At 40.5% G+C, this 72089-nt stretch overlaps 1 pseudogene; it reads left to right on the top strand.

Moving 5' to 3' along the window:
- Positions 1 to 23952: 23952 nt before the first annotated feature.
- On the top strand, positions 23953 to 25173 carry LOC147630871 (putative E3 ubiquitin-protein ligase XBAT31; annotated as a pseudogene).
- The last annotated feature ends 46916 nt before the right edge of the window (positions 25174 to 72089 follow it).

The raw sequence follows: 72089 nt of genomic DNA, 5'->3' as shown, positions 1-72089 counted from the left end.
GTGCCAAAGAAGAATGGGAAACTCAGAGTGTGCGTTGATCTCAAAAAGGTTAATGCAGCCACCAGAAGGGATCATTACCCCTTGCCATATTCTGAACATGTGCTTGAAAGAGTGGCAGGCAAGGAGGCATATAGCTTTTTAGATGGGTACTCGGGTTACAATCAGATCACAATTGCAGTCGAGGACCAAGCTAAAACAGCATTTATCACGGAGTTTGGAGTGTTTGCCTTTCGCGTCATGGCTTTTGGCTTGACCAATGCACCTGCAACATTCCAACGATTGATAAACACGGCCTTTAAGGAATATCTAAGGGACTTCTGTGAAGCTTTCTTAGACGATCTTTGTGTTCATTCCTCTTGGGATGAGCACTTGATGTGTTTACGAAAAATATTTGAAAGGTGTAGATTATATCGCATCTCCTTGAATCCTTTCAAATGCCAATTCTGGGTTAAACACGGAGTTATCTTAGGGCATATAGTGTCCAAAAATGGGATTTCCACTGACGAGAGTAAAATCAAGGTCATTCTGGAATTACCCCCACCCACCAACTACAAGGGAGTCCAACGCTTTATGGGCCACGTTGGTTATTATCGAAGATTTATTCTATTCTTCGCCGAGATAGCTCGACCATTGTATAAGCTTCTCATCGAGTTTATTTGGACCGAAGAATGTGATCGTGCCTATGAGCTATTAAAGAAGGCCTTGGCGAGTGCTCCAATCTTGAGAATGCCTAACTGGGATTTACTCTTCCATGTGCATATTGATGCATCAAACTTTGCTATTGGGTGTGTGTTAACTCAACCTGGAGAACACAAGCTAGACTACCCCATTAGCTTTGCCAGTCGCCAGTTGAACGATGCTGAGATGAACTACACCACTACGGAGCGAGAAGGGTTGGCAATGATATATGCAGTAAGGAAATTTCGTTATTACCTCCTTGCCACCAAGTTTGTTTTCTATGTGGATCATCAAGCATTGTTGTATCTGGTAAACAAACCATGCTCCACAGGAAGAATCACACGATGGCTATTGATTCTTCTTGAGTTTGATTTCACTGTTGTTGTGAGACCTGGCAAAAAACATGTTATGGCTGATCATTTGTCTCGCATACCTAATGGTGAGGCTCCTACGGGGGTTGATGATGACTTACCTGACACTTCCCTGTTCATGGTGGAGACAATGCCTGAATGGAGTGAGAAGATTGTTAACTTTTTGGTTAATGGCTTTCCACCCAAGGAGCTTCGTAAAGATCTAGCTCGGAAGCTGATCAAAGAATGCGAACCCTATTGCCTGATAGCCGGGACTCTTTATAAAAGAGGAAAGGATGACGTTCTTAGGCGTTGTGCCCGAGAGGATGAGTATCTATACATTTTGCAAGAGGCACATATGGGCGTAGCCGGTGGTCACTTCTCAGGAGACTTAACTGCGCGAAAGATCTTACAATCAGGGTATTGGTGGCCCACTATGTTCCAAGATGCATCACTCTTTGTGAAGGGTTGCGATGAATGCCAACGATATAAGAAACCCCAGAGGAAAGATCAGATGCCCCTACATCCAATCAAAGTAAACCAACCATTTGAAAAGTGGGGTTTAGACTTTGTAGGTCCAATTAGCCCAGCGGCCCGAAACACACAATCTCGCTATATTATTGTGGCCACTGACTATATGACCAAATGGGCTGAAGCAAAAGCGACACGTAAGGCAGATGCGAGGACAACAGCCAAGTTCCTCTTTGAAAATATAATCACACGCTTCGGTTGTCCTTTTGAACTTGTGAGCGACAATGGTACGCATTTTATAAATGAAGTGATTAAGGAGCTCACAACAAATTTCATGATATCCCATCATAAATCTACTCCTTATTATCCGCAACAAGCGAATGGCCAAGCCGAGAGTACAAACAAGACATTAATCTCTGTTTTGACAAAGACAGTTGAAGCTCATCGCACGGATTGGGATCTAAAGCTCACGACAGCTTTATGGGCCTATCGTACTGCGTACAAAGTGGCTATTAATTGCACACCATTCAAAATGGTATATGGCCAAGAAGCAGTCATGCCATGGGAATTTGTCATTCCTAGTCTTCGTATTGCTACTCAAGAGGGTTGGGATGGTAATCCCTTAGTAGAGCGTCTATATATACTTGAGCGGCTAAACGAAGAAAGACAATTGGCTGTATACAATGCCCTGGTGGAGAAGGATAGAAGGAAAAAATGGTTTGATCGCCATCTAAAGGACAAGGACATCAAGGTTGGGGATAAAGTCTTGATGTATGGAGTGCGAAACGAAAAGAAGAAGCTCAAATATGCTGGTAAGGGACCGTATAGAGTATGTGAAATTACCCCGCAAGGTACCATCAGAGTGGAGACTCTCGACGGAGTTGAAACCATTGGATTCCTTAATGGGAGTAAATTCAAAAGATACTATGATCTCCTGAGCCAGGAGGAGTTACACGCAATCCATCAAAAGAAGGCAGCTAAAGAACAGGCTGAGCTTAAAAAGATACAAGCAAGAGTCGAAGCCAAAGAACGTCAACAGCGTGCTAGGAGACAACGAGAAGCCAACTTGGGAATCACGCAAGTATTTTTCGAGGAAGCAGAGGAGGATGCATTGGAATCTGACCCACCTCTAAGATACCCAATTGAGTTACAGAGTCCTTATGGGGAGGTGCTGTATAATGCATTATTGGATACAGGAGCTCAACACAATTTGCTATCATATGGCGTGTGGTGTCAACTCGGAAAACCACCTTTATCCAAGAGTTCTATCCAAGTTCAAGGAATCAACAAGAAGAAAACCCCTGTCTCAGGAATTCTGCACACTCCGGTTGATTATGCCAAGGGAACCATAATTCAAAGCTTTTTGGTTATGCCTGCTGGTACCATGGAAGGGACTATAATCTTAGGGCGCAAATGGATGATGGCCACCAAGTGCAATATCGATTGGGCAACCAGACAAGTCACAACGCAAGAACCAACACTAGGTCTGACCGCTCAAAATCCCGCACCTAAGTCATCCACTCAAATATTAGATAACGAAAAATCACAAAGTCCAGTGGCAAAACCATCTTCGATTGTTGGCCACCCCTCTAACGCTTCAACGCCAAGAGTGGAAACAGGCAAGGTGGTCCCTAAAGCTTCGCTTACTATGCCAAAGAGTACATACAAATGGGTCCCCAAAGCTTCGTTAATAGCTACTTCCCCTGCTCAATCTCGTTCAGCCACCAAGAAGCCTCGTAAAAGGAAAGTAGCTACCCACCCGAGAAAGGGCAATGTAACATCGCGATGGATCCCTAAAAAATTATTAGTAGCCCAAGGGTACTACGAGGGGAATGACCAGATTTGGGTCCCTAAACATAAGGTGAATCCCTCTACATCACCTATAAAACCTTGCAAACCAATTGTTGCCACCCCGATGACAATTCAAGACCGTGGTAAGGGAAAGGTAACAGAGTGCTCCGCACCACTTCCAGAGTTAGTTTGGATTCCCAAACGATATCGATCATTACCACCTAGCTCAGGAAGGGGGGAGCCACATGAAGCTTCTAGCTCCTCATGCCAGGCACACAATCATATAGAAGTTTCTACATGCTCTACACCTACTCTTGTCAACACCCAACAAAAAACCGATGAGTCTACGTCTCCCCTTGTAATAGTATCGTCGGAAACCATTTCCTCCATTCGTCAATGGGAGCGTACACTACCATCTCTACAATTGGATGTGGCCACAAGGGTCATAAAAAGCTATCTGCCCACATCACAACCTATGACCCGCTGGACAAATTGGTTCCAAGAGGCTGCAACATCATTGCAAATAATATGATCTACCCAAGGAAAGGGGGAGCATGTACTCACGCTCGACATTCTAATGCTTCCTCCTTAACCTTCTCCCCTGACCATGTAATTGCCAAATTCAAGGGGATGTATATATATAGCTTCATACATTTTTAAAAAAAAAAAAAACAAAGAAAAGAAAAACAAAAAATAGTAAAAAGAGCAAGAGCACAAAAAGAGGATAAATATCCGTATACAATCAAGAACTAGATTGACCTGTCTCACAAACCTACTGATGCTATATCTGTGTTTGCAGATATGGCAGATGCACGATCATCATACACTTCATCCACTCCCGCCTTTGATGAGAGGTATCATCTGTACCTTTCTCAGATATTTCACATGTGCTATCCTGTAATTGAAACTGAATGGGATCATATAGATGTATTAGCCAGAGAGGAAAATGTTGAGGAATTAGAATGGCTACTTCGCCTATTGACCATGACTGACCCCTACTCCGTAGAGGACATATCCCCGATAGCCCAATGCTTTCCTTTTCCACAAGATGACTATCCTCGCATGGTTACATTCTTGATGAGTCTATGTGGATGGGAAAATGAAAAGGAAATATCTGACAATGATGAATGGACGGATGAAACTCATGGCACTACTGAGGTTGATTTTATTTATTTGGATGATGCGGATAGAGGCTTAGCCTTAGGGCTAGAGCCAGGACTCTACAACATCCTCTTACCATATCCTCAGTAGTAGTGTGGTGACTGGTAGGTAGGTTAGTGTTTTCAAGTTTTTTCTAGTTTAGATTCCTTAAACGAGTCTTGAAATTTTCCACACTGATGTGCCTCTCGAGGTATAGTGCTTGTTAGTTGATTGTACAGGTTAAAAGGTTTGAGGTGGGTTCGCTTTCAAGTCCTGAGACTGCCGCAACGTTCATCAAAATATATCTACATCAAATTGCAAGCTGTCTCGTCAAATCAAGGAGATCTCCAATAACAGGTGTAATTCTTCCATACCCACTCTCTTTCGTTTTTACTGTTCAATTAATTTCATAAACTATAAGGCATGACCACATGGAAATTGTCAATGTACTACTTAGTTTTTGAAGTTGCTTGCATGCTAGTGTAAATCATTAATGAGCTTAACTTTATTGGAAATATTCCTAGGCAGCATGACGTCTTTAGTTAACCTTGGAATACGATTGTCTTAGGTCTAAGGTCAAACCATCTTAATGTTTGAACACCTGGCTATGTGTGTGTTGACCTCTAGGACATAGCTTTTACCCCTTGTCGAAAGGATGTAAGAACACATTTTAGTTCAGGAGCGAAGATCAAAAGAAACTTTATAAAAAAAAAAAAAACAAGCCTACAATCTATGATGTGCTTTAATGTTGGCCTATCGCCTTATTGATACTTGGTAGGCGAGGAGTATTCTACTCCAGACCGATGCCTTGGTTGGTAGGGGGTAGCCTTGCCTAAAGTGAGCTAATAGATTCCTAGATAATGCCTTGTGTTAAACATGGTACCAGGATCGATGTTAGTTTTGCCTTAGGAAGGTCGCCATTGTGTGTAAAAATTGTCACGTGCATTAATTTAAAAAAAAAAGGAGGCAAAAAGCTCCTGTAACTCTGATGTTTCTTGTGTCCCAAGGCTTGTGGTATTAACTTGTTCTTAGAGTAGACACAGTGTGGTCATCTATTTATTTATTAAGCTTGGTTATTTTCCTTGACTTAGGCCAGTTATAAACCTTGATTAACCTTTGACACCTTGCTAACTCTTGAATTCCTTTCAATAATTTTAAACTCCTATTAATTTGCTACACTAGCTCACTCATGTGACCCTTAAACTAAGTTCTCATAGCAACATCCATTGTGGTCTCACATGCTTGAATTTATACACTTTATATCTTTTGAATTCCAGCATACCTTCACTCTACTTCCCTGTTTTGCAGACGGTCTACTACAACACCCTCTCGAGCTTACCATACCATAGCTTCCGAGGACGGAATCTACATCAGGAAGGGGGGCATGTTAACCCATGGCGGACATGGCGACGTACTATATTTTACGTCATTAATTTAAATATTCTGAGTCATGGGCCGGGCTTGTCGGCACCATATGTTAAGGATGAAGGGATTGGGTGATCGCCGATGAGAGGCGCACCTTGGATATCAGTAGGATAAGGGTTAGGGTCGGTCGGCCATGTATGGGCGCCCAAGTGTGAACGGCCAAGTCACCTATATGAGTCAAATGTAACCCTAAAATCCTCATTCTCATGTGTTGTGAATACAAGAGTGCTCTTGCCTTATCTCTTTGGTTTCCTTCTCCTGCGTTTGTGAGAGAGAGAGAGAGAGTGAGAGAGCGATCGAGCACTGTGTAGCGGCACGGCGGCGGCGGAGAGGCGGTAGAGCGGCGACGGCGGCTCCTCCTTCACGGCTGCGACGCGGGAATCCTTCAAGGCGGCGGTTGAGCGGTGAGTGACACACCCTTTGGCATTCTATTTGAGCTTCCTTCCCTGGTTGTATGCTTGCAGCCATTCGTGGCTCGCATACGGTGTCTGGCAAGTCCCCAGCTATGACCTGTGCGGCAAAAGCGCACAGTTGCCCAAGAACCTAACTATCTAACGTAGGGCTTTCACTTAATTTGTTGGAAAGCTACCCGACTAATCGGGTCCACCCATCCGTAGGATGGTGCCGTTAGGGCATTCCATCCTCCCACTTTCCACCCTACTCACGCATCAATTTGTTTTCTAATTAATACTACCACACTGTTTGACATAAATAAGCATATTCCTTAATTAGGGCCCTTCTTCACAAGGTTCGTTATAACAGCCTTCTTACACAATACAATCATACCAAAGACAAGATGCAATTATATAAAAAGTTTATACATGAATCCATTTCCATACAAGCCAATCCGGCTCTCTTATTCTTATTCTGCCGATAATCTAGAATTCGGCCTTCCAGCCTCTACATGCTGGGCAAAACCCTACGGGACCATACACCTCATCGTCGGCTGCTGGCGAGGACTCAAGCCGGCCTGTCGCCCTCTCAGGCTCCATCGCTCGATCCTCCGCCCCTCAGAGGGATGTCTGCGCACTAGGGTGGGCTTATTTACCGCACTAGCCTGGGCCCTCAGAACTAGGCAGTCTCATAATCTCTCGCCTCAATCGGCGATCCTTATTCTCCCAAAGGTATGAGGGATACCTTGGGCCATTCCCGGGCTTTGCTAATGACGCCGCCCGGCTACACAAGCACGGAACGGAGTTAGCGTTTGAAGCCAAAAGAAATCTTGAATTCCAAAGATAACAACTTCAATGCAATTTTCTAAGTATAGCATTCACAATTCATGAAGATAGCAATTTCAACGCAATTTTATCGAAAACAACATCACATAATTCGTAATTTCATATAACTTTTATGTCCTCGTTTTAAAAGAAAAAGACACCATTCATTAATACTAATTTAAGGAAAATTCTCTTCTTTTGAAAATTAACCAAGCTAACCTGGCCACCGTTTCCTTGAGGGACTTGAAAAGGGAGGACTGGAGCCGCATTGGGCGCATCTCCCTCCATCTCGTTGTTACGTGCGCCTCTTGAGGCAATATTTTGCCATCTCCGAGATGAGGCCATCTTAGGCGTCGCCTTGTAGAGCTCGCTGCTGCGATCGAAACGCTTCAGTCGGATCTGAATTCCGAGCTTGTTTGCTCACCGTACGAGTAAAAGAATATGGCGCACGAACCCTCGCTTGAGCCAAAAATCCCTTACTAAAGTCTACGCAAATGGGGGGGGGGATTTGTGAGATGTCCTTAAGGCCAAAGGCAAAAACGTGGAGAGGGCTGGGAGGGGTTGCTGCAAGCCTCTCTGTAAGTCTATTCACACGGGGGGGGGGGGGGGGGGAGGGGGGGAGAAGAGTTAAGGACACTGGTCCATGGCAAGAGGAGGATGGAGGAAAATTGGCTTATCTGAAAAGAGCCAAATGAGGGGGTGTGAGAGGGGTGGCTGCAAGGGCGGCTGTACTTGCAGCAAGTACGCTACGGCGGTACGGACGGCGGCACAACAGGGCATACGCTACACAGAAGTGCGTGCCGACTGAGGAGCACCCCGGGGGTTTATATAGCTGAGGGGTGAGGGTACGGGCGCTGCGCAAAGCAGGGACGAAAGGACGGTGTACCTTCAAAGGCTAGTACGGGCGCCCTAGTAAGTGTGTACGGACCAAATTTTTGGGGCGGGGTACCCAAATTTGGGACGCCCGCCTCGATTTGCGTGCCGGACCGCCCCGTGGGGCGAAAATTTTTTTTGTCCGGGAGGTTCTCCTGGTCGCAGGGGTTCAGACCGTTCGTCAATCGGACGTGTGGTCGTGCATTTATTAAGGTTTAAACGTCGCCGTTTTCTAACTAAAGTGATTGAAATTAGCGTATAGGCTTGATCCGGTGTCTGTTTTGGATGCTGTAAAATCCTATATTAGGGTAAAATCGCACGCAGATTCCAAATTTGGGCTCAGAATTTGAAGATTCTAAGTGGAAATGACTCAAATAATAAAATTATTGATATTTATACCATAAAAACTCATAATTACATGGACATTTCTTTATTAGTGAAGATGGGTACGTTACATCCTTCCCCCCTTAAAGAAATCGAGATGTCCTCATCTCGTCATGAATTGGGGATAATCCTTTAAGAGTGTAGCTTCATCTTCCGAAGTTGCATCCTCTTGAGGGTAATCTTTCCACTGAACTAGATGTTCTATAAGAGTTCTATTTCGGAGTTGCCTTTCCCTAGAATCTATGATGCTATTGGGCTGTAATTCAAGGACTCCTTGAGTAGGGATTACAACTTGTTCATCATCAAGAATATGATCGAGACTGGGGACATATGGCTTTAACAAACTTACATGAAATACATTATGGACTTTGATATGGGCTGGAAGTTGGAGTTTATAGGCACTTTTACCTAGACACTTGATAACTGTATAAGGACCACAATACCTAGGGCTGAGCTTCTTATATTTCCCAAGTGATAGAGAACTTCGTTTGGGTCGCACTCGTAGAAGAACTTTGTCTCCTTCCTTGAAGATCCTTTCAGACCTCTTGTTGTCAGCATAATGCTTTTGTCGATCTTGGGCAGCTTTAATATCCTTTTGGATAGCCTTGGTTTGTTCCTCCATCTCTTCGAGCATTTTCCTGGATGCCTCAACTCTTATGGTCGGATCAGAGAAATTTAGAGGAGACAAGCATTCTTGCCCATAGAGTGCTTTGAATGGTGACATTCCTATGCTTTGATGATAAGACGCATTGTAGGCAAATTCTACCAGAGGAAGGTATTGAATCCACCTTCTGGGTTCCCGTCCACAGTATGCTCTGAGAATGTCTTCAATTACTTGATTGACTCTTTCAGTCTGGCCATCGGTCTCTGGGTGATAAGCTGTGCTAAAGCAAAGTTGAGTCCCCAGAGCTTGAAATAAAGACTGCCAGAATTTTGAAGTGAAGTCAGAATCCCGATCACTTACTATCCTTTTTGGGAGACCATGAAGTTTGAGGACTTCCTTGATGAATATTCGAGCAACATCAGAGGCTTTGAAGGTCTTTTTTGCTGGTATAAGGTGAGCTACTTTGGTAAGTAAGTCCACTACTACTAGAATGGAGTCATATCCTCCTTGAACAGTGGGGAGACTTGTGACAAAATCCATACTAATGCACTCCCACTTCATTTGGGGAATATCTAAGGGTTGAAGCTTTCCAGGCATCTTGACCCTTTCAGCCTTGATCCTTTGGCATGAGAGACATTGTTTCAAGTACCGAAGCACATCATTTTTCAAGCCTGCCCAATGAAAGCTCCTTCTTACCGCATTTAATGTTTTTGCATAACCTGGGTGTCCTGCAACAGGGCTATCATGAGCTTCATGGAGGATTAGTTTCTTTAAAGTAGGATCCTTAGGGATACATAGCCTGTGATTGAAGTAGAGGCTTCCTTCATGAGTGGAGTATCCCTTGATTAGATTCTTCTCTTTCTCTGAATGTCCCCCTTCTTCTACTAACTTTATCATCCTTTGATAATCTGGGTCATGAGATGAGACTTCTTCCACCTTGACCAGTATGGGATTATTTGGCATTGAAATTGCATTCAAGAAAGATTTGCGGCTAAGTGCATCAGCTACCACATTATCTTTCCCAGGGCGAAATTTGATGTCGAAATCATATTCTTGTAGAATTTCAATCCATCTCCTTTGCCGCATGTTGAGGTTAGGCTGGGTGAAGATCCACTTTAGACTTTTGTGGTCAGTTACAAGCTGGAATTTGCCTCCCAAGAGATAATGTCTCCATAATTTGAGGCAATGAACAACTGCTAAGAGTTCCAAATCATGGGTGGCATAGTTTGCTTCATATTGCTTCAGCTTGCGGGAAGTATAAGCGACTGGTCTTCCTTCTTGGCCTAAGACACCACCAAGTGCTAGACTACTAGCATCGGTAACCACTTCAAATTCCTTGGAGAAATCAGGAAGCTTTAAGACTGGGGCGGAAGTAATAATGACTTTCAGCTGATCAAAGCTGTTTTGATGGATTGGCAGCCACACTATTTTGCAATCCTTCTTAAGAAGATCTGTCAAGGGTGCAGCTACCAAGGCATAATCTTTGATAAAAATCCTATACCAACCCGTGATTCCCAAGAATCCACGAACTTCACGAACTGATTTAGGGGGTGGCCATTCTAGAATATCCTTGACTTTGGCAGGGTCTACTGCGATGCCATCTTTGGAGACGATGAATCCAAGATACTCAATTTGATGAGTAAAGAAGGTACATTTGCTTTTCTTGGCATAGAGTTTGTGTCTGCGCAGCAATTGCAGAACTCTACGCACATGCTCCTCATGCTCTTCCATTGATTTGGAGTAGATTAGGATGTCATCAAAGAAAACTAGCACAAACTCATCCAAGTACGGGCGGAATATATCTTGCATTAGGCGGTTGAAGGTTGCAGGAGCATTGGTTAACCCGAATGACATTACAGTAAACTCATAGTGGCCATAACGGGTATTGAAGGCTGTTTTGGGTATATCTGCTTCCTTGACTTTGATCTGATAGTAACCAGACCTCAAATCTATTTTTGAGAAGACTTTGGCCCCATGAAGCCTGTCAAGAAGTTCATCGATGCGAGGGATAGGATACTTATTCTTGACAGTGACTTGATTTAGCCCTCGATAATCTATGCAGAGGCGGAGAGTCCCGTCCTTCTTTTTTTGGAAAAGAACAGGTGCTCCCCACGGAGAGCTACTGGGGCGTACAAATCCTTGTTCAATGAGTTGGGAAAGTTGCTCCTTAAGTTCAATGGCTTCAGGAAGGGACATTTTATAGGGAGTTTTTGAGACGGGTTGAGCTCCAGGGATCACCTCGATTTCATGGTCGACTTCTCGAGGAGGCGGTAACCCTGTAAGCTCGTCAGGGAAGATGTCAGAGAATTCTTGGAGCCAAGAGGGTTCTGTCTCCATACTAGGTTCAAAGACTTTGTTGAGTTTGACTAAGAAAACTTGCTGACCCTTACGTGTTCCCTTGAGAAGATGTTTTGCCTTGACTACCCTAGACTTAGGTTTTCCTGTGATCCCCTGAACAGATATTACTTGGCCATGCTCATTTTCAAAAGTGATACTCCCCTGGTTACAATGAATGCTAGCTTTGTTCGCAATTAACCAATCCATCCCAAGGATTCCATCATAAATTCCTAGTGGCAAGACTCTAAAGTGACCATGAGTTTGCTCATTACCCAGCTCAAAATCAAGGTTTCCTATAGAGTGGCGAGATACTACTTCTTTCCCACTGGCTAACTCTACAATCATTTTTCTAGCTGATTTTTGACTCAAGTTTAATTTTTGCAAGCTCCTAGGAGAAAGGAATGAATGGGTACTGCCACAATCAATCAAAAGCTGAAATGGCTTACCGTGATGAGTGGCGGGGGCTTGGATTACACCAAATTGTTTATTCGGACCTTGGTGTTCTACTGCCGCATGGACGGTGGCGCGCTCTTCTTCAGCCTCTTCCAAGGTTGGTTCTTCACTTATAACACAGGCAGTTCTAGCAACTGTTCCTCCGCGGCCTCTGCCACGACCACTGCCTCTTGCACCTTGGTGGGTAGGGGTTCCACGGCCTTGATTTCCTCTGTTACCTTGGGGGAATGATGTTGCCATCTTGGGACAGTTGGCTCTAAAGTGTCCCGGCTCATTGCACTCAAAACACAGAGGGCCTTCTCTGGAAGAAGCAGCATACGAGCGGGGGGCAAAAGAGTTGCCTTGTCGCCCTCTGTTGTAGTAGGGGAAATTCTGTTGAGGTTTCTTGTAGGGTTGATCTCTAAGGTTTGCCTCAGGGTAAGATCTCTTTTGATTCTTCGGTTTGTTAGCCTTCATCTCTTTCACAAGGGGCTTTGCTCGTATGAGAGCATCCTGTAAAGTGCTTGGCCTCATTGCTTCAAGGCGGGAATCTAGGGGTTCATTTAGCCCTTGGCAGAAACGGGCCACTTGCTGGGAAGTAGTCATGGCTGGGGCATACTTCCGAAGGGTAATGAATTTGGAATAGTAGTCCTCAAGAGTTAAGCTGCACTGTCTAAGACTAAAGAACTCATTCATCTTTATGGATTCATGGGATGGAGGAAGATATCTTTCCTTCATTGCCTGCTTGATGTCTTCCCACGTTTGAGAATGCTCGGTGACTTCCTTGTCACGGCACCACTGTTTCCACCAGAGTTTAGCATCTCCAGTGAGGCGAAACCGTGCGAGCATAGACTGATTTGCTACTCTAGTACCGGCAGAGCAGAGAAATAATCGTCCATTGCCTCAATCCAGACTTCAGCATCCTTCTCAACCTTTGAACCTTCTCCTTTAAAGGAGGGAGGTTGCATTTGCTTGAGCAGGAGCTTCTTCTCCTGGGGTATCGGTATAAAGCGCATTGGGAAGTGGAGGGTGGTCATCCTAGCCATCATCGTAAAAATAATTTTTTAAGATTACAAGATTCATATTTGCACAACGCTTAATTTTTGGAGAGCAAAACCATTGAAATTATTTTATTTCCAAATATTTACAAGGACAAGTTTTATTACAAAGATCTGAGACTAATATAATTAGTCTTATTTGACATCAAGGGAAATTCCTAGGCTTCACTGTGACATAAGGGTAGAGCGGTCCACATATGTGAAATATGGGGGTTCCGCTGTAGTTTCTAAGACTCTAAAAGCTGATGGTAAGGGTGGTAAACTCTGGATTGGGGTGGGTCCCAACACTGCTACTCTATCAGCAGGTAAGACCTGCATCACTTTGTCATACACCCAACGATCCTGAGGTATGCGAACCCCATCTATAGTCACCGAGGTGTCGTCCCTGGGGGTACCGACGAACCAAAATAAGTGGACCATCTTCAGCTTCTCAATCCAACGAATCCGCTTAAGGTCGGTGGTGAGGTTCCCAATCTGATCTGCTCGGATGATGAAGTATCTCGGCCCACGACTCCAGAAATCTCTACCCCATCCTCTCTGAATACGAGAGAAATGAGGGAGGGATATCTTCTCTAATATCTGCACCATGGTGTCGCGAAACTCGAAATTCGAGGAGTGACTAGCAGTCTCGAAGATGCATTGGAAAACTAGAAATTTGGAGTAGGCATCTTCCTCTTCCTACAATCATTCAAACATCAATTTAACTTATTTGTTTAAGTAGGATATCTTTTCTAATTAGCATTTCGTTAGGTAAAACATTTATTACAAAACAGTCCTTAAACAGCAATTCCTAGGAGCCAAACAGGCTCTGATACCAATTGTAAGGTTCCTCCCTTTAAAAATGGGAGAAACACTTAAGATAGTCCGCTAAGTCTTATCTTGGGAAAAATTTCCTATTCATCGACACCTTGACCCTGTAGAGATTCAAGGATACGATTTATAGGTATGACCTAGCTCTATCCCGCAGGGGGAGCGTGATTTCCTAAACATCAAATCACCCATAGGGCAATTGATCAAAAATTGGGCAACTACTAGACTTGATTTCTAGGGACAACGCTTTTTTCCTCATCTTATGCAAGGCACAGCCGCTGGCCTAGTCTTCTTGAATAGGGTTGCCCAAGAACCTAACTATCTAACGTAGGGCTTTCACTTAATTTGTTGGAAAGCTACCCGACTAATCGGGTCCACCCATCCGTAGGATGGTGCCGTCAGGGCATTCCATCCTCCCACTTTCTACCCTACTCACGCATCAATTTGTTTTCTAATTAATGCTACCACACTGTTTGACATAAATAAGCATATTCCTTAATTAGGGCCCTTCTTCACAAGGTTCGTTATAACAGCCTTCTTACACAATACAATCATACCAAAGACAAGATGCAATTATATAAAAAGTTTATACATGAATCCATTTCCATACAAGCCAATCCGGCTCTCTTATTCTTATTCTGCCGATGATCTAGAATTCGGCCTTCCAGCCTCTACATGCTGGGCAAAACCCTACGGGACCATACACCTCATCGTCGGCCGCTGGCGAGGACTCAAGCCGGCCTGTCGCTCTCTCAGGCTCCATCGCTCGATCCTCCCGCCCCTCAGAGGGATGTCTGCGCACTAGGGTGGGCTTATTTACCGCACTAGCCTGGGCCCTCAGAACTAGGCAGCCTCATAGTCTCTCGCCTCAATCGGCGATCCTTATTCTCCCAAAGGTATGAGGGATACCTTGGGCCATTCCCGGGCTTTGCTAATGACGCCGCCCGGCTACACAAGCACGGAACGGAGTTAGCGTTTGAAGCCAAAAGAAATCTTGAATTCCAAAGATAACAACTTCAACGCAATTTTCTAAGTATAGCATTCACAATTCATGAAGATAGCAATTTCAACGCAATTTTATCGAAAACAACATCACATAATTCGTAATTTCATATAACTTTTATGTCCTCGTTTTAAAAGAAAAAGACACCATTCATTAATACTAATTTAAGGAAAATTCTCTTCTTTTGAAAATTAACCAAGCTAACCTGGCCACCGTTTCCTTGAGGGACTTGAAAAGGGAGGACTGGAGCCGCATTGGGCGCATCTCCCTCCATCTCGTTGTTACGTGCGCCTCTTGAGGCAATATTTTGCCGTCTCCGGGATGAGGCCATCTTAGGCGTCGCCTTGTAGAGCTCGCTGCTGCGATCGAAACGCTTCAGTCGGATCTGAATTCCGAGCTCGTTTGCTCACCGTATGAGCAAAAGAATATGGCGCACGAACCCTCGCTTGAGCCAAAAATCCCTTACTAAAGTCTACGCAAATGGGAGGGGGGAAGGGGAATTTGTGAGATGTCCTTAAGGCCAAAGGCAAAAACGTGGAGAGGGCTGGGAGGGGTTGCTGCAAGCCTCTCTGTAAGTCTATTCACACGGGGGGGGGGGGGGGGGGGGGGAGAAGATTTAAGGACACTGGTCCATGGCAAGAGGAGGATGGAGGAAAATTGGCTTATTTGAAAAGAGCCAAATGAGGGGGTGTGAGAGGGGTGGCTGCAAGGGCGGCTGTACTTGCAGCAAGTACGCTACGGTGGTACGGACGGCGGCACAACAGGGCATACGCTACACAGAAGTGCGTGCCGACTGAGGAGCACCCCGGGGGTTTATATAGCTGAGGGGTGAGGGTACGGGCATTGCGCAAAGCAGGGACGAAAGGACGGTGTACCTTCAAAGGCTATGGATCAGTGGCCTGCATGGGTCTACCGGAAAGGTACGGTGTCGGTTGTCTGGGAAAGGAGTGGTACGCATGTACCTTATCCGGTCTGGGTGTCCGCCCAAGGGTACGCGTGGACCAAACAGTGGGCGGCCGTCCTTTGGTTCTTGGGCGGCCATTGTACGACGCCCTAGTAAGTGTGTACGGACCAAATTTTTGGGGCGGGGTACCCAAATTTAGGGCGCCCGTCTCGATTTGCATGCCGGACCGCCCCGGGGGGCGAAATTTTTTTTTGTCCGGGAGGTTCTCCTGGTCGCAGGGGTTCAGACCGTTCGTCAATCGGACGTGTGGTCGTGCATTTATTAAGGTTTAAAGGTCGCCGTTTTCTAATTTAAGTGATTGAAATTAGCGTATAGGCTTGATCCGGTGACCGTTTTGGATGCTGTAAAATCCTATATTAGGGTAAAATCGCGCCCAGATTCCAAATTTGGGCTCAGAATTTAAAGATTCTAAGTGGAAATGACTCAAATAATAAAATTATTGATATTTATACCATAAAAACTCATAATTACATGGACATTTCTTTATTAGTGAAGATGGGTACGTTACAATTCTAATTAACAATATGATTAGTGTTAATCTAAGCTAGGGTAGATGATACCTAAATTAAAACATGATGAATGTGTTAAAATAACAGCAATATGATGAGCTATGGTGGATCAAATGCTAGAATCAACATCATTCACAAAGTGATTAAATGATAATTAAGATGTGATTAGTGAGTAATTAACTAACAGCTTAATGTAGGCATGGATAATAAAAAACCAGCAAGTTCTCATTAGGCCAATGCCTCAATTTATAGAGTTTACATCCAAGCATCTAATCCCACTGATTTCTCCTTCATTCACTCCACCTCTTTTGCTTGATTCTCTCCACCTCTCCCAGAATATCTCCACACCTCCGAAATCTTCTCATGCTACCCTTTATTCTCTCCCAGTAGATTCTTCTCACCTTTTCACAAGTTCTCTCACATTTACAGATTCACTTTTACAACCTCTAGCTAAGGGCTTGTTCCCGCATACACCCTATTCACTTGTATATTTCAACACCTCCCCTCAAGTGAATACTCCTAGCACACCTGGACCCTATACCAAGTTTCCCTCTTACTTGATAGTCCGCGACCAGTGCCTAGCACACCTCCCCTCAAGTGAACAGTCCTAGCACACCTGGACCCTATACCAAGTTTCCCTCTTACTTGATAGTCCGCGACCAGTGCCTCAAGTCCCTAAATTCATAGTCCTTGACACACTCTCTCTCTCTCTCTCTATGTGTCCAAGGCTACTACAAGTGCCCGCGACCTTGACTAAAGTGCTCACACATACATCTACCACATGGCCTACATCATCGGTGGCTGAGAGGTGGTTTTTCTCTGTTGGGGCGGCAGGTTACATTGGGTTGTGGGGTTTCTCTCTCTCTCTCTCTCTCTCTCTCTCTCTCTCTCAGAGATTTTCACATGGCTCCTCACTCTTTGGAGCCTCACATCTTCTCTTGTCTTCAGTCTTCTTGTCGTGGGGCAGCTTCTCTTCACGCGTCCATGTCTTCCTCTTCTTTCAGTCTTCTTGTTGTGGCAGCTTCTCTTCATGCGTCCATGTCTTCCTTCAATGCTTCCTTTAGCTTTTCTTCTTGGTGTGGATCTTCCTCTTGGAAAGAGATGTTCTTCTTCTTTCATGGTTGGGGCCATGAGCTCGTCCGCCGCCGTCAATTCTTGCTCCATGTGAGCAACATGTTTAAATGTTTTGTTGACAGTTATTTTGGGCTTTTGATGTTTTTGTGTCATTATGCAATGCAAACCCAAAGCTATGTGGGAGGTCTTACCTCTTGCCTTATTCTGGACAAGGGCAGTGTTTGATCCCATTTTTACACTGATGTAATGTGCCCAATACATAATGCATATAGCATTCATTCTTATGCACATTCCCAAATGCAACTCTGGCTGTGAATAATCTTGAATTTGAGTGTGATTTGCAGGCATTAACCAAGGGTTAAATGCAAAATGATGATTACCACAAATTTATCAGCATAATTTTATCAGAAATTACATTAAATCAAGGGTAACCAATTTGTACGGAATGGTTGGAGTATCAAACTATCTCCGAATTTCAATCTGAAGTTATAGGGATCTGTATCAGATACCTAATGGTTAATTTAAATCCTCAATTGCACCAAAATATAGTGATTACCACTGATTAATAATTGATTAGCAAATTAATCCTCTGTTTTGTGTGCAAAAAACAGAGTATGCGGGGAGCCCAGATCTGAGACCTTAGAGTTCAAATGAGCTCAAATGCTTTCAAGGCCATCAATAGAAATTAGTCTAGTAGAGAAACACAAGATTTGACCAAATATTGAATGCTTAATCTCTGTTTTACCAAAGTCACCTGTAGATTTGATGAAGAGCTTGGATCTCACTGTAGACTTGATCAAATCAAATTCTGACTTGACAAGCTTGTAGAGCATGCTTGAAAACCCCTGGGGCTAAGAGGAATTAGATCAATTTGATTTGATGAAGTAGAACTCTCATATTTTCTCCAAAAAAAATGATGCCTGTAAATTAGCGTGGAACTGTTGTGTTTCTTGGCAGTTTGCGCTTCTGATTAGCTTGGCTAGAGCACCACTGAAGTAGCTATGTATGGCTAGAGAGGCTTGAGCTAATGTGGCTCCTAGAGGGAGATCAAGCCCCTCCACTGGCTGGGGGTACAGAAGGCTTCTTGAAAATAACTAAAAAATTGATTATTTCCTAATGATCTACTAATGGGCTCATAAACTTGATGGATTCTAGGCTAGGCTTTGATACCATGTTAAAATTACAGCAATGTGATGAGCTATGGTAGATCAAATGCTAGAATCAACATCATTAACAAAGTGATTAGATGATAATTAAGACGTGATTAGTGAGTAATTAACTAATAGCTTAATGTAGACATGGATAATTAAGATGTGATTAGTGAGTAATTAACTAATAGCTTAATGTAGGCATGGATAATCAAAAACCAACAAGTTCTCATTAGGCCAATGCCTCAATTTATAGAGTTTACATCCAAGTATCTAATCCCACTGATTTCTCCTTGATTCACTCCACCTCTTTTGCTTGATTCTCTCCACCTCTCCCAGAATATCTCCACACCTCCTAAATCTTCTCATGCTACCCTTTATTCTCTCCCAGTAGATTCTTCTCACCTTTTCACAGGTTCTCTCACATTTACAGATTCTCTTTAAAAGCCTCTAGCTAAGGGCTTGTTCCCGCACACACCCTATTCACTTGTATATTTCAACAGAATGTACTAAACTCACTAAGCTTTAGACTCAAGCACAATTAGGTTACAAGATTGAGACTTGTACTCATAAAGAGGCTTGAGAGTTGCTTGATTCATTGCTTAAAATGGTCCCCTTTTATATGAGGAGAGTACAACAAAGCTTTGATAGCTCATGTGGGATAACTTGACTAGGTGACTTGGCATTAGCATCACTCATTTCAACACCCCCCCCCTTGATGCTAGATTGGAACAATTTTTAGACTTTCACTCTTCCTCTCTCTCTCTCTCCTTATGCTAGGCTACTTTGGCCCTTATGCTACTTTGGCATTATAGCTACGTTGGCTATGAATTTCAGCTTGAGTGCATCATATGGCCTCATGGGCTGATTACATCACACTTTTTGTAGAAACAAGAGGGGTGAAAAAGAAAAATACAATGGTTCTTTCTTTAGAAGAGTGCTTCTTCTACTAGGAAAGCGTTGACCTCGATGTAGTTTGCCTGCTTCTTTTTGTGATAGCAATCGTCTTCTAGGTGATTTTTCCACAGTAGTCACAAACAAGCTTTGGTTTATCTTTATTGTGACATTCATTCTTGGTATGACCAAGTTTTCCATAGTGATAGTATCTTGGAAGTTATGTTCATTGATTTGTCCTTTGAAATCTCCCACCCTTTGCATATAGTGTGCCTGCTCACTTAAATGTGATTTGAATGGTTCTTTATCCTTGAATTTTTATTCATGTTCAAGTAGCGATGATTCTATATCTTGAATTTTAATGTTGGGCACATTTGTAAGCGTAGCAATGAGTGATTCATAAGGTTCTTTGTCAACACTTTTTAACAATTATACAACAATAGATGCATCGTCCTCAATGACTTTCTTTAATGGACAAAGTTACTGCTTGAAACCTTTGAACTTTTGATGTGTTGTGCCATGGTCTCGGTATCCTTCTTGTTGAGCTTGTAAAACTGCATGAGAAGGTTGATCTTTGAGCTCTTTGAGTCGGTGTTGAAAATCTTGTTGAGTTCCTACCATGCCAGCTTGGCATCCTTGATGCCAGCAATGTGACGAATCACATCATCACTAAGATTTTGAGCGATAAGGCTCAATGTTGTTTTGAAGTGGCTCAAACTCCACTTTTTCATCCTCAATTAGGTGCCAAAGCCCCTTGCACATAAGCAAGTACATGGTCTTTCTATGCCATGTGTAAAACCCACACCATTAAATCTTGAAACTTCTTCTACATGCTCCATAATGGGAAGGTCTTACTAAAACAAGCTTTTGTTTTGCTTTGTTAGCAATGTCTAATCTCGTACAAAATTTGTAGTTCAAACCTTTTGATTTTCTTACAATGATTTTATGAGAGGGTCTTACCACACGAGTTTGTGACAAATCTCATGGCATTGTCTTACTCTCTTACAATTGAGGGCTCGAATGAATTAGAGTGGTTAAGATTCCATGCAAGAGAGTGGAATGGTTTTGAATAAGAGATGTATATAAAGCTAGGAAGCTAGTTTTGGGCCCCCAATTTTAAATGGGCAGCCAGCCATTGTGAAATGGAAGCTCTTTTATATAAGATATTTTATGGAACATGAAAGGGGACAATCCCATTAGTCTCATTTGAGTTTTGCCTCTCTCTCTCTCTCTCTCTCTCACTCTCTTGAGCTTGTGTGGATGCTTGCATGCTTGATTGTTGTTGTGTATGCATGTTAGGGATGGTGATGATCTAGCTTCTCCTCCCCTGTCTTGTCTCTCTACCAAGGTCCCTCTTGCATGCATGTGGCATGGAGTGAAGGTTGAGCTTTCCATATCTCCTTTCTTCCTTGCTCTTCACCTAGCTCTTGAATCTCCACTTGGATGACACAAGTGGTGGTGGAGTGAGCCCCTAGCGGCCTCACAAAGGGGAGTTAACCCTCATTAGGGTTGGCTAAGTGTACATCTTTGACTCGACCATTGCATGGTCTTGTGTGCAAGGTTGTATGTTTAGCTTAACATCTTTGGTTCCGCTACTGTGGATAGCATTTAGCTTAGGGTCCTCCACTCATTTCATGTGCTAGAGTCCTCATTTGGCCAGTTGGAGTGTAAATCCACCGGTTGGATGTGTGTTGTTTGTTTGATTGATGTTCAATGGAGCTATGGAGGTCAACCGGAGCAATGGAGAATTAAAGTCTTCACCAAAGGCAGGAGACACAAGTAAGTGTTCAATTTTTGCTCTTGACATTCATTAAAAATTTTTATTTTTGCACAATAGTTTAATCATAAAATTAATCTTAATTTATTAGGTTTCTTTATGCATTCTAGGTATCAATAGGTAGCTAGAGACTAGCTCTCGCTCCCCATCAAAACAAAAATCCAAAAAAATAGTGGGAAGATACCTGAATATACAAAAATTAGAGGAGGAAAGTAGGCAAAATCCCATTCTAGATGAATCTCTGAGAAGCGAATGCCTATTCCATTCACAATGAACGGTCGTGGAAAACTTGCCACGCCCGTTCCATTCCTCCTAGAAAAATCTTGGAAAATCTTCAGCCATTAATTTGGTAGTTGTGGACGGGAAGCCAGGTCCTCCACACTCCATCAACCGCTCCGACTGTCGGTGCCCTCTGATGACTCCAACTGCCATCACTACAGGTGTGCCATCACTACAGGTGTGCTCTGACCACTCCGACCGTCGGTTGCCTTGACCTCTCTGACTGCCGTCACCACCGGTGTGCTCCGACCACTCCGACCGTCAGTGCCCTCCAATGACTCCAACCACCGTCATCGCCAGTGCCCTCTGACTGCTCTGACCGTCGTCATTGTTGCCAGTGCCCTCCGACTGCCAATACTCTTCGACCCCTCTGATTGCCGGTACCCTTTGACATCTCATACGTGCATGGCCAACTCCGATGGCACTCATGGAGGCAACACCCCTCTCCCTTTCCCCAAGGCAGGGAGAGATCCTCCTTCGATATCGTGAACACCATCGTCCTTTCCCCTCTCCCTTTCCCAAGGGAGGGAGATAGGAGGACCCTTCCACTCTTCAGAGAATCACCGACAATTTCAAAGAACACCAAGAGGCATTTGCATGGACTTACAAGGATCGTCCAGGGATAGACCCAGCTATTTGCACTCACAAAATTTCACAAAAAGAAGGCAATTGGCCGGTTAGGAAGGGCATCTACTGCGTAAATCTAAAATATTATGAAGTGCGGAAGAAAGAGCTAGACAAGATGGAAGAGGCAGGTATCATCGTTCCCATTGAGCACTCCGAGTGGTTGTCACCTATAGTGGTGATTCCAAAAAAGAAGACCAACAAGATCAGGATCTATGTAGACTTCAGATCCCTCAATCAAGGCACTTCGGAAGATGTGGCCGGCCAAGGGTGGTGGTTCAAGCGAAACGCCTGTCTCAACTTACTCTGGTGTTCGTGAAGTATCGGGTCTCCGTCTCCAAAAATAAAAAATAAAAAAAACCCCCCTCTTCGGTTTCTTTTTCCTTCTTCTTTTACAAGAGACGCAAAAAATAAAAAAAATCTCTCTCGCACCCAACCTCCTCATCGACCAATCTCTCACTCTTCACCCACCCTTTTCCTCTCTCTTCTCCCCTTCCCTCTCTTTTCTCCCCTCAACTCTCATCACCAACCAACCCAACCTCCCCTTCTCCCCGATCAAGCAAAAATAAAACAATAAAAAAATCCCCCCTTTGATTTTTTTTCTTTCCCAAAAAAACCCTCCCTCAATATTTATTTTATTTTATTTTTCAAAAAAGCATTTCCCCCTCCCAAAAAAAATCGACTCTCCATCTTAGTTTTCTTTTTTCTATTAAAAAACAAAACAAACTCCCCCCCCCAAAAAAACAAAAACACCCGCCACCTCTCTCTTTCTCTCTTTTCCCCCTTACCTCACTCACCCACCACTCCCCTCTCACTCATCCCACTGACCAACCGACCGACCACTCCTCTCTCTCTCTCTCTCTCTCTCTCTCTCTCTCTCTCTCTCTCTCTCTCTCTCTCTCTCTCTCTCTCTCTCTCTCTCCCCCCTCACACCGACCACCCCCTCTCTCCCTCTCTCGCCCTCCCTCACCCCACCGACCCCTCCCTCCCTTCACTCCTCACCGACCACACACTCCTCACTCACCAGCACTGGAATTTAAAGGTTGCAGTACCCTTCTAAGAGGGTCAAAACCTTCACAAGAAGGGTGAAAATAAAATTACGCTTCAAAAGAAGGGAAGGGTTTTGGGAAATTTAGTTATATGCCCTTCCAATCTCTTCATAAAGAAAAGCTAGAAAAACCCTTCAAAAGAAAAAATAGGGGTGCCCTTCAAATTCTAGGCTTGCTCCCCACCCCCTCACCTACCTCTCACACCCACCCCATGAACCACCATCCCTCTCCTCTCCCCCTTCCCTCTGGCGACCCCACCACACTCTGTTCCTGACCATCACCCGACCGACCAACCTCATCTCCCTCTCCCTTCACTCCCCACCGGCCAACCTCACTCCCCACCTTCTCATCTCATTCTCTTACCCATCCCCCTCACCGACCAACCCCCGCAACCTCTCTCCCTCTCTCTCTCCCACCATCACCCACTCCCCTGCCAACCCCCCCACCCTTTTTTGCCAACGGATTTTGAGTTATGGCTTTCTAGGGTTTAGAACTGTGACTAGGGTTTAGAACTGTGACTAGGGTTTTGAGTTACGGGCGAAATGGAAAGCGCTTGACTTCTGTAGAAAGTCCATGGATCGGACAAGAATCAAGGCTAAAAAAATACCCAATTAGCCCCAAAAAAGCACCTCACCGGCCCCACTCCATCAACCCCCCTCTTCTCTCCCTTTCACCACCTCACGACCCCCCCACTCCCCCCGTGTGCGCAGCCACCAAACCCCCTTCTCTTCACTCCCCCCACTCCCTCTCGCAGCCCGCAGAACCCTCCTCAAACAAATCGCTATTGGGATTGAGATTGTTGCTAGAGGTACTAATGCTTGCTGATGATTGGTTCTCAAAGATTGTCACGCCATTGTTCACCTCAATATATGATGCCCAACAGCATACCCAAGCATTTTGAGGAGTAGCAAAGGTTGCTTCCAAGCGTCAATACTCTTGTGGGCCCAAGCATTTTAAGGAGTAGCGAAGGTTGCTTTTCCAAGGTCCAAAACTCTTGTGGGCCAGGTGCCTGGTTGAAGGTAGCATAAAGGATCAAGTCACTGAAGTAATTGGAAGGGGCCATGGAGTATATGCCTCCTCTTTTATTTTTATTTTTTAAAAAACAAGAAAAAAAAAACCCAAAAATTCTCTCTCTCTCTCTCTCTCTCTCTCTTTCCCCCCTTATCTTTGGCCCCCACCGACCACCCTCTCCCTCACTCCACCTACCACCCCCTCACCCCCCTCACCCCCCTCCCCCCCCTTATCTCCCTCCCCCCCCTTATCTCCCTCACCCCACTCTCTCCCCCTCACTGTCACCCCCCTCCCCTTATCTCCCTCACCCCACCGACCACCCCCTCTCTTCACTCCCCGCACTCACCGCCCCCTTCTCTCCCCCTCACCCGGCCCCCCTCTCGTCACTCCCCACTGGCACTCTCTCTCGCAGCCACCTCTAACCTTTGCATTATGCCACCTCCCCTTATCTCCCTCACCCCACCGACCACCCCCTCTCTTCAATCCCCACACTCACCGCCCCCTTCTCTCCCTCTCACTCGGCCCCCCTCTCGTCACTCCCCCCACTGGCACTCTCTCTCGCAGCCACCTCTCACCTTTGCATTATGCTACTTCACATGGCCAATCTGAGGTATTTTTGTTGCTGTTAGAGAAGGTTGTGTCGTTGAATGCAATGAATCATCATAGACATATGCCTCTCGTGCTTGCTTATAAAAATGGAAGGGTATTTTGCATTGAGCGGTTTGTGGCATGGGGAGCTGATATCCTCATGTTTGATGCTCCCAATGGGAGGACATACCTCCATTATGCAGTAAAGAGCGGCCACTTTGATTGTGTCTAGTTTTGGATGTTGTCCAGATGCCCATAGTGGCACAAACATGTGGAGCTACACCTCTACACTTGGTAGCCCAGTCCAGCCATTCTATAGTAGTTTGCTTGCTTTTAAGTAAGGCATCTCTCATGTGTGCAACGCTTACAAGATCTAGTGGAAGCGGCTGTGGTTTTGGAAGCACATCATTGCATTTTGCAGCACATAGAGGATCATCTAAATGTGTTAAAGAGCTCTTGGCATGGGGTGCAGCTAGGTTGGAGAGAAACTCTCAAGGGCACACCCCTTCTTCATCGCTCTGCAATACCATAACACAACATGTGCATGTGCAACTCTTCTCAACCCTGGACTACAAATCCTTTGGTATGGCCATCTCTGCCGTGGCACTAAAGCAAAAGTTCTGTGGGAGGCTGCCTTGGCACATGCTACTGATGCTTGGGAGAAGTGGATCTTTTTCTGTTAATGAGATGTAATATTTTATAAATTGGCCATGGCCAAGTTTCATTTTGTATCTTTGTATGCCTAGACTTCGTGTGCCGAAAGTTTTGCCCAAACGAAGTGGGGGCAGTGATGATTATTGTTTAGATTGGTTTTGTGCTTTTGTTGAGGTAACTTTCTGCCAAATGCTTTGCCCAAGGGATGACAGTGGTAATATAGTTAGTGATAGCTTACTAGATGAAGTGCCCACGAGCTCTCAGAAATAGCTTGTGGTGGGGGATGAAGTGCCCAGGAGCTCCCTATTCAATCATTTTTTTCTACAGCTCACTGGATGAAGTTTCCTAGGAGCCTAGTTGATTCATTTTTATTTATTTTGTATCTCTCCAAAAGGTTTGCCTGGAAGGATCATTGTATGAGGTATGCCTGGCAGCCTGCTTACTGGATGTTTTACCCAGAGGCTCACTTGTGTTTTCTTGGCATTCACCGAGACATTGAATTGAGTAGTAGTGGGCGACCTGTGGACAGGAAGCCAGGTCCTCCACACTCCACCGACCGCTCCGACCGCCGGTGCCCTCTGACTGCTGTCACCGTCGGTGTGCTCCGACCACTCCGACCGCCGGTAGCCTCTGATGACTCCAACCACCATCATCGCTAGTGCCCTCTGACCGCTCTGACCGCCGTCACCGCTAGTGTCCTTCGATCGCTAGTGTTCTTTGACCCCTTTGACCGCTGGTCCCCTTTGACATCTCATACGTGCATGGCCAACTCCGATAACACTCATGGACAACACCCCTCTCCCTTTTCCAAGGCAAGGATCGAGATCCTGAGCACCATCTTCCTTTCCCCTCTCCCTTTCCCAAGGCAAGGAGAGATCCTCTTGAGCACCACCCGAGGAGGAGGACACCCAAGGAGGAGTTAAGGGGAGCACTCTCATTAGCAGCATACACGTAGTCTGGGACACACTCTCATAGAAGAGGACACTCTCTCGTGTATCACCTTGAGTTCTAGCACAGTCCTTCCATCGGAGCGGAGTCTCCCTTGTATTACTCCTTTTTGGTATTGTGATGGTAGTGTTGCGCTCTGTTTGGTATTTTGTCTATCTCTTTGTGTGTGAGCGAGGTGAGTGAGGTGTGTGGTGTGTGCGGTGTGAGTGAGAGGCTTGTAGGGGTACTGCGGTGCTAGGGGGTGGTCGGAGAGCATGGTAGATAGTGTAAAGCATAGGTCTTGCATGTCCAACCAGTGAGGTCGACTCATCCTTGGGCAGGTATACTTCCCTGCTGAGAGGATCCACGCTCCCTTCTCCCCCAACCATAGTGTTTGTGTCAGTTGTCTTCAAGTTCCCTAGCAAGTACCGACGAAGCCATCCACAGTAGTAGTGAGCATTAAAAAGATAATATTTGTATTAAGAAGGCATAAATTGCATTTAACCAAGGGGTACAGCTGCATTGTTAGAGAATATTTGTAAGTGGCAATCAGACCTGTAGCATTAAAATCTCTGAAAAATCTCTAAAAACTAGAAGTAAATGCCCGTACCATTCATAGCGTATGCCCGTTCCTTTCAAATCGCATGCCCGTTCCATTTTCACCATGCCCATGTCATCTTCTCTTGACCTGCATACGTCCATGCCATTTGTGTCATGCTTGTACCATCCCAACCTTTTGAAGCGTACACCCGTGTGCAACCTTGCCACGCCTGTACCATCCACGCTCGTATCTTCCCCATCCAAAAGCCCACACGCGTTCCTTCCTAAAGCCATGTTTGTGTCTTCCAGGTAGCGTATGCCCATGCCATCTTCTTCCTGAGAAGCATACACCCATTCCCCTTCTGCAGCATACACCCCAAAGCATACGACTGTACCATTCCTATAAAAAAATAGGATGTTCATAGGGGGTCCTGTATAATAATTCCACACATTCATGAACCTATGTTTGGGTAAATTGGTGCAAAAAAACTCCCTCTTTGACGATATAAACTCTCCTGAACCTCCCTTGCTAATAAGGTCAGACCCATCGGTCAATACAGCTTGGAGCCAAACGATTCTCATCTTTGACAGCACTAGTGAGAGTGAAGACCATCCTAGCACGGGACGAGACAATCGTGACTTCGAAATAGGAGATCTTGAAGCTCAATGTATGGACATACCACCTATCTAAGAGCAAGACCCTACCTCTCCCACACATTCATAGAGAAGCCTTGTTTAGAGGCTCCAGAACTTTCTCTTGGGAAATGCATAGTCGGAAGAGCCACATTCCAGGGTGAGAGGTATGGAACACCAGCACGAAAGTGAGCCCACACTATCTCTAGATCCTAGAGCAGAAATAGGGAAAAGAAGAGCTATCATCAATCACCAATCTGGAGAGCCATGCCTGTCTTAGGGGTGGCCGATTCATACAGGGCCCAAAGGCCCATACTAACCCAGGGTGAGATCCATCTTCCCAAGGACCTGAAATGTCATACTAGAGAGAAAGAGCCTTCTTCACCCCATCTCATCAGCCTTGTCCATCCTTATATATCAACAATACCCACCACCACGAGGAGCTTACCTTGGATACCGCATGGGGCCACATGAGGCACAACCCGACCCACCCATGAGACAAGGGCCTCCAATGGTCTATTATTTACCTAGCACAGCTCCCCTCCACCCATCATTCCCTAACCAACTGTTATGTGCATATACTAGGAGGCTAACCCACATTAGGCTTGTGAGCATGGGAGCATGGGAGCAAGCTCTAGTGGAGCATAGGTTAGGGCTAACCCTAAGGGTTGAGGTTGGGTCATGAATCCAAGGGTCACACATGGGAAATGGAGAGTCAAGAGTCACTTGAGGGCCCTCCTATATAATAGGGGCATGGGGAACACTCAAGGGATGTCCTCTTGTGTAGAACATGGTATCTACTCTCTTGCCATTTCACACTAGAGCTATGTGCTGCTAGAATGTTGTCATATCTCTTGGTGGTATGGGACACCAAGGTAAGGTATGTGGTACTTCATTGTATCTATGTGTGCACCCTTGGGCTCGGGGTTTCCATGGAGATGCTACCAAGGGTTGGTCGGGTGGATGAGTTTATGCCTTGTTTATGCATGTCTATGCATGATGCTCATCTAGAGAGATCTTAGGGTTTTAAAAGTGGTATCAGAGTAATCTCTAGTTAATTGTTGTTATTTTTTCTTTCTTATTCCAACTTTTAGCATTTTTTAGAGTAAATTTTAATATTTACTAAATAAAAATATTATTTTGTTGGTTCATTCTGGTGATTACGCACGTGGATCGATGATATGGTGGTTGGAACGCGTGTTTCTTCTATTCATTGGACGAATCAATGTTTCGCAGGCAGCGGGGGAATTCCGTGAGTTCAATGCTATTTTTTCCAATTTGTTTTTGGTTTAAAATAAGTAATTATGAAATTTTTACCAAAATACCAAACATTTATTGTGGATATTTTTGGTAGAGAGAAGTCCCTAAATTTCTACAATTCTGGGGATTTTTTCTTGATTATTTACAAATTTTTAGAGCATTTTTTTGGTTAAAAATATAATTTTTAATGCATTTTGGTAGGTTTTCCATGGAGACGCTATCAATTTTCTGCCAAATTTCTACTGAAATGCAGTATGGGGCAGCCAATTGATGCATTGAGTTCTCTCCTGTGTGCGTGGGATTCTTTTCTCCTCTAAAAAATGAAATTTTCTTCTATTTTTCTCTCCCTCGTGTGTGAATACCTCTTAAAAGGCATATTTTGATTAATGTTAATCATAATTAAGTTTTAATTATGATTAAAAATCAAATAAACCTTAACCCTCCTCTCTATTAACATAGAAGGAGGGGATGGAGAGGATTGAAGGAAGAGAAAGAGTGGAGAAGAAGCGAGGAGAGAGGAGAGAGGAGAGAGGGGCTCTCCCTCCTCCCTCTCTCTCATTAATCGCAACGCGAGGGGGTGGGGGGTAAGCTACCAGGTGAAAAAAGCCTCCTCCCCCGCTAAAATCGTTTTTATAAGCTTTAAATTTAAAGCTTAAAAAATCTTTAATTAAAACTTTTTAAATACAAAAAAGAAGAGTTTTTTAAAGCTTTTCAAAAAAAAGGTTGGAAAAAAAAAGAAAATAAGACATTTGAAAAAACAATCTTCTCTGAAATTTTCCTAAAATTTTTCTTTTGGAGCCTTTTAGCTTTCAAATTTTCGAGAAACCAATTGACCTTCCAAATTCCAGGGATCTTTTGATCTTTCGGATTCTGAAAAATTTTGACATTTCACATTCTGATTTTTTTTTCTTTTCATTTTCCCGAAACTGTTGGCTTTCCGTATTCTGGGAAGACCAAAATTATGGGAAGACCATCGGGATTCCAAAATTTTTGGACCGTTCGTATTCTAATGCGTTCTCGAGGTAAATTCTAATGCATTCGGGGTAAATAAAAAATTTTAAAAACTCCTTGAAAATTAGTGGAAAATTAGACAAAGGTTATTTTAATTTTTTGGAAAATCTAGGATTGGTGATTGGCATGTGGTGTGTCCATTCGGGCACTAGTGATCATTCAAACTCCTTTACAAATCTATTTTTTGCCCAGAAAATTAGAAAATCCATTAAAATTATAAATTTTTATTGGATTTGAGAATTGTCAGGCGGAATTGAAAATTTCGTGAATGATGGGATTCTCATGAGAAATTAGGAATATTCTAGAAATTATTTTTAAAAATCCTAGAAATTGGTATTTTTAAAATATCAATGGTATTTTGGTAATTCTAATTACTAAAAAATTTCTAGAAAAATATAGGTTTGGAATGTCATAAGAAAGGTTTGGTGGAATGTTTGTGTGGTTTATGCTTAATTTCCTAAGCCTAAAGACAAATTCTATCATGGGTTAGTTGATCTATTTGTTTTGGTGGATTTTATTGGATGGTTTCCAAGTTTTATATGGACTCATCAGCTTCTGCCTAGATCACTTGCGTCTAGGGGTTGTAATGAGTGCTACATGCATGTGTTTTACTTACTTACATTGGAGTTTTGCTTGAACGACACCACGTTCATATACTCTGGATCGATAAGTTGGCCACCACCAATTTTAATGCTTCTTTTGGCATGATTAATGACCATTAGATGGCATGCATTGATTTTTATGATCAACTATGGTTTTCATGGATTCGAGGTGCTTCTATGCTTTTATCCATGGTTTTATAAGAATCTTTTGATCTTTTGGATAATATCATGTGCTTTGAAGGTAGTGTTTGCCCTCGTTTTTGCACATAATTTTGGACTATGTTCCTTGTACTCTTGTACATGTTCCAACTTAGATACCTAGTTGCTTATGAGGAGAATTGTTATTTTTCTACCCCAACTTTATTGTGTTTATTGGGTAGTTATCATTAGAAAGGCACCAATAATCAAAATTATTTTCTAATGATGTACTCGGAAAGAGTTATTCCTTGATGTAGTCTCAGGTATATAGAGACATGTTTTAGTATGTGAAAGTCTAGGATAAGGCCATCTCATTCCTTTTATGCAGGATTTTATTCATATTTCTTAAACGGCATACTAAGGAGGCACCCTTTTGTGCACTACCATTATACTTCCTTCCATGAAGCATTCACCATATGCTCACCCCTTTATGAGCAACCAACAGTTTGCAGTAGCATAGTGCTTCCCATTGAAGCACTCTCCAACTTGCATGTTTCTCCTCTTGACATGCAACAGATACCTTCTTCACATGTTCTCTCAAACAAAACCATAGGTGCATAACCAAAAAAATGAATGCTCCAATAGCATCCATGACCAGCTCATCTTTCATGAGCAAATCAGTGAGCTTATATAATCAGCTCTCCAACCAGCCCCCACAATTGCTTGTTTTCACATGAACAAGCATGCACCTCACATCCTTGCCAAATTGCAAGGCACCAAGGGACTCACACATCCCAAAATAGCAAGCCTTCTCAAAAAATATATGAGGCAAAACTCACAAAACCAACCTTCTTAAGACACCTTTGTCTCCTTGGCAGCTTCCTTGTTGTTGACACTAAAGACTCCATAGCCTTCATACTTGCTAAAATCTCCATTTTCAGCTTCCATGATAGCACCATAATCTCTAACTCTCCATGAGCAGCTTCCATGATAGCACCATAATCTCTAACTCTCCATGAGCAGCTTCCAAGACTCCAAATGTAATCCAAAATGATGAGTGTGTATAATTTTTTTCCATAATAACTAAAAATAATGCTTAATCAAATAAACACATAACCAGGAAAACTATATATAAATATTCACCACCACCATGACCAAGAGCCCACCCAAGCTCTGATACCATGTTAACAATCCTAATATGGGATTGAACAGTGATAGACATAAGATTAAGCATAAGATTAAGGTGGGTTATACCACACTAAAAACTCCATGACTAGAGAGAGAGAGAGACATTGCACACTCAACACAAGATCTCTATTGCTTATCTCAAGTGAACCATACAATGATATAGGCTTTCAAGCCTTATCCCACTTTACATGTCATCATCCATGTGGCACTCCCTTTTTCATTCTTTTGGTCGACACTCACACACCATTCAATATTACATGTGGCATTCTTATCTTGCCACAATATCTTGCACCTCTAGGGTGCTTTCCCACATACACACAACACCGCGATTACATCTTTCAACACCCCCTCTTAATCGAGGTGTTCCACAACTCAAATATCAATGTAGCATTGCACAAATGCAATTGCTACCTCTCAACAATAATTGACCTCACAGTTCCCATTATTAATGGTTTAACATGCTACCTCACAAACACAAGAGAGAAGAATAAGAGAGTGCTTGCAAGGGTAGAATCGGGTGACTTGCACTTGGCCAACCCTATTAGGGTTAACTCCCCGATGTGACGCCGCTAGGGTCTCACTCTACTCTCTCTTTGTGTCACCCCAAGAGAGATCCAAGTAAGCTAGTAGGAGCAAGAGGGAAGGAGCTATGGAGAGCTCAACCTCTACCTCATGACAATCGTATGCAAACAAGACAAGGTAGAGAGAAATGAGAAGGGAGAGCAACACCATTCCTATTTATACACACCAACAATCATAAGCATGCAAGCATCACAAGCAAGCAAACTACCATGAGCTCAAGAGAGTGTGAGAGAGAGAAGGAAAAACTCAATTACAACAAATGGGATTGTCCCTTTTCATATTCCATAAAATGTCTTATATAATACATGAGCTCACTTTTTACAATGGTCGGTTGCCCAATTACAAATGGGGGCCTAAACTAGTCTTCCTAGTTTAACTAGCTCTATGTACATTGATTTTATGACCGGCATTACATAAGTCGTAAGCTCGGTCATCCCTTGTCTCATTTACAATAGGCGCTTAGCGTGGTTACAAAAAAGATGGATCACAAAGGTAATGTAGTACCCATGCAAAAGGTCATGTTAACTAGAGTGGTTAACATACCCCCCTCCCAATTGTAGGTCAGTCCTCGAAACTGGTTGAAAAAAGCTATCTGTAGAACGTAGATAGAGTATGTGTGGACAAAGTCCCATCTCAAAGTAGGGGTAGGAGGGGCTCGATAGAAGACACAGTAGCTCGTCCCCAGAACGTCATCTCCATTATCTCTTTAAAATTTTGGAGCCACCAAAAGCAGGCATCCACATGATATGTTCATAGTAGCCGAACAACTACTTGAGTGTGGGCACTTTGTTGATGTCAAGGGCGAGGCCCTGGGATCCCTCAAAGTAGTGGTCTCATGTCGGGAGAAGGACTCCGACAAAGTGATTATAAGGTTGAATATGTGGATGGTTGTAATCATTGCTGGTCCAGGACTTGGTCATTAATGGGTGGATGAAATCGTTGAAGCGCCTGACCATGGTGTCTTTTGTACATGGGTTCTGCAGTGGTGGGGGTGCGAACCAAGGGAAGTTGAATTCAACTTTGGGTTCTTTTGCTATTTAGTGTGGAAGGTTTTCCAAGCCCACTATCTACGGATGGGGAGGTATGATCCTCAATGCGCGGGGCACGTTGCAATAAACCTCCCAAATAAAGGGCCTGCTGAGGAAGGGTCATCGCCAAGCTAGCTACTTGCCCATGAGATCAAAGATGATGGGACAAGCAATGGCAGGGGACCAGTGTAGTCATCTCGCCATGTGGGGTTCAGGGTGGGTAATCACGCCTCCATGTTGTGTGCTTGACGTCCTGGTATACGGGCGGAGGATATGGAGATCAAGGCAGTCGGTGATATGGGTGATGGGGTGATCATGGAGCTTTCAACCGAGCAAGATGGCGATTGCCTGCTCAAACTCCGTATAGTCCAGGGGATCGCACCAATTCAAGGGGTTTGGTAGAGGGTCAACTTCCTCGTGCTCAGATGGTGGTGGAAATGAGATCTCCCCTTAATTAAGTGGTGGAGGGGGTGTTGATGAGGACGAAGGCGGGTGGTGAGGCTCGTGTCGAGGAACGGTGGGGGTCTAACAGAGGCTGTGTGCAATCCTAAGTTTGGGATAGTGAAGGTGGCGAGGGGGGTGTGGGTGATGGGGGTGGAGTGGGTGATGGGGGTTGGGTGATGGGGGTGGAGTGGGAAAGTGGGGGGGGGACAAGAAGTTGGGGCACCAAAAAGTGGAAGTGTGGAGGTGCTTGAGGGGGGTGGTGGGGGTTGTGTGTGAGGAGATGCAGATGAGGGTCGTGACGGTAGAGGAGGGCATGGTGGTGAAGAGCTTTGTGGATTCGAAGGTGGCAAGCTGCCCTAACCATCAGTGCCATCATCGTTGTCATCGAGGGCAGGGCCAGCTACAATGGCATGCTACAGACAGTGGTGGGTGTAGAAGAAAGTAATTACAAGGGCAGCCTCGGCTTCGCTAAAATCCCATGGAAAAGTGATGTGCGTGTCATCGAACTAGCATATGCAAGTGGCCTCCATGACCCCAACTTGGGTGAAGCAACGGTGGTAGAGAATGAGGAGGCCGGGTGAAGCAACGGTGGTAGAGAATGAGGAGGCTAGGTGCGGACTAGGGTTGTAGAGGATCATTAAGGAGGGAGATGTAGGATTCATGGACGAGGTGCCAGCCACAACGGTGCGGAGGTACTCTAATGCCTGGTGAGAGGAGGGGAAGATAAGGGTGGGGGGAGACACCATCTGGTAAGGATAACTGAATGAAATCAGATGGGACTAAGGCAGGGAAACCATATCGAAGTAATAGGCTCCAGGCAATTAGGGTGTCTTGCAACAAGGGGTGGAAGGGGAGTTCAAAGAAGTCATGAGGGTGTTGGAAAGTGATCATCCCCTGGAAGAAAAAATGGGGAATAAGACTTAGGGTATCAAGGGGGATCTTGGAGAGAGCATAAGTGAATTGTTGGTGGGAGAGGGACTCCTCTATATATATATCGTGCTAGAGGAGGTTGAGGCGGATGGCTCGATATTGCTAGCCGAGGGGTTGACCAGAGGTTTGACGGGGGAATGCCAAAATAGGGAGCTTAGTTGGGGTCTCCATAAGAGTGTCCACCTTATGATCGATTGAGCTAGATGAAGGGGCTAATGGGGTGATTGGGAGCTGGGCAACCTGGGCCTCTACCTCTCCGAGCTGTTCGTGTATGTGATGGAGGGTATAAGGAAGCAACCGCGGCACCCAGTGTGCTCAACTTGGATGGCTCGTGGTTGCTCCTCCCAGCCCACTGCCTAATATAGAACCTTGGTAAGTAAAGTGGAGACTGCTAACTTGCCTTGGGGGTTGGAGCAGATTGCATAGATCTCCCGGAAGAGATAGTCGGCCCAATTGACCTGTTGGCCCTAGTGCACGCAAGCCAAGGTTGTTAGACTGCACCTGCTAAACCTGTTGGTCCACATTATCGTGAGGAGAAACTATAGGGCATGTGCTGGCATCGCAAGGTCTTCCTGGTGGGCAATATTGGCCCACTCAACTCCATCCTTGTTAGCATTCCCCCTGTAGTACAAGCCACGAGTAAGCTTAAGGGCATTGACAAGGCGGACATATGGTGTAAGATTCCTCCCTCCAACTTTTGAGGTGTAAAGGTGTAAGAACCTCCCCTTCTGTTCTTGAAATTTCCCCCCTCTCTGAAACAGAACAAAGATCTTGTTTTACCATATTTTGGCCTAGAGAGAAATAATCTAAAATTGAGATATCTTTGGATATAAAAATCCTCCTAGTGTCTAAAATGGATTCCCCTAAAACAGAAGTTTAACATGAACTTTCCAATGTGCATTAGGAATTAATTGAAAATGGTATAAGGGACCTTAGCCTAAGGGTCTACATTTTCAGAAATTTTTGGATTATGGTCCAATTAAGGATTCAATGGGCCAATTGGATTAATCCAAGTGTTGGGATGAGATAAATCCAAAGAATAAAAGAAAATACCCAAAAATGAGTAAATGCTCACATAAGATGAAGAGTTGACTGAGTACAAGGTTTATTAGTTAAAAATTAAGAGATATTACTAAAAAAATGAGATATTTTGGAATAATGATGCATTATTGACACCTTGGTAAGGAAAGGGGAACTCTTGAGGTAGGCACCTTTATCACATGTGTGGAAGGGTTTTTAATTCAAAAAAATTGTGATATTTTTATCTCTCCTCTCTCTTGGATCAAACCAAATAAAAAAGGGAGCCAAATTGGTCCAAATTGAGCCAAACTCAACCTAGAAAATTCTAGAACCTAGTTGGACTTGGTTAGTGGCCTCCCTTAGTCTTTTGTAAAAATATATTGGGGCTATACTATGCCAGTATTATATTAAAATAATCATATTTTCTATTATCCCTTAAATTTTTCTCTCTCTTGGAAGCTTGGAGCTCTCTCTCTCTACAACAACTCTTGGAGTTGCTCTTCTCCTCTTGGTGGACCAATTGATTGGTCGGGGGCTTCACTGCTAATAGAGAATCAAGTAAAACTTGGAGGTAAAATCAATTTTTATGGTTTTTTCCAATTTATCTCAATGACTTTCTCCTTCTCAACCCCTCTCAAGCTTGAGAAGCTTTCTAAATAATTATTTTAATTCAAATCAAGCTTTCCCTTAAAGTCTTAATGCTTAATTAAGAGAAAGTTAATCTTTATGCTTATTTGTAATGCTTTCTTTAAGTAAATCTCTCTCTCTAAAAGAATAGACATCTTTATGGCTAAAAATTATGATTTAAATTCATAATTTGATTTTAAGCATAAAAGAGGAACTACTATCATATTTCCATTACAAGCTTGTATTCTTTAGAAACAAATTGAGAAATATCAGTAATAGTGAAGCTATGGTAAAATTTTTAGAAAATAATAATATCTTATTTTTATGCATAATGCTAAAAGAGGACTTCCTACCATATTCTAGGATTGGACATCCTATGCAAAAAGAATGATTTTTATCATATTCATGAGAAATATTTTTTTTTAATTATGCATAATTAATTGATTATGAGAAAAGAGTAAATTTTGGTAAATTTATTTTTATACAAAAAGAGGAATTCCCATGATATTTGAGATCCAAGTAATTAAATGGTAAAAGAGGAATTTTTGGAAATTTTTTTTAGGCAAAAAGAGGAATTCCCATGATAACTAAGATCCAAGAAATTAAATGGTAAAAGATGAATTTTTGGCATAATTCAAATTATGAGTATTTATCATCAAAAGTGAAATTTTGAGGATTATTAATTTTATTGGAAAATATGGGTGATTTTTGTAAATCCCATGAATATTTTACTCAAAAAGAAGAATATGAATATATTTCATGTGAGAAAGTTGAGAAAGAATATGAAAATATTCATCGAGAAAAAGTACCTTTAACTAGGCCAAGCAATTGGCAGAAACTTAGAAAAGTCCCATCGGTATCGAAAGTAGAAAACAGTACTAAAAGTGGATGTGATAAGATGTGATGTGGAGCCGAATGAATGTGACGGGATGTAAATGGATGCGATGTGATTAGATGAGATGTGACTGTGATAAGAGGAGATGTAAATGTGATGTGATAAAATGTAAATGTGATGTGATAAGATGTGAATGTGATGCGATAAGATATGAATGTGATGTGATAAGATGTGAATGAGATGTGATGAGATGCGAGTGGATGTGAATGTGATGAGATGTGATGAGATGTGAATAAGATGTGATGATATGTGAAAGGATGTGATGTGATGTAAATGGATGAGAATGAGATGTGATGTGATAGATATGCATGTGAATGAATGGATGGATGTGGATAGATGTGAATGTGATAGAATGGATGGATATGGATAGATGTGCATGTGAATGAATGGATGGATGTGGATAGATGTGCATGTGAATGAATGGATGGATGTGGATGGATGACAATGTGAATGAATGGATGGATGTGGATAGATGTGCATGTGAATGAATGGATGGATGTGAATGGATGTGAATGTGAATGAATGGATGGATGTGGATGAATGTGATGAGATGTGAATGGATGTGATGAATGTGATGAGATGTGAATGGATGTGATGATATGGATAGATGTGGATGGAATGAATGAGATGTGATGTGGATAGATGTGGACGTGATGTAATGTGGATGGATCTGGATTTTCATATGTGAATATATTTCTAGGTACTATGAGCTAAGAACTATTGAAAAGGCCCCTGATGAGTGAACAGGTGGTGAGCGTTCTGGTTGCCAATGATGCCATAGGTACACCGATGAAGGAATGATTGGAAATTAGAATTCAAGTTGGATATTTTGGAGGGTTATAATCAGTGATACTATGGTTTCATTAAAATATTATTTTAAAGACAACTGAATCTGTGAAAATTGCTTACCTTGGTACTCTGCTGGAGTCTAGAGGACTGAGAATTGTTGATTCTGCCCCCCGTGATACTCAATGGTGGCATAGATTTGTCCTTTTTCTTCCTCCACTTTCTTAGCTATAGTGACGGCTCTAGCTGCTGCAGTTTGAGGAGGTGGAACTCTCTCTCTTTGGTTTCCCCAATTCTGGGAGGGAGTTCAGAGACTTCTTTGCATGGAGGCTGCAGGTTGAGCTGGCACTCTTTTGGGGTTTCCCTGATTTTGGCACGGGGGACATTGATTGGACTGATACGAAGGAGTCTGTCTCTGAACTCTAGGACCTTGGCTTCCTTGGCCCAAAGAAGGAGATGGAAAATCCTTGAGCTAGTGCCTAAACCCTTGACAACCGAAACACCTATTTTCACTTTAAAGCTCTTCCCTCTGCATTCTAGAAAGATCCGGAGTTCCTGAAAAAGAGCTTCAAGGAAAAGGTCTTCCTGCATTTCTGAAACTTCTTGTCTCCTGATTCTAGTTGGGAACTTAGTGTCTCTTTGGAGGCAGAAGGTTGGAAGAACTTCCCGGTGTTTGGAACCTCTTGAAGGATGAGGGAGCTGGCTTTGGCGGGACCTTAACAATAAAGGTTTTGGCAAAGTCCTTTGCCATCCTTACTACTTCAGCCATGGAAACTGGCTTGGCAGTCTTGACCAGAGTGTCCAAAGGCTCGTTCATTCCTTGAATGAACCTGGCCATGAGTTTCTCTTCGTCTAGCGGTGGTGAGTACTTGAGGAGAAGAGCAAACGCATGGTGATACACTTCAATAGTTTTTCTCCCCTGGGTTAACTCTAAGAATTCATTCCTCTTGGTTTCCAAAAATCCGGGGAGACAAAATCTCTTCCTTAAGTAAGTCTTGAGATCATTACAGGACTGGGTGTTCCTATCCAGATGTTTGGTTTTGCAATGGTTTCTCCATGCCACCCTGGTTGTTTCCACTATCTTCAGCCTTGCAAGAGCCATTTTGCTCCTCTCGTTGTATCCGGTGACATCGAAGTATTCTTCCATTGCTTTGATCCACTTCTCCATACCCTCGCCCAAGTTCTCCCTTTCACCCTTGAAGGGACCTGGCTGGGTTCTATGTGAAGGGCTTTGCAAACATCGGGGTTAAGCTCTTCCTCATCAGTGAGAGGATATGGCTATCGGCGACGATTCGCATGCCTCATGATTCTGTCAAAATTGATACATTATTAAATTCCTATTTGATTTCGTCAACAACGAGATCCTAAGACTTAAGAGGTTTGGAAAATAATTGCTTAAACAAGATAATCGATCTTATTGGAGATCTATGACATATGTCCGAGAAACAGATCTAGTTTCTTCAATTCGTCATATAATAAACAATCACTTATATAATAGGGGATTTTCCACAAAACATTTCTTCATTTATATAAAGGTTGCAATATGTACATAGAGGAACATGGCTCCATAAAATCAAAACCTCCGTGGTATAAGCATGTGACGGCGATACTGGGCTACTAGCATGCCGCGATACAATTGTTCCCTTACTGCTAAAGGTATTACAATCTCACTACTTGGGATAAAACATCTAAGAAGTCTATAAATATGACAAGAAAGCCTAAAATCTCGAGGTGTGGAGTGATACAGGATAACACCACAAACCACCTTTAGCCTCAACAAGACCATGGATAAAGAGATATTCTTCCTCAGCATTAGGCGCTGGTTGCAAGAGGCATGGACATATTGCCCTGCATGCCACTTATGCTGTCGTCTCTCAACCGGGTCCGGGAAATATAAATCCTCAAAATGATTTGTGAGTTTGGCTCTGCTCATTCGATTCGTGTGTAGAGGAGACGATATGCTCGAAGGCAAAAGTAGTCATATCCTGAGACTGAGTGAGATCGGGAATACTAGATAACATGGAACTTCCATCTATAAAACCAAATTCATCAATTAAAAGTCTTCATATAATGAAGCTTAAGGAATGAAAACACAATATGTAAATTCTCTTTCTGAGTTTTTTATTATAAATTTTTGAAAAAAATCATTTTTCCTTCTTAGCTTTCACAAAGCTCTAATACTAGCATGAGACCCCCGCCCCCTCCGTGATTGCCCCCTCCGAAGCACCGACAGCGGAAGAAGCGTTGGCCTCTCACGTGGGGCAAGGATTCCCACTCGGGGCCTCACCCATGGATGTTTGGACAAGAGACTAGCCTGGCGGTTCATCTGAAACGAACCCAAAAAAACTTCCCTCGCCCGGAAGGCACGGGCGATTCCACCAGGAAAATCATCTAATGGGAGAATTAATCTATCGAGTCAAAGTCTTAACTAACCAAATTGATCCGACCGAACTCGTAAGTAAAATGGTCAGATCAAGGAATAGACTTGCACTTGGTCCGTAGAGACTTGATACAGGATAACACCACAAACCACCTTTAGCCTCAACAGGACCATGGCTAAAGAGATATTCTTCCTCAGCATCAGGCCGCTGGTTGTAAGAGGCGTGGACAAATTGCCCTGCATGCCACTTATGCTACCGTCGCTCACTCGGGTCCGGGAAATATAAATCCTCAAAATGGTTTGCAAGTCTGGCTCTGCTCGTTTGAGTCAAAGCGGAGGAGATGATATGCTCGAAGAGCGAAAGCAGTCATATCCTAAGACTTAGTGAGATTGGGAATACCAGATAAACATGGAACTTCCATCTATAAAACCAAATTTATTGATTAAAAGTCGTCTCATTAATGAAGCTTAAGGAATGAAAACACAATACGTAAGCGCTCTTTTTGAGTTTTTATTATAAATTTCAAAAAAAATTTATTTTTCCTTCTTAGCTTTCAACTTGGCTCTGATACTAGCTGTGAGACCCCCGCCCCCTCTGGGGCATTGACGACGGAAGCAGCGTCGGCCTCTCGCGCAGGGGAGGAATTCACACTTGGGGCCTTGCCCACAGATGTCCGGACAAGAGACTAGCCCGACAGTTAAACCGAACTAAGATAAACTTCCCTCGCCCGGAAGGCATGGACGATTCCACCAGGAAAATCATCTAACGAGAGAACTAATCTATCGAGTCAAAGTCTTAACTAATCTATCGAGCCAAACTGATCCGACCAAAATCGTAAGTCACATGATCAGATCAAGGAAGAGACTTGTACTTGGTCCATAGAATCACCACTTTTTTCCCCTTAAGCGAGGCACAGCTGCCGCTAGTTCTTTCCCACACAACAAGGATCTTCCTAGGACTTATAACGTAACTTAATTGTATCTATCTGTATCGTGTAGGAATCCCCCGATCCACAACCGGCCCATGGGTTAGCCAACTGCCCAACACTTGTATTGGTGGGATTCCTTTGTATAAAAATTTGGTTATATTTTGTCCCGGGTACCGAGAAAAAGAGTTCCCACACCCCCTAGCCGGCGCTTCAAGCAAAATTCAAGGTAGACACACCACTTACACACCCAATATGAAATTGCCGTTTTAATAGATTCGGCTGTCTTTGAAATAATCTTTCAATGAAACCATAGTATTATTGATCATAATCCACCAAAATATCCAGTCCATTTTTTTACAACAATTATTATCCGGACTCTCCGTGTTGAAGACCAGTTGGTCAACCAACGAGACCCAATATCAAAATCCAGTTCATAAAAATAATTCCCTTCGAGTTCATCCGAATCTTCCTCGACATGCATGGGTGTAGCAATTGCGAGCCCATGCATCACTTGGTCCAAAACCCTCTAGGATCCTACTTAGGTGTCCTAGCACTTCATTCAGGGACGGCTTCATCGGTCCTCGCCCATAACTATATCCGGTTGGTCAAGACCTCGAGACAGGCTTTGCCCCGTGAGGCGACGTCCTTTGACGACTCCCCGCTAGCTGTTGCAATGAATCTCTCCTTAGTTCATAAAAATAATTCCCTTCGAGTTCATCCGAATCTTCCGCGACATATGCATGGGTGTAGCAATCGCGAGCCCATGCATCACTTGGTCCAAAACCCTCTAGGATCCTACTTCGGTGTCCTAGCACTTCACTCAAGGACCGCTTCATCGGTCCTCGCCCATAACTGTATCCGGTTGTTGGTCAAGACCTCGACAGGCTTTGCCCCGTGAGGCGACGTGCTTTGACGACTCCTCGCTAGCTGTTGCAATGAATCTCTCCTTAGTTTTAAAATCTTAAGCAAAATGCTTCCTCCAGCATTCTAGCGTAAAACAGTCCTTAAAAAAAAAAGCAGAATTTATATGCAAGTAGAATTCCCGGTTGGAGCTTGATTCAAAAAACCCTTTTTCCCGCAATCTTGATTTTCTTAATGAGAATCATTGGTCTCGCATCAGGGTAATCTACCCATCAATTTCACTGAATTTTCAACTTAATTCTTGGTGATTTCGGCTAAGGGAAAAACTTCTCTAATTCAACGGTAGTCTATTCTTTGTATCAAAGATTTTGAATTGGTTATGAGGTTTTTGCTTGATTCAGATTCAAGAAATGGGTAAGTAATTTATTGACCGTCATTCTCATGGTCATGGTCCAACCAAAAATTATTCGGTTTACTTCTAACTTGGATTCCTAAGGATTTTCTTCAGATAAATTAACGAAACTTCTAACCGTAAGGAAAATTCTAACTTTATGAAATTCCTTCCTTCCTAACCACATTAGAATTAATAAATAGTTCTATACGAGGAAAACAGGATTTTATAAAAATACTCTTCTTTCAATAATCCAATTTTGCGTATATATCATTTTGTTGATTTATCCACATATAAATATCTTAAAATATTCTTTCCACCAATTTAATCTTCAACATTAATATACCCTAATTTCCTACGTGAAATTATGGTAAAAACTCTTCTTTTATCATCAAAATGAATTTAGACCTTTTTTTACTTAAATACAATGAAAATTCCTCTTTTTAATTAAATAAAAATATCCATATTTTGGAATATGCCAAAAATTCCTCTTTTAGCATTTAAATGATTAAATCCCAAATGTCATGGGAATTCCTCTTTTAACATTTAAATTTTGATGCATAAAAATAAATTTATAATAAATTTCTCTTTTCTCTTAATTAAATAATTATGCATAAATACTAAAAAGTATTCTTTCATGAATATGATAAAAATAATTCTTTTTGCTTAAAATTCTAAACCTAGAATATGGTAGGAATTCCTCTTTTAGTATTATGCATAAAAATAAGATATGTATTTTTTTTCTAAATATTTTTCCATAGCTTTACTGATAATTCTCAAATTTTCTACTTGAATAAAAACTTGTAATGAAAATATGATAGAAGTTCTTCTTTTAAGCATAAAATTAAACTATGTGTACATATCATAATTTTAACCATAATTGTAAGCATAATTATGATTATTTCCCTTGATTAAGCTAAACTAAACATTCCTCTTTTCCCAATTTGTTAGGATAATCCTTTTCTCATTTAGAATGAGTTAAAGTAATTCTTATCTACTCATAAACAATCTAAAAAGAAATAACCATTATTTTTACTAACACAAAATCATGAAAATATCAATTCTTAATCCCTAGCGAGTCATCAAGCCTAGAGTTTTGAAATAAGAGATTATCATTTTGTCTGTTTGTCCAACTAGATTCTTGGTGAGTTCAGTCAAAGGAAAAACTAGTTTAGTTTCGGTAGTCTATTCTTTGTATTTAGGAACTGGAATGGGTCACTAAGTTTTAGATCGAGAGATGGACAAGTAGGGTTACTACCCGTCCCTCTCGTAGTCTAACCAAATTCATTCAGTTTAGTTTTAACAAGGATTCCCTTTAGATAAACATCTAATTTTGGGTAAATATCAATTTAGTGATTTTTTCGATTAAAATATCCAAAGATATTCCTTATGCCATATAATTTCTCGACCTTAATTCATTAGGTAGAATTATGGTGGAAATTCATCTTTTGACACTAAGATTTAATTCAAATCCATATTTTCTTAAATATCATAAAAATTCCTCTTTTAACTAAATACCAATACCTATTTTTTTGAATAAACTTAAAATCCCTCTTTTTCTCATTTAATGAGTGCAATCCAATTATCATGGGAATTCCTTTTTTACCATAAATTAAATCTATCTAAAACTCTTCTTAAAAATTACATAAAAATATCCATCAATCGCATTAAACTAGAAATTCCACATTTCTCATTCAAATGATTGAATGCCAAATATGGTGGGAATTCCTCTTTCATCATTTAAATTTATCTATGCAAAAAGATAAATTTAACTAAATTTTCTCTTAAAAATTAAATAAAAATCTCCAGTAATTTCTTACACTAGAAATTACACTTTTATCATTTAAATGGTTGAATTCCAATTATGGTGGGAATTCCTCTTTCATCATTTAAATTCATCTATATGCAAAAAGATAAATTTAACTTAAATCTTTCTTTAATTTTTAAATAAAATATCCATTATTTTAGCATTTCAATTTTTTCTCTTTCCTCATTGCAATACATGGAATTCTATTATCATGGGAATTTCTCTTTTATCATTTAAATGAATTACTAGAAATTACTCTTTTTCTAATTAACTATTTATGCATAAACATAAAAAATAATTTTTCCATGGTTATGATGAGAATTATTCAACTAATCTAGGATGATTAATCCTAGAATATGGTAGGAAGTCCTCTTTTCATATTATGTATGAAAATGATTTATGTGTTAATTTCTCAAAAATTTTACCATAGCTCCATTGCTATTACTGATAATTTTTCAATAATTTTGAAAGCATAAAGTTTTAGTAATACAGTATGATAGAATAACTATCATTAGGATCAATATCCAATTATGGACTTGATTCCTAAGTTTTTCATAAATTAAATAGCATAAAGGCATTAAAAAGCCACTTCTTTAGCCTCTAATTTGACAAGCATAGAAATTACTTTTAGATTTGAGAATTGCTTCATGAGAAGTATCATTTTAATATAGAATAGGTCATAGGAATGACCATTCTTTGGGGGAGAGAGAGATATGCTTAAAAAATATTTTAATTTAAGCATAAATGGAAACTTTATAAGATTTATCACTAAAATTCATTAGAGATCTTCAATTACATTAAAGAGCCATTAAATTGAATGCTTCTCAAGCTTGAGAGGGGTTGAGAAGTGAGAAACATTTAGAGATTAAGAAAAAAAGACCATAAATCATACTTTACCTCTTATTGTTCTTGATTCTTTAGTATAAGGAGAGGCCCCCAACCAATCAATTGGTTTAGTATGTTGATGAATACTCCAAAGAAGGTTGAAGAGAGAGAGAGAAGCTCCAATCTCTTCAATTTGTAGAGGATAATAGAAAATAAGCTTATCTTAGAGTAATACCAGCATAGTTTAGTTCACATATGAGAATACAAGAGAATGAGGGTCTATTTATAGGTGAGGGAGGCCACTAATTGAGTCCAACTAAGTTCTAGAATTTTCTAGCTTCAATTTTGCTGAATTTGGACAAGATTTGGACCAGTTTGGCTCCCTTTTTGATTTGGTTTGATCCAGGAGAGAGGAGAGATAAAAATATCTTATTATTTTTGAGTTTAAAACTCCTCCACACATGTGAAATAGGTGCCTCCTTGAAGGCTCCCCCTTTCCTTACCAAGGTGTCAAAAATGAATGATTACTCCAAAATATCTCATTTTTTAATAATATTTTATAATTTTTAACTAATAATTCTTGTACTCAGTCAACTCTTCATCTTGTGTGGGCATTTACTCAATTTTGGGTATTTTCTTTTATTCATTGGATTTATCTCATCCCAACACTTGGATTAATCTTATTGGTCCTCCATAGGAACCTTAATTAGACCATAATCTAAAATTTTAAAAAAATCTTGACCCTTAGGCTAAGGTCTTCTAAATCATTTTTAATTAATTCCAATTGCACCTTGGAAATTTTATTTTGATTTTCTGTTTTAGGAAAACATATTTTTAATATTTGTAAAATTTATATATCAAAAAATATCTCAATATTGGTTTACCACTCTTTAGAAATTTTTATCTCACTAGGCAAAACAAGGAAAAATAATATTTTCTTGTATTATTCAGAAACATGGAATGATTACAGGATAAAGAAGTAAAGGCTTAATCATTATTCAGGCTGAGGAGGAATCTTACATCCTCTCCCACTTGAAAAACGCGAGATGTCCTCATCTCGCAAAGTGGGGGTAATCCTTTGCCAACTCTTCTTCTTTCTCCCAAGTGGCGTCTTCTAGAGGAGAGAACTTCCACTTTACTAAGAATTCTCTGAGGACTTTGCTCTTGAGAATCTTCTCCCGAACGTTAAGGATTTCCTCAGGTTGGAGTACCATCTGGCCTTGAGTCGGAGAGATCAATTGTTCGTCACATCAAGCATGTGACTTGGGTTGGGTACATAATTCTTAAGCAAACTAACATGGAATACATCATGTACCTTCAGATGGGGAGGTAGAAGAAGTTTGTAGGCTAGATTACCCACTTTATTTATGATAGCATATGGCCCACAATATCTGGGAGAGAGAGCTTCTTGTACTTCCCTAAGGATAAGGAATTTCTTTTTGGTCGTACTTGAATGAAGACCATATCTGATTCTTCAAACTCTCTCTGACCTCTTTTTATTTGCATACTGCTTTTGCCCGTCTTCGGCTGCCTTTATATCTTCGGTTGTCTTTATATCTTTATGGATTGATTGCATCTGTTGGTCCATGTCATCAAGCATTTGTCTGGACATTTCGACTCTGATCAATGGGTCAGACCAGGTCAACGGTGTTAAGGCAATCTTGTCCATACAAATCTTTGAAAAGGACTCATCCCAATGCTTCGATGATAAGAAGCATTGTAAGCAAATTTGACCAGATGCAGATGACTTAACCACTTCTTGGGTTCCCTGCCGCAACATGACCGAAGGATATCTTCTATTACCTGATTCACCCTTTCAGTCTAGCCATCTGTTTTGGGGTGATAGGCTGTGCTCAGTTCCAAGAAAGTTCCTATTGATTCAAAGAACGCAGTCCAGAATTCTGATGTGAATTTGGGATCTCTGTCACTTACTATCCTCCTGGGGTAAACCATGCAATCTGAAGATCTCCTTAAGGAAAACTTTGGCAACATCCACTGCAGAGGATGTTTTTTTCACTAGAATTAGATGGGCAACTTTGGTTAGCCTATCAACTACCACAAAAATGGAGTTGTAACCTAATTGTACTGAAGGTAATCCAGTGACAAAGTCCATACTGATACATTTCCACTTCATCTGTGGAATGTCTAGAGGTTGTAGTTTCCATGGCATCTTAACTCTCTCTGCCTTGACTCTTTGACACATTAAGCATTTCTACATATGATCAAGTACATCCTTTTTGAGTCCTGGCCAGAAGAAGCTTTTCTTCATAGACATATAGGTTTTTATAAACCCTGGATGTCCAGCTATCAGGCTATCATGGGCTTCTCTCAGAATTCTTCCCTCTATTTCCTCATCATTGGGGATACATAGCCGATTATTATAATACATGCATGCTTCATCCAATTTGTACCCAAGAACGCGACTTAATTCCTGAGGAGTCTTGCTTTCCTGCATCAAATGGGTAGCAATAGGGGTAAAGAATTTGTCCTACATGATTTTCTCCTTTGCTTCACTGATCAATGGATTTGACACCACTGTAATTGCAAGCAAGGAGGCTTTTCTGTAACCACATTTTCTTTTCCCGGTCGATGCTTAATTTAAAATCAAATTCCTGCAGGGTCTACATCCATCTCCTTTGACGCATGTTGAGATCCCTTTGGTGGATCCACTTCAGACTTTGATGATCTGTCAAGGTGAACCTTTGTCCCAAAAGATAATGTCTCTACAACTTTAGAGTATAAACTACTGGGAGTAACTCCAAGTCATGGATGGCATAATTCCTCTCACGTGTTCTGAGTTTTCTGGATTCATAGGCCACTGCATGACCTTCTTGCATAAGAGCACCACCTAAGGCAAACCCACTGGCATCAGTAACTACCTCAAAGGATTTGGTAAAATCTAGCAACTTAAGGACAGGGTTGGTTACTAAGGCTGTCTTTCAGTTTGTCAAAGGCACTGTGACACATTGCAGTAGTCCATTGAAAAAAGTATACTCTTCTTGAGAAGGTTAGTTAAAGGGGATGCTATCTGAGCATACCATCCAATTAATCCTATACCATCCAGTTAATCCTATACCTAGGTATAAAGATCCTATACCATCCAGTTAATCCTATACCATCCGGTTAATCCTAGGAATCCTCTAAAAAAGTGTACTCTTCTTGAGAAGGTTAGTTAAAGGGGATGCTATCTGAGCATACCTAGGTATAAAGATCCTATACCATTCAATTAATCCTAGGAATCCTCTGACTTGCTTTACTGTCTTGGGTTCTGGAAATTCTACTACTGCTTGGATCTTTGCGGGGTCAGGAGAAATTCCATCCTTTGATATTATGAATCCCAAGTATTCCACTTGGTCTACAGAGAAAGAACACTTGCTCTTTTTTACAAAGAGTTGGTGTTTCCTTAGGATTTCCAGGACCTTGCGCACATGATCTTCATGATCTGTAGCATTCTTTGAGTATACCAAGATATCATAAAAGAAAACAAGAACAAAATCATCCAAGTATTCTTTGAGAATATCCTGCATAAGACGATTAAATGTCACCGGGACATTAGTCAATCCAAACGGCATGACTGTGAACTCATAATGCCCATAGCGAGTATTGAATGTTGTCTTTGGGATGTCCTGCTCCTTGATTCTGATGATCTAGTAGTACCCGAATTTGAGATATATCTGACGAATCCCTGCTCTAACAATTGTCTTAACTGCTCCTTAAGTTCTATGGCTTTAGGGACTGGCATTTTGTATGCATGCTGGGCTACTGGCTGAGCTCCGGAGGTTAATTTGATCTCATGATCTACTTCACAAGACGGAGGCATCTCAGTTAGCTCTTCAGGAAACACATCTACATACTCACTCAACCACTCTGGTCCTTTAGCCTTGCATTTTATGTCTACTAGATTCATTTTAACGACATACATAGCTTGCCTCTTTCTGAGCCCTTTTAATAATTTAGAAGCCTTGACTAATTTGCAACCCTGGGATCCAGAAATTCCAATTCCTTGAACTTTATTCCCATGAAGGTCAAGGAACTTTATTCCCATGAAGGTCAAGGAAAGAGATGGTTCCTTTGTGACACTGAATGTCAGCCTGATTCTTTGGAGCAAATCCATTCCAAGGATTCCATCATATATTCCCAAGGGTAGGACTCTGAATTGGCACTCTATTACATTTCCATCTAGGCTAAATTGAATAAGGTCTGTCTCAAGGTGTGTGAAAAGAATCTTTCCACTGGCCAATTCCACTTGCATAGGTTTCCCTGATTTTTGATTTAGGACTAACTTACACAAACATCCTAGGGAAATAAAAGAATGAGTACTGCCTAAATCAATTAAAAGCTTGAATTGCTTACCTTGGTACTGTGATGGAGTCTAGAGGACTGAGAATTGACGAGGACTGAGTATTTCTATCCAGATGGTTGGTGTCACAATGGTTCCTCCATGCCACCTTGGCTGTTTCCACTATTTTAAGCCTGGCAAGAGCCATTTTGCTTCGCTCATTGTAGCCTGTGATGTCAAAATATTCTTCCATATCTTCCACCCATTTTTCCACAGCCTCGTCCCCCAGGTTCTCCCCTTCACCCCTTCACCTTTGAAGGGTCCTGGCTGAGTTCTACGAAGAGCCTTGCGAACATTAGGATCAAGCTCTTCATCTTCAGAGAGAGGGTCTGGCTCATGGCTACGGTTTCCTCGTCTCATGATTCTGCCAAAAAAGGATATATTATTAAATTCTTATTTTGATATCATCCACGAGATCCTAAGATTGAAGAGGTTTGGAAAATAATTTCTTAAACAAGATAAATGATCTTATTGGAGATCTATGACATATGTCTCTGATAACAGATTTTTCTTTATCAGTTCGTCCATAAACAATCACTTATACAACAGGGAACTTTTCTCCAAAAAATATTTCTTTATTTATATAAAAGTTGCAATATGTACATAGAGCAACTTGGCTCTAGAAGTCAAAATCTCCTTGGGAGACGCATAAGATGGCGGTACTGGGCCATAGCCATGCCCTAATACAAACATTCCCTTACTTCCAACGGAGCTACTATCTTCTTCTTAGGAATAAAGCAACTAAGGATTCTATAGATTTGGCAGGAAAGTATGAAATTTCAAGGCCTGGAGTGATATATAATGACACCATGTATCACTTTCAGCTTCATCAGAATCATGGCCAATGAGAGGTTCTGCCTTAGCATCGCACGCTCGTCGCAAAGAGGCATGGACATACTGCCCTACTGCAAACCACTTGTGCTGCCGTCTCTTCGCTGGGTCAGGAAAATATAGATCCTCAAAATGGCATGCGAGTTTGACTTGGCTCGTTGAAGTTGTAGCGGAAGAGATGAGGTGCTCAAAGGTGAACGTAGTCATGTCTTGTGGCTGGGTGTGAGGTCGGGAACATCAGATAAGTGTGGAACTTCCATCTATAAAAATAATTTCTTTGATTAAAAATTCTTCATCATTAATGAAGCTCACGGAATGAAAATACAATACGTAAATGCTTTTTCAGAGTTTTTATTTTATCAATTTCTGATAAGAATTTGTTTGTCATTAGCTTTTAACAAAGATCTAATATCGGCTATGAGATCCCCCCTCCGGGGCTTCGACGGGGAAGCGGCATCGGCCTCTCACAACACGGGGCGGGGATCCACACTCTGGGCCTCGCCCCGCGGATGTCCAGATGAGAGGCTAGCCCAATCAGTTCCTCCGAAACCAGGCCCAGAAAGACTCCCCTCACTTGGAAGGCACGGGCGATTCCACCATGGGAAAATCTTCTAACGGGGGAATTACTCTAATGAGTCAAAGTCTTAACTAGTTAAACTGATCTGACCGAACCTAAAGTCACATGGTCAGATCAAGAAGAGACTTGCACTTGGTCCATGGAATCACCGCTTTTTTCCTAATTTACAAGGCACGACCGTTGATCCCCTCCCATAGAACAAGGTCTTTCCAAGATTTAATTTAATTAATGTAACTAATCCTATCTAGTTGTTTCACATAAATCCTCCGATCTAGCCATCTGGCCCATGGGTTAGCCAACCACTCGTCGACCACTGTATTGGTGGGATTCCTTTATAAAGATTTGGTTGTGTTTTTACCCGGGTACGGAGGAAAAGGGTTCTCAGGCTCCCTAGCCGGTGATTCATGCAAAAATTAAGGTAGGTATACCACGTACACACCCAATATGAAATTACCATTTATAACAGATTCGCGACTGACTTTAGAACAATCCTTCAATAGAAATCATAATATTTCTAATCATCATTTTCTAAAATTCCGAGTCCATTGTATTACAAAATGTGTCCTCTGGACTCTTCCTTGAAGACCAGGTGGCCAACCAACCAACGAGATCCAGTATCAAAATTTGGTTCCCAAAAATCTTTCCTTTTAGTCCATCTGAAATCTTCCTCGACGTACGCATGGGTGTCCTAACAACCGCGAGCCCGTGCATCGCCTAGTCAGAACCCTCTAGGATCCTCCTTAGGTGTCCTAGCACTTCACTTAGGGACCGCTTCGTCGGTCCTCGCCCATCGTACCGGAAGCATCGTACCGGAAGCGCACCATTTTAATCATACCGAGGCTGGTCAAGACCTCGGCACGCTTTGCCACTAGTGACGTCCCTTGACGACTCCCTGCCAGCTGTTCCAATGAACCTCCTCTTAGTAAAACACATGCCAAATGCTTCCTCCAGCATTCTGGCGTAAAACAGTCCTTTGAATGAAAAACAAAGGTTCCAATGCAAGTAAAATTCCTAGTTTGAGATTGGTTCCACAAAACCCTTTTCTCCATAATTTCCGGTTTCATAATGAGGATCCTTGATCTCTCATGAGGGTAATCTACCCATCATTTTGTCTGTTTGTCCTACTAGATTCTTGGTGAGTTCGGTCAAAGGAAAAACTAGTTTAGTTCCGATAGTCTATTCTTTGTATTTAGGAACTGGAATTGGTAGACAAGTAGGGTTACTGTCCATCCCTCTCGTAGTCTAACCAAATTCATTCGGTTTAGTTTTAACAAGAATTTCCTTCAGATAAACATCTAATTTGGGGTAAATATCAATTTAGTGATTTTTCCAATTAAAATATCCAAAGATATTCCTTATGCCACATAATTTCTCGACCTTAATTCATTAGGTAGAATTATGGTGGAAATTCATCTTTTGACACTAAGATTTAATTCAAATCCATCTTTTCTAAATATCATAAAAATTCTTCTTTTAAATAAATACCAATACCCTTGGTCATGTGGTTAAAGGTCCCAGAATCCACATACCATATATCTTTAGATCTTGACACATCTTCTACCCATATTTCCACTTTTGATAAATAATCTTAAATTGAATTATACTAACATTTTCTCTTTTTCCCATTTAATTCCTTAGACCTCAAATATCATGGGAATTCCTCTTCTTGCATTTAATTATTTGCATTCCAATGTCATGAAAATTCCTCTTTTATCATAAAATAAATCTATCTAAAATTTCTCTTTTCTTTAATAAAATATCTATTAATTCAATATGCCAAGAACTTCACTTTTCCCATTTAAATGATTGAATTCCAAATGTCATAGGAATTCCTCTTTTATCTTTTAAATATAATTACCATAATTTTCTCTTTTCTTAATTATTTAATTATACATAAACCTTAAAAATTAGTTTTCCATTGAATGTGACAAAAATCATTCTTTTAGCCTAGGATATTCAATCCTAGAATATGGTAGGAAGTCCTCTTTTCACATTATGCATAAGAATGAATTATGTATCAATTTCTTAAAAATTTTGCCATAGCTCCGCTGCTATTATTGGCAAATTTTAATATTTTTAAAAAGAATAAGACATAGTAATGTAATTATGATAGTATAACTATCTTTTAGCCTTAAATCCAATTTATGGATTTATCTCATAATATTACCATAATTTTCAAGCATATAAGTATAAAAAATCATTTTCTTAACCTCTATCTTCACAAGCCTAGAGTTTGATTTGTGAATTAAGAATTTCTCCATGAGAAGCATCAATTGAATGGAGAATTGGTTATAGGAATGACCATTCTTTGGGGGAGAGAGAGATAAACATAAAAACATTCTAATTTAAGCATAAATGTAAACTTTTCTTAATTATTCATTACAACACTTAAGAAAAGCTTGATTTGCATTATAAACACTTAATTAAGAAACTTCTCAAGCTTGAGAGGGGTTGAGAAGTGAAAACATTGAGAACAGTATAGAAAAAAACCATAAAATCACACTTTACCTCTTGTTTTTGCTTGCTTCTCTATCATAGAAGAAGCCCCCAACCAATCAATTGGTTTGTGTGTTGAAAGGAAAGCTCCAAGGATGGTTGAAGAGAGAGAGAGAGAGGCTTCACTCTCTCCAAAAATAGAGGATTTTTAAGGGATAATAAAAATATCATTATTTTAGTATAATACTGGCATGGTATAGCTCATAGATTTTTTTACAAAGGAGTAAGGATCTATTTATAGGTGAGGGAGGCCTCTAACCAAGTCCAATTAGGTTCTAGAATTTTCCAGGTTCAGTTTGGCTGAACCTTCCAAATTCAGTTTGGCTGAATTTGGACAAGATTTGGACCTAGTTTGGCTCCCTTTTGATTTGGTTTGATCCAAGAGAGAGGAGAGATAAAAATACCACAAATTTTTTTAGTTAAAAACTCCACCACATGTGTGAAATAGGCGCCTCCTTGAAGTCCCCCCTTATCCTTACCAAGGTGTCAAAAATGTATCATTATACCCAAAATATCTCATTTTTTTAGTAATATCTCATACTTTTTTACTAATAAACTTTGTACTCACTCAGCTCTTCATCTTATGTGGGCATTTACTCATTTTTGGGTATTTTCTTTTATTCATTGGATTATCTCCTCCCCACACTTGGATTGATCCTATTGGCCCCCCCCATAGGAACCTTAATTGGACCATAATCCAAATTTTTTTGAAAATCTAGACCCTTAGGCTAAGGTCCTTTATACATATTTTCAATTAATTCCAATTGCACATTGGAAAGTTCTTTTTGAATTTCTATTTCAGGGGAAACCATTTTAGACACTAGGAGAATTTTTATATCCAAAATATCTCAATTTTAGATTATCTCTCTCTAGATATTTTCTCTCTCCAGGCCAAAACAGGATAAAACAAGATCTTGCTTTTATTTCAAAGAGGGGAATAATTATAAGATTTTCTCTCTCCAGGCCAAAACAGGATAAAGTGTCATGTGATGAGATTTGATGTTCTGTGAAGGTTCAAATTACTCAAGCCTTGAAAAAAAAGCTTGAGCAAGTTTTCTTGACCATGGGAGAAGATGAGGTGAAAAAAATTGAAGCTAAGGAGATAAAGGAATAGGCCACGAGATATGGTGATCGCATAGGGAAGGTATTTTGTAGTGTGTTTTGGAATGGTGAATTGCATGTCTATTGAGATTAATTTAGTGTGATTCTAATTGTGTTTCACGACAATATTAATTTTGGATATAGTGTATTAAGAATGATTTCCATTTGTGTAGATCCTTAACATTATTGATCCTAAGCATGGTGGGCTAAAGTGTGGTCCTTAAAGTGGGATGTGGATAGCTTTACGACACTGGAGAAGTTGAATTTATTAGCATTGTGTGTGATGTACAATAGAGTCCATAATATTTTGGTTGGGTTTATTGGAGGCAAACAAGAGAACCAAAAATATGTTTGGCCTTGTGCGTGGAGATCATATCTATAGAAACTAAGTCATGGTTTTCTTTAGCTATTTGTGTTTAGTTGTTTGTAATTTTTGCAAATATGTCATATGCATACTTTCCTTTGTGATGTGATTTCTTTTTGCTTTGAAGCTGGCTTTGAAAAGAGGTCACTCTTGAAAAGATTTTGCAAAGGGCAAATGTTGTCCCTAAAGATTTTATGGATGAGCCTAATGGCCGGGTCGTGCCCAATGATTGCTTGCTCTATGATTATTTATGAGGAGATAAAGATTGAGAAGAGGAAGAATTGTTCCCTCTTGAGATAGACCAAGACACAAGGGAAAAAAAGAGTGCTGAAAAGGAAACAAAGAAGTCTGACATGGTCCAGATGGCTGCCCAAAGGTTGATTTATAGGTTGATCTTTTCTCCAAGTAGTGCTGGAAATGTTCATAAGAAAATGCCACATTCTTTTTAACTCAAAAATCCATTCTCAAAGGAAAGCATTACAATTAAGCATAAAGATTAACTTAATTCTAATTAGACATTAAGAATCTTAGGGAAAGCTTGATTTGAATAAAAACCATCATTTTGAAAGCTTCTCAAGCTTCTCAAGCTTTAGAGGGGTTGAGAAGAAGAAAGTCATTGAGATAATTGAAAAAAACCATAAAAATTAAATTTACCTCTAAGTTTGGCTTGATTCTTTAATTAGCAGTGAAGCCCCCAACGAATCAATTGGCCACCAATGTGAGATTCCCCCTCTGAGGCTCCGATGACGGAAGTGGCATCGGCCTTCTGCGTGGGGCGAGGATCCACACTCGGGGCCTTGCTAGCCCGCAGATGTCCAGACGAGAGGCTAGCCCGGTCGGTTCCTCCGAAACACTGGGCTCGGAAAGACTCCCCTCGCTCGGAAGGCACGGGCGATTCCACCATGGGAAAATCTTCTATAACGAGAAAATTACTCTAACGAGTCAAAGTCTTAACTAGTTAAACTGATCTGACCGAACCTGAAGTCACATGGTCAGATCAAGAAGAGACTTGCACTTGGTCCATGGAATCACCGCTTTTTCCCTCATTTACGAGGCACAGCTACTGATCCCCTCCCAAAGAACAAGGTCTTCTCAGGATTTAATTTAATTAATGTAACTAATCCTATCTAGTTGTTTCACATAAATCCTCCGATCTAGCCTAGCCCCATCTGGCCCATGGGTTAGCCAACCACCCAACCACTATATTGGTGGGATTCCTTTATAAAGATTTGGTTGTGTTTCTGGCCGAGTACTGAGGAAAAAAGTTCCCAGGGTCCCTAGCCAGTGATTCATGCAAAAATTAAGGTAGGCATACCATGTACACACCCAATATGAAATTATCATTTATAACAGATTTGACTAGCTTTAAAACAATCCTTCAATAGAAATCATAATATTTCTGATCATCATTTTTTGAAATTCCGAGTCCATTATATTACAAAATGTGTCCTCTGGACTCTTCGTTGAAGACCAGCTGGCCAACCAACGAGATCCAGTATCAAAATTTGGTCCATCTGAAATATTCCTTGCTGTACACATGGGTGTCCTAGCAACCGCGAGCCCATGCATCACCTAGTCAGAACCCTCTAGGATCCTCCTTAGGTGTCCTTGCACTTCACTCAGGGACTGCTTTGTCGGTCCTTGCCCATCGTATCGGAAGCCCACCATTTTAATCATACCGAGGCTGGTCAAGACCTCGACAGGCTTTGTTTCAAGCGACGTCCCTTGACGACTCCCCGCCCACAGCTATTCCAACGAACCTCCTCTTAGTAAAACACATGTCAAATGCTTCCTCCAGCATTCTGGCATAAAATAGCCCTTTGAATGAAAAACAGAGGTTCAATTGCAAATAAAATTTCTAGTTTGAGATTGGTTCCACAAAACTCCTTTCTCCATAATTCCCAGTTTCATAATGAGCATCCTTGATCTCTCATGAGGGTAATCTACCCATCATTTTGTCTGTTTGTACAACTAGATTCTTGGTGAGTTCAGTCAAAGGAAAAACTAGTTTAGTTTCGGTAGTCTATTCTTTGTATTTAGGAACTGGAATTGGTCACTGAGTTTTAGATCGAGAGATGGATAAGTAGGGTTACTACCCGTCCCTCTCGTAGTCTAACCAAATTCATTCGGTTTAGTTTTAACAAGGATTTCCTTTAGATAAACATCTAATTTTGGGTAAATATCAATTTAATGATTTTTCCAATTAAAATATCCAAAGATATTCCTTATGCCATATAATTTCTCGACCTTAATTCATCAGGTAGAATTATGGTGAAAATTCATCTTTTGACATTAAGATTTAATTCAAATCCATATTTTCTTAAATATCATAAAAATTCCTCTTTTAACTAAATACCAATACCTATTTTTTTGAATAAACTTAAAATCCCTCTTTTTCTCATTTAATGATTGCAATCCAATTATCATGGGAATTCCTCTTTTACCATAAATTAAATCTATTTAAAATTCTTCTTAAAAATTACATAAAAATATCCATCAATCGCATTAAACTAGAAATTCCACATTTCTCATTCAAATGATTGAATGCCAAATATGGTGGGAATTCCTCTTTCATCATTTAAATTTATCTATGCAAAAAGATAAATTTAACTAAATTTCCTCTTAAAAATTAAATAAAAATCTCCAGTAATTCCTTTACACTAGAAATTACACTTTTATCATTTAAATGGTTGAATTCCAATTATGGTGGGAATTCCTCTTTCATCATTTAAATTCATCTATATGCAAAAAGATAAATTTAACTTAAATCTTTCTTTAATTTTTAAATAAAATATCCATTATTTTAGTATTTCAAATTTTTCTCTTTCCTCATTGCAATACATGGAATTCTATTGTCATGGGAATTTCTCTTTTATCATTTAAATGAATTACTAGAAATTACTCTTTTTCTAATTAACTATTTATGCATAAACATAAAAAATAATTTTTTCATGGTTATGATGAGAATTATTCAACTAATCTAGGATGATTAATCCTAGAATATGGTAGGAAGTCCTCTTTTCATATTATGTATGAAAATTATTTATGTGTTAATTTCTCAAAAATTTTACCATAGCTCCGTTGCTATTACTGATAATTTTTAATAATTTTGAAAGCATAAAGTTTTAGTAATACAGTATGATAGAATAACTATCATTAGGATCAATATCCAATTATGTACTTGATTCCTAAGTTTTTCATAAATTAAATAGCATAAAGGCATTAAAAAGCCACTTCTTTAGCCTCTAATTTGACAAGCATAGAAATTACTTTTAGATTTGATAATTGCTTCATGAGAAGCATCATTTTAATATAGAATAGGTCATAGGAATGACCATTCTTTGGGGGAGAGAGAGATATGCTTAAAAAACATGTTAATTTAAGCATAAATGGAAACTTTATAAGATTTATCACTAAAATTCATCAGAGAGCTTCAATTACATTAAAGAGCCATTAAATTGAATGCTTCTCAAGCTTGAGAGGGGTTGAGAAGTGAGAAACATTTAGAGATTAAGAAAAAAAGACCATAAATCATACTTTACCTCTTATTTTTCTTGATTCTTTAGTATAAGGAGAGGCCCCCAACTAATCAATTGGTTTAGTGTGTTGATGAAGACTCCAAAGAAGGTTGAAGAGAGAGAGAGAGAGAAGCTCCAATCTCTTCAATTTGTAGAGGATAATAGAAAATAAGCTTATCTTAGAGTAATACTAGCATAGTTTAGTTCACATATGAGAATACAAGAGAATGAGGGTCTATTTATAGGTGAGGGAGGCCACTAACTGAGTCCAACTAAGTTCTAGAATTTTCTAGCTTCAATTTGGCTGAATTTGGACAAGATTTGGACCAGTTTAGCTCCCTTTTTGATTTGGTTTGATCCAGGAGAGAGGAGAGATAAAAATATCTTATTATTTTTGAGTTTAAAACTCCTCCACACATGTGAAATAGGTGCCTCCTTGAAGGCTCCCCCTTTCCTTACCAAGGTGTCAAAAATGAATGATTACTCCAAAATATCTCATTTTTTAATAATATTTCATAATTTTTAACTAATAATTCTTGTACTCAGTCAACTCTTCATCTTGTGTGGGCATTTACTCATTTTTGGGTATTTTCTTTTATTCATTAGATTTATCTCATCCCAACACTTGGATTAATCTTATTGGTCCTCCATAGGAACCTTAGTTGGACCATAATCCAAAATTTTCAAAAAATCTTGACCCTTAGGCTAAGGTCTTCTAAATCATTTTTAATTAATTCCAATTGCACCTTGGAAATTTTATTTTGATTTTCTATTTCAGGGAAACATATTTTTAATATTTGTAGAATTTATATATCCAAAAATATCTCAATATTGGTTTACCACTCTTTAGAAATTTTTATCTCACTAGGCAAAACAAGGAAAAATAATATTTTCTTGTATTATTCAAAAACATGGAATGATTACAGGATAAAGAAGTAAAGGCTTAATCATTATTCAGGCTGAGGAGGAATCTTACATCCTCTCCCACTTGAAAAACGCGAGATGTCCTCATCTCGCAAAGTGGGGGTAATCCTTCGCCAACTCTTCTTCTTTCTCCCAAGTGGCATCTTCTAGAGGAGAGAACTTCCACTTTACTAAGAATTCTCTGAGGACTTTGCTCTTGAGAATCTTCTCCCGAACATCAAGGATTTCCTCAGGTTGGAGTACCTTCTGGCCTTGAGTCGGAGAGATCAATTGTTCGTCACATCAAGCATGTGACTCGGGTTGGGTATATAATTCTTAAGCAAACTGACATGGAATACATCATGTACCTTGAGATGGGGAGGCAGAAGAAGTTTGTAGGCTAGATTACCCACTTTATTTATGACAGCATATGGCCCACAGTATTTGGGAGAGAGAGCTTCTTGTACTTCCCTAAGGATAAGGAATTTCTTTTTGGTCGTACTCGAATGAAGACCATATCTGATTCTTCAAACTCTCTCTGACCTCTTTTTATTTGCATACTGCTTTTGCTTGTCTTCGGCTGCCTTTATATCTTCGGTTGTCTTTATATCTTTATGGATTGATTGCATCTGCTGGTCTATGTCATCAAGCATTTTTCTGGACATTTCGACTCTGATCAATGGGTCAGACCAGGTCAACGGTGTTAAGGCAATCTTGTCCATACAAATCTTTGAAAAGGACTCATCCCAATGCTTCGATGATAAGAAGCATTGTAAGCAAATTTGACCAGATGCAGATGACTTAACCACTTCTTGGGTTCCCTGCCGCAACATGACCGAAGGATATCTTCTATTACCTGATTCACCCTTTCAGTCTAGCCATCTGTTTTGGGGTGATAGGCTGTGCTCAGTTCCAAGAAAGTTCCTATTGATTCAAAGAACGCAGTCTAGAATTCTGATGTGAATTTGGGATCTCCGTCACTTACTATCCTTCTGGGGTAAACCATGCAATCTGAAGATCTCCTTAAGGAAAACTTTGGCAACATCCACTGCAGAGGATGTTTTTTTCACTGGAATTAGATGGGCAACTTTGGTTAGCCTATCAACTACCACAAAAATGGAGTTGTAACCTGATTGTACTGAAGGTAATCCAGTGATGACAAAGTCCATACTGATACATTTCCACTTCATCTGTGGAATGTCTAGAGGTTGTAGTTTCCATGGCATCTTGACTCTCTCTGCCTTGACTCTTTGACACATTAAACATTTCTACATATGATCAAGTACATCCTTTTTGAGTCCTGGCCAGAAGAAGCTTTTCTTCATAGACATATAGGTTTTTATAAACCCTGGATGTCCAGCTATCAGGCTATAATGGGCTTCTCTCAGAATTCTTCCCTCTATTCCCTCATCATTGGGGATACATAGCCGATTATTATAATACATGCATGCTTCATCCAATTTGTACCCAAGAACGCGACTTAATTCCTGAGGAGTCTTGCTTTCTTGCATCAAAAGGGTAGCAATAGGGGTAAAGAATTTGTCCTACATGATTTTCTCCTTTGCTTCACTGATCAATGGATTTGACACCACTGTAATTGCAAGCAAGGAGGCTTTTCTATAACCACATTTTCTTTTCCCGGTCGATACTTAATTTAAAATCAAATTCCTACAGGGTCTACATCCATCTCCTTTGACGCATGTTGAGATCCCTTTGGTGGATCCACTTCAGACTTTGATGATCTGTCAAGGTGAACCTTTGTCCCAAAAGATAATGTCTCTACAACTTCAGAGCATAAACTACTGAGAGTAACTCCAAGTCATGGATGGCATAATTCCTCTCACGTGTTCTGAGTTTTCTGGATTCATAGGCCACTGCATGACCTTCTTGCATAAGAGCACCACCTAAGGCAAACCCACTGGAATCAGTAACTACCTCAAAGGATTTGGTAAAATCTAGCAACTTAAGGACATGGTTGGTTACTAAGGCTGTCTTTCAGTTTGTCAAAGGCACTATGACACATTGCAGTCCACTGAAAAAAGTGTACTCTTCTTGAGAAGGTTAGTTAAAGGGGATACTATCTGAGCATACCTAGGTATAAAGATCCTATACCATCCAATTAATCCTATACCATCCGGTTAATCCTAGGAATCCTTTGAAAAAGTGTACTCTTCTTGAGAAGGTTAGTTAAAGGGGATGCTATCTGAGTATACCTAGGTATAAAGATCCTATACCATTCAGTTAATCCTAGGAATCCTCTGACTTCCTTTACTGTATTGGGTTCTGGAAATTCTACTACTGCTTGGATCTTTGCGGGGTCAGGAGAAATCCCATCCTTTGATATTATGAATCCCAAGTATTCCACTTGGTCGACAGAGAAAGAACACTTGCTCTTTTTTGCAAAGAGTTGGTGTTTCCTTAGGATTTCTAGGACCTTGTGCACATGATCTTCATGATCTGTAGCATTCTTTGAGTATACCAAGATATCATAAAAGAAAACAAGAACAAAATCATCCAAGTATTCTCTGAGAATATCCTGCATAAGACGATTAAATGTCACCGGGGCATTAGTCAATCCAAACGGCATGACTGTGAACTCATAATGCCCATAGCGAGTATTGAATGTTGTCTTTGGGATGTCCTGCTCCTTGATTCTGATGATCTGGTAGTACCCACATTTGAGATATATCTGACGAATCCCTGCTCTAACAATTGTCTTAACTGCTCCTTAAGTTCTATGGCTTCAGGGACTGACATTTTGTATGCATGCTGGGCTACTGGCTGAGCTCCGGAGGTTAATTTGATCTCATGATCTACTTCACAAGACGGAGGCATCTCAGTTAGCTCTTCAGGAAACACATCTGCATACTCACTCAACCACTCTGGTCCTTTAGCCTTGCATTTTATGTCTACTAGATTCATTTTAACGACATACATAGCTTGCCTCTTTCTGAGCCCTTTTAATAATTTAGAAGCCTTGACTAATTTGCAACCCTGGGGATCCAGAAATTCCAATTCCTTGAACTTTATTCCCATGAAGGTCAAGGAACTTTATTCCCATGAAGGTCAAGGAACTTTATTCCCATGAAGGTCAAGGAAAGAGATGGTTCCTTTGTGACATTGAATGTCAGCCTGATTCTTTTGGAGCAAATCCATTCCAAGGATTCCATCATATATTCCCAAGGGTAGGACTCTGAATTGGCACTCTATTACATTTCCATCTAGGCTAAACTGAATAAGGTCTGTCTCAAGGTGTGTGAAAAGAGTCTTTCCACTGGCCAATTCCACTTGCATAGGTTTCCCTGATTTTTGATTTAGGACTAACTTACACAAACATCCTAGGGAAATAAAAGATTGAGTACTGCCTAAATCAATCAAAAGCTTGAATTGCTTACCTTGGTACTCTGCTGGGGTCTAGAGGACTGATAATTGACGAGGACTGAGTATTTCTATCCAGATGGTTGGTGTCACAATGGTTCCTCCATGCCACCTTGGCTGTTTCCACTATTTTAAGCCTGGCAAGAGCCATTTTACTTCGCTCATTGTAGCCTGTGATGTCAAAATATTCTTCCATAGCTTCCACCCATTTTTCCACAGCCTCGTCCCCCGGGTTCTCCCCTTCACCGTTGAAGGGTCCTGGCTGAGTTCTATGAAGAGCCTTGCAAACATTAGGGTCAAGCTCTTCATCTTTAGAGAGAGGGTCTGGCTCACGGGTGGCCACGGTTTCCTCGTCTCATGATTCTGCCAAAAAATGATATATTATTAAATTTTTATTTTGATATCGTCCACGAGATCCTAAGACTTAAGAGGTTTGGAAAACAATTTCTTAAACAAGATAAATGATCTTATTGGAGATCTATGACATATGTCTCTGATAACAGATTTTTCTTTATCAGTTCGTCCATAAACAATCACTTATACAACAGGAAACTTTTCTCCAGAAAACATTTCTTTATTTATATAAAAGTTGCAATATGTACATAGAGCAACTTGGCTCTAGAAGTCAAAATCTCCTTCGGAGACGCATAAGATAGCAGTACTGGGCCATAGCCATGCCCTAATACAAACATTCCCTTACTTCCAAGGGAGCTACTATCTTCTTCTTAGGAATAAAGCAACTAAGGAGTCTATAGATTTGGCAGGAAAGTCTGAAATTTCAAGGCCTGGAGTGATATATAATGACACCATGTATCACTTTCAGCTTCATCAGAATCATGGCCAATGAGAGGTTCTGCCTTAGCATCGCACGCTCATCGCAAAGAGGCGTGGACATACTGCCCTGCTGTGCAAACCACTTGTGCTACCGTCTCTTTGCTGGGTCAGGAAAATATACATCCTCAAAATGGCATGCGAGTCTGACTCGGCTCGTTCAAGTTGTAGCAGACGAGATGAGGTGCTCAAAGGCGAACGTAGTCATGTCTTGTGGCTGGGTGTGAGGTCGGGAACATCAGATAAGTGTGGAACTTCCATCTATAAAAATAATTTCTTTGATTAAAAATTCTTCATCATTAATGAAGCTCACGGAATGAAAATACAATATGTAAATGCTTTTTTCAGAGTTTTTATTTTATCAATTTCTGATAAGAATTTGTTTGTCCTTATTAGCTTTCAACAAAGATCTAATATCGGCTGTGAGATCCCCCCTCCGGGGCTTCGGCGGCGGAAGCGGCATCGGCCTCCCACACAGGGCGGGGATCCACACTCAGGGCCTCGGCCCGCGGATGTCCAGACGAGAGGCTAGCCCAATCGGTTCCTCCAAAACCAAGCCCAGAAAGACTCCCCTCACCTGGAAGGCACGAGCGATTCCACCATGGGAAAATCTTCTAACGGGGGAATTACTCTAATGAGTCAAAGTCTTAACTAGTTAAACTGATCTGACCGAACCTGAAGTCACATGGTCAGATCAAGAAGAGACTTGCACTTGGTCCATGGAATCACCGCTTTTTTCCTAATTTACAAGGCACAGCCGTTGATCCCCTCCCATAGAACAAGGTCTTCCCAAGATTTAATTTAATTAATGTAACTAATCCTATCTAGTTGTTTCACATAAATCCTCCGATCTAGCCATCCGGCCCATGGGTTAGCCAACCACTCGACCACTGTATTGGTGGGATTCCTTTATAAAGATTTGGTTGTGTTTTTGCTCGGGTACAGAGGAAAAGAGTTCCCAGGCTCCCTAGCCGGTGATTCATGTAAAAATTAAGGTAGGTATACCACGTACACACCCAATATGAAATTACCATTTATAACAGATTCGACTGGCTTTAGAACAATCCTTCAATAGAAATCATAATATTTCTGATCATCATTTTCTAAAATTTCGAGTCCATTGTATTACAAAATGTGTCCTCTGGACTCTTCCTTGAAGACCAGGTGGCCAACCAACCAACGAGATCCAGTATCAAAATTTGGTTCCCAAAAATCTTTCCTTTTAGTCCATCTGAAATCTTCCTCGACGTACGCATGGGTGTCCTAACAACCGCGAGCCCGTGCATCCCCTAGTCAGAACCCTCTAGGATCCTCCTTAGGTGTCCTAGCACTTCACTTAGGGACCGCTTCGTCGGTCCTCGCCCATCGTATCGGAAGCATCATACCGGAAGCGCACCATTTTAATCGTATCGAGGCTGGTCAAGACCTCGGCAGGCTTTGCCACTAGCGACGTCCCTTGACGACTCCCTGCCAGCTGTTCCAATGAACCTCCTCTTAGTAAAACACATGCCAAATGCTTCCTCCAGCATTTTGGCGTAAAACAGTCCTTTGAATGAAAAACAAAGGTTCCAATGCAAGTAAAATTCCCAGTTTGAGATTGGTTCCACAAAACCCTTTTCTCCATAATTCCCGGTTTCATAATGAGGATCCTTGATCTCTCATGAGGGTAATCTACCCATCATTTTGTCTGTTTGTCCAACTAGATTCTTGGTGAGTTCGGTCAAAGGAAAAACTAGTTTAGTTCCGATAGTCTATTCTTTGTATTTAGGAACTGGAATTGGTGGACAAGTAGGGTTACTGTCCATCCCTCTCGTAGTCTAACCAAATTCATTCGGTTTAGTTTTAACAAGAATTCCCTTCAGATAAACATCTAATTTTGGGTAAATATCAATTTAGTGATTTTTCCAATTAAAATATCCAAAGATATTCCTTATGCCACATAAGTTCTCGACCTTAATTCATTAGGTAGAATTATGGTGGAAATTCATCTTTTGACACTAAGATTTAATTCAAATCCATCTTTTCTAAATATCTTAAAAATTCTTCTTTTAACTAAATACCAATACCTATTTTTTTAATAATCTTAAAATCCCTCTTTTTCTCATTTAATGAGTGCAATCCAATTATCATGGGAATTCCTCTTTTACCATAAATTAAATCTATCTAAAGTTCTTCTTAAAAATTACATAAAAATATCCATCAATCCCATTAAACTAGAAATTCCACATTTCTCATTCAAATGATTGAATGCCAAATATGGTGGGAATTCCTCTTTCATCATTTAAATTTATCTACGCAAAAAGATAAATTTAACTAAATTTTCTCTTAAATTTATCTATGCAAAAAGATAAATTTAACTAAATTTCCTCTTGAATGCCAAATATGGTGGGAATTCCTCTTTCATTATTTAAATTTATCTATGCAAAAAGATAAATTTAACTAAATTTTCTCTTAAAAATTAAATAAAAATCTCCATTAATTCTTTTACACTAGAAATTCCACTTTTCTCATTTAAATGGTTGAATTCCAATTATGGTGGGAATTCCTCTTTCATCATTTAAATTCATCTATGTAAAAAGATAAATTTAACTAAAATCTTTCTTTAATTTTTAAATAAAATATCAATTATTTTAGTATTCCAAATTTTTCTCTTTCCTCGTTGGAATACATGGAATTCTATTATCATGGGAATTTCTCTTTTATCATTTAAATGAATTACTAGAAATTTCTCTTTTTTCTAATTAACTATTTATGCATAAACATAAAAATTAAATTTTCCATGGTTATGATGAGAATTATTCAACTATTCTAGGATGATTAATCCTAGAATATGGTAGGAAGTCCTCTTTTCATATTATGTATGAAAATGATTTATGTGTTAATTTCTCAAAAATTTTACCATAGCTCCGCTGCTATTACTGATAATTTTTCAGTAATTTTGAAAGCATAAAGTTTTAGTAATACAGTATGATAGAATAGGATCAATATCCAATTATGGACTTGATTCCTAAGTTTTTCATAAATTAAATAGCATAAAGGCATTAAAAAGCCACTTCTTTAGCCTCTAATTTGACAAGTATAGAAATTACTTAGATTTGAGAATTACTTCATGAGAAGCATCATTTTAATATAGAATAGGTCATAGGAATGATCATTCTTTGGGGGGGAGAGAGATATGCTTAAAAAAATATTTTAATTTAAGCATAAATGAAAACTTTATAACATTTATCACTAAAATTCATTAGAGAGCTTCAATTTCATTAAAGAGCCATTCAATTGAATGCTTCTCAAGCTTGAGAGGGGTTGAGAAGTGAGAAACATTTAGAGATTAAGAAAAAAAGACCATAAATCGCACTTTATCTCTTATTTTGCTTGATTCTTTAGTCTAAGGAGAGTCCCCCAACCAATCAATTGGTTTAGTATGTTGATGAAGACTCCAAAGAACATTGAAGAGAGAGAGAAGCTCCAATCTCTTCAATTTATAGAGAATTTTTAGAGGATAATAGAAAATAAGCTTATCTTAGAGTAATACCGACATAGTTTAGTTCACATATGAGAATACAAAAGAATGAGGGTCTATTTATAGGTAAGGGAGGCCACTAACTAAGTCCAACTAAGTTCTAGAATTTTTGAGCTTCAGTTTGGCTGAATTTGGACAAGTTTGGCTGAATTTGGACAAGATTTGGACTAGTTTGGCTCCCTTTTTGATTTGGTTTGATCCAGGAGAGAGAAAAGAAAAAAAATATCTTATTATTTTTGAGTTTAAAACTCCTCCACACATGTGAAATAGGCACCTCCTTGAAGGCTCCCCCTTTCCTTACCAAGGTGTCAAAAATGAATGATTACTCCAAAATATCTCATTTTTTTAGTAATATTTCATATTTTTACCTAATAAATCTTGTACTCAGTCAACTCTTCATCTTATGTGGGCATTTACTCATTTTTGGGTATTTTATTTTATTCATTGGATTTATCTCATCCCAACACTTGGATTAATCTTATTGGTCCATAGGAAGCTTAATTGGACCATAATCTAAAATTTTCAAAAAATCTTGACCCTTAGGCTAAGGTTTTCTAAATCATTTTTAATTAATTCCAATTGCACCTTGGAAAATTTATTTTGATTTTCTATTTCAAGGAAACATATTTTTGATATTTTTAGAATGTATATATCCAAAAATATCTCAATATTAATTTACCACTCTCCAGAATTTTTTATCTCACTAGACAAAACAAGAAAAAATAATATTTTCTTGTATTCAGAAACAGGGAATGATTATAGGATAAAGAAGTAAATGCTTAATCATTATTCATGCTGAGGAGGAATCTTACAACCAAGAGGAGAAAAGCAAACTTCAAGAGTTGTTGGAGAGAGAGAGAAGCTCCAAGCTCTTCAAGAGAAGAGAAAAAGTAAGGGATAACAGAAATATGCTTATTTTAAGATAATACTGGAATGGTATAGCTCAAAGATGAGAATACAAAGGAATGAGGGTCTATTTTTATAGGTGAGGGAGGCCACTAACCAAGTCCAACTAGGTTCTAGAGATTTCCAGCTTTAGTTTGACTCAGTTTGGACAAGATTTAGACCAGTTTGGCTTCCTTATTGATCCAGTTTGATCCAGGAGAGAGGAGAGATAAAAATATCACATTTTTTTGAGTTAAAAAACCCAAGCAATGATGAATAAAAAGGTGCCTTCTTGATGGGGGTACCCCTCCTTACCAAGGTTCAAAAAATTCATCATTTCTCCTAAATATCTCATTTTTTTACTAATATCTCTTAATTTTTAACTAATAAACCTTGTACTCAGTCAACTCTTCATCTTATGTGAGCATTTACTCATTTTTGGGTATTTTCTTTTAGTCTTTGGATTTATCTCATCCCAACACTTAGATTAATCCTATTGGCCCATAGGAACCTTAATTGGATCATAATCCAAAAATTTCTAAAATGTGGACCCTTAAGCTAAGGCCTTTAATACACATATTTAATTGATTCCTAATGCACATTGGAGAATTTATTTTGAACTTCTATTTTGAGGAAATATATCTTAGATATTAGGAGAATTTTTATATCAAAAAATATCTCAATTCTGAATTACCTCTCTCTAGAACATTTTCTCTCTCTAGGCCAAAACAAGGAAAAATAATATTTTCTTGCATTTTGAAATAGGGGATGATTATAGGGGATTGAGGTAAAAGCTTATTCATTATTCAGGTTGAGGAGGAATCTTACACCCCCACCTGCATGCAGTTGGTGAATGAAACAGAATTTAGAGAAATGCTAGATAAAATAGGGCTTGGGATCTTGGTGGATGAGGCGGTCCAATGTTGAGTAAAACACAAAGTTACTTGCAGAGTTTCTTTCTTCCTACTAGTAGGGCATAAAAAGGGGTTTGGTAACATATGTTGATGGGACTAAGAAGACAATTTTAATAATAGAGAGCAGGGCCAAGCATGCCACTCCAAAGAGCCTACCATAGTAGGTGAAGCCTAAAGCCACCCACCCATGATGAGTAGGGCTAAGCATGCCACTCCAAGCCCATAGAATGTGAAGCCCAAAGCCAACCACCGCTAAGCATGCCACTCCAAGCCCATAGAATGTGAAGCCCAAAGCCAACCACCCATGATGAGTAGGGCCAAGCATGCTACTCCAAGCCCATAGAAGGTCAACCACTCTCATGATGAGTAGGGAAAAGCATGCCACTCTAAGAGCCTACCATAGTAGGTTAAACCCAAAGCTAACCACCCACCACGATGTCTTTCCCACACCACCATATTCCCTTTGTTCCACCTTGGGAGTCGACGGACCCAATCGAGCTGGAGGGATTGATTTGCAAGAGTCTAGACCCGCACCATCAAACCTTCCTCTTGTAAGATTCCTCGCCCAGCCCCTCAAGATGTCCAGTTTCTCCCCCTGTAATCAATTCCCTTTTCAGAATAATAACAGATCTTGTTTCTATCTGTTTTGGCCTAGAGAGAGAAAATATTCTAGAGAGAGGTAATTCAGTTTTTAGATATCTTTGGATGGAAAAATATCCCTTCTTATTAAAATGATTTCCCCTGAAACACATATTCAAAAAGAACTTTCCATTGTGCAATTGGAATAAATTGAAAATAGGTAAAAAGGACCTTAGCCTGAGGGTCCAGATTTTCTGAAAAAAATTGAATTAAGGTTCCTATGGAGGACCAATAAGATTAATCCAAATGTATGGAGGAGATAAATTGAAGAATAAAAGAAAATCCCCCCAAAATGAGTAAATGCTCACATAAGATGAAGAGTTGAATAAGGACAAGGTTTATTAGTTAAAAAAGAAGAGATATTTAGAGGAAATGATACATTTTTGACACCTTAGTGTGGGGAATTCCCCTCATGAAGGAGGTGCCTATTTCACATGTGTGGATGAGTTTTAAACTCACAAATAATGAGATATTTTCATCTCTCCTCTCTCCTGTTTCAACTAGATCCAAAAAGTAAGCTAAACTGACCTAAAAATGGTCAAAAAGTGACCAAAGTGATCTGGAAAATTCTAAAATCAGTTTGCTTGGTTAGAGGCTCACTTTTTCCTATAAATAGAAGCCTCCCCCTTTGTAAAAGGTTAATAGTGTTTATGCAGTGTTACTCTACTCCTCCCCAGAGTCAAATACATTGAATTCACTTGATAATTCAATTGTTTTCTACTAAATCCTCTCCAAAAGAACTGGTGGTCACTCTTGCTGCAAACAATAGTAGAACCCTCAATCCCTCAAGCCAAAGGAAAGCTTACAAACTCCATGTAGGCTTAATTCTTACTTATTGTGAATTTTAAATCTACGATTTTCCTAAATTTTATGCTTTAAAAATGTTTGAATTAAAATCTGATGCTATGTCTTAATGGAAAGGCCACCCCCTTCTCTTCTTTACAATTCAGCCCTTCTTAATCCTAGAAAGTTTAATTAAATGATTGATTAAACTCTTTTCCATATTTACTCTCTAATTTTTAGAAAATGGAATAGATAAGAGAATTCAAATTGGATTAATTCAAGTCATAAATTGAACGTTAAAATTGAGAAATGGTCAGCCATACAAAGGAGGTTATGGTAAAATTTTCTTAAATATTGTGGAACTAAAGTTTATCATTAGGTTATTCTAAAAGAGTAATTCCTTCCGTGCTCAACCCACACACACACTCTCGCTTTCTTTCTCTCTCTATGCACACATTCTCTCTCACTCTCTCTCTCTCTCTCTCTCAAAACGTACACACACACACACACACACACACACATTTGAGAGAGAGTGAGAGAGAGGGGGAGAGAGAGTTTAAGTGAGGATAAATAGTTTGAGAGGGTGTGTGTGTGTGTGTGTGTGTTTATGTGGAGAGAGAGAGAGAGAGAGAGAGCAGAGAAAGAAAGAGAGAGAGAGAGAGTGATATAGACAGAGTCGAGAGAGAAAGAGAGAGAGATTGAAAGAGTTGTAGAGTGAGAGGAGAGAGAGTTTGAGAGAGATGGGATATGCATAGAAAGAATGTGTGTGTATCTCTTTTGGTCTCTCTCATAGGGAAAAAGAAGAAGGAGAGAGAAGAAGTAGAAGAAGAAGAAGTATTAAAAAAACATATATATATATATATTGAAGGGGTATATTTTTCCAATCTTTGTTTCTGCTCCATCCCCGATTTCTACCAAGCATCTATAGCCATGGATTCTGATGATGGCACTCAACCACTAACCATTTCGAATGTGTCACCTATTCTCGCTCCTACCTTGGAGGAGCGCATTCTTCTACTCGAGATGCAACTTGAAGAACAAAGCAAACGCTAACGCGGTCATGAGGAATCTCCTGATGTCATGCCTCCAGAAGATGATCATTTGAGCAAGATTCTCAAATCCGTTTTCAACTCGCAAACGAACTCACAAGGACTCCAAGATCAGCCATCGCGCATTCACGTTCTCCAAATTTGATAGTAAAAAGGATGGTCGTCTAGTTCTTTCTTGGTTGACCCAATTTGATGATTATTTTGCGAGGAAGATAAAATAAAGTATGCTACTTATCATTTGCGTGATCGAGCTTCTTTGTGATGGAATGCACTTTGCATGGGTCCTACCAAGCCTCTTACTTGGGATCAATTCCAATACAAATTCAACTCTACTTTTCTTCCTCCACAATTCCACCTTAACACTCATTGAGCCTGGAATCTTCTCCACATGAGAGATCATGATACAGTTTCTCAATACACGGAGAGATTTTGGCAATCACTTCTTATGCTTTGTATGCTCGAGGATGTTCCTGAAGAATCACTCCAACAAAAGTATGAAGATGGTCTTGAGACAACTATTCAAGCGGATGTGAACATGTTCAAGCCAACTTCTCTTGATGACGCAATCTCTCTTGCTCATGATTCCGAGCGCAAGAAAGGTTTGCCTCGTCAATTACCTCACAATGATAAGTATACTTCTTCACCCCATCGACAATCTTCTTTCGTGGGGAATCAAGGTTTTAGATCTTCTTTTCGATGCCCTCAATTTTATCAATCTCCTTCATCACAACAACGGCATCCATGCAATGGTAATAATGGTAATTTTGGTAATGGTAGTAGCAATGCACACACTTTTTCCAATTCAAATGCAAAGAACAATTTTAATACTACCAACCCAAGCAATGTACACCCCAAACCCAATTCTAGTCACAATAGTAATGCACCCACTCCTCGCCCTATCCAACCTTGTCAGGGCAATAATGTGCCTACATGCTTCAAGTGTCATCGAGTGGGACATCAAGCTGACAAGTGTACCTTTCGTCCTACTCAAGTGGCATAACTTCACAATATCA

This window comes from Cibotium barometz, chromosome 15 (assembly GCF_041138505.1).
Source record: "Cibotium barometz isolate CiBa-2024 chromosome 15, ASM4113850v1, whole genome shotgun sequence".
Classification (NCBI taxonomy): domain Eukaryota; kingdom Viridiplantae; phylum Streptophyta; class Polypodiopsida; order Cyatheales; family Cibotiaceae; genus Cibotium; species Cibotium barometz.
The sequence above is the reverse complement of the archived record's forward strand: the minus strand, read 5'-3'. Positions and strand labels throughout refer to the sequence as shown.